Source organism: Arvicola amphibius, chromosome X (assembly GCF_903992535.2).
Source record: "Arvicola amphibius chromosome X, mArvAmp1.2, whole genome shotgun sequence".
NCBI classification, from domain to species: domain Eukaryota; kingdom Metazoa; phylum Chordata; class Mammalia; order Rodentia; family Cricetidae; genus Arvicola; species Arvicola amphibius.
Genome location: NC_052065.1, coordinates 121,857,341 through 121,929,429, shown reverse-complemented (window position 1 = coordinate 121,929,429; position 72,089 = coordinate 121,857,341). Strand labels below are relative to the sequence as shown.

At 41.0% G+C, this 72,089-nt stretch overlaps 1 pseudogene; it reads right to left on the bottom strand.

Annotated features, from left to right (window-relative positions):
* Window positions 1-33,759: 33,759 nt before the first annotated feature.
* LOC119804475 lies at window positions 33,760-34,671 on the bottom strand (annotated as a pseudogene).
* Window positions 34,672-72,089: the final 37,418 nt, after the last annotated feature.

The window sequence follows — 72,089 nt, the reverse complement described above, 5'->3', positions numbered from 1 at the left end:
CTCTCATTATAGTCTTTTGGGCCTTCTCCACCTTACCTCTTTGACAAGAACCAAAGCATCCTTTTGGATTATACCTTGTCACGACTTTCTATTCCATCATCTTCTTTTAGATTATACTTGTCCACAATTTCTGTTACTCTAACTGCTCATCTGTCTGTTTCTGCATTTATTATCTTTTTGTTTATTTTTGTTGTTTTTCTGAGACAGGGTTTCTCTGTGTAACTGTCCTGGCTGTCCTGGAGTTTGTTCTGTAGACCAGGCTGGCCTTGAACTCACGAAGATCTGCCTGCCTCTGCCTCCTGAGTGCTGGGATTAAAGGCTTGCATATATCACCCTTTACTTGAGCTGTCTGTGTTTATCTTGCTAACTTATACTTTGGACTCTTACATTCCTTTATTTAGCTCAATACCTGGGGTATAGCAGCTGGCCATTCAATTCACGCTTGTTGAATAAATTAATGGACGGCTAGTGGGTCCATGAACAATGGATACACGATTTTATGTTCCTGTTCTTGGCTAGCATTATAGAGAACACAGTTAAAACTATAAAAAGGAAGCCTTTGGAATTGTAGCACCAGAGGCTGGAAACACTGACAGCGACATAGCCAACTCTACCATCCCAAAGACTCTAGAAAGAAGTTTCTGCTTCTTGAATGAACTTTACTACTGGGTCATTTTTCTTTCTCTGAAGTTTATTTGTTCTGTTCATCTGAGATGTGGTTTCTTATAATGGCCAACCATTTGTTTTCAATCTCTCTTCCATTTCCCAACTTGTAAAGAGTCAATCCTTTAGAGCTTAGTTTTCTTCTTCCCTGGCCAAACATATAGTTACTTTACCATTTTTATTTTTGTTACGCAGTCCCAACATCTCTCCTCAACCTGGTTACCTCCGTGGTACATTTCCCTCCTCTCACTCCTAAATGTAATATCTATATTTTAACATGATGTTCTAGATATGTTCTGAGCCCTGTCCAGTAAGGTTATTACTTACTGCTTATGCGCTTTCATCTTGGGACACCAACGCCCACCCAGACTATCTTCTCCCATTTACTCCTACCACTCATTCCCATTGGTGCAGTTCACCAATTCTCTTGAAAGGAGTTGGAATCTTTCTTTCATATTGAGAGGGTGTTCTGCTACTGTTATAAGCTCGGCATGGCGAATATGGACATAGAGGTTCGTGAGCAAAGGATGTATCACAAAAGAAACAATAAACAAAGCAATGCTGGGAGATCAGGACAGCATTACTTTAATGCACAAATTGGATCTTCTAAGGCAGGCTGGCAATTACCTCCCGTACTGTCACTAGTTTGGTACACATAATAGAAAATGGAGATGGGATAACAAGGCAAAGCTTTTAGCAATGTTGTTACATGAACACTCGGTCTAAAGACATAGTCTCACCTCACACACCTCCACATACTGACATGCAGAATGACCGTTGCAGTCACTTTTGCCAGAGTGTGCTGCCAGATGAGGCTCCCACGACAGCCAAGAAGCAGGTATATTAAAATTGGATCTGGCCTCCTGTCCTAGGGAGCATTGACAGGAGCTAAAGACTTTTCGTCAACAGAAGGGATGACAATTATCTCACGGCTTGCTCTCTCAGGAGTCACTGATTAAATAGCAGCCACCTACGTGGGCACCAGCTATAGATTCCTATCTTTTCATGTCAGGCACTTACACAGTTTTACGTGACTATTTGTTCTCTCGTTCTGTTGACAAGAAAAGGATATTAAAAATTTTGTATAGAGGAAGATTGGGATTGCTGTTTTATATACTTATAATGCACCAAATGGTCATTGGGATGAAGCAGTATCTATTACATCTCTACATGCCCTGATTTGTAAAGATCTATGTGGGAAAGCTACCTTGTATAAGGCACTCGCATCCAGGCTGAGTATTTTAAGGAAACCGTACTGGGTGTGTGCTGAGGGTTTTTAACCATTTGGGTGTCAGGAAGTTCCACAGGCTTCCCCCTGTCTGCTAAGCTTTTCTTCTCCTGTGGGCATATGCATGTGAATGCCTCCCAAATCACACATTGTTCCCTGAATACTGATACAGCAGGGCTATACTTCAAAGGGAATTTCTACATTCTTACATTTAGGGACATAACAGAAAAGTCATTGCGTTCCCACCAAATGCAGCAAATTCTTTACCATTTTCTTTCATATGGGGCCAAAGTACAAGCCCCAAATGAAATATGGGAGAATCAGCGATCTCTGCCTTCTGGCCTTTCTTCTGTAGACATACAGTATCATGTCGTCACTTCGCTATTCTCTAAGCTCTAAGAAACAGCATTTTCGGAAACAGTTTCGCAACATGAAAGGAATTACATTATCCGAGCTTTCTTGTTGATCAGTTTGGGCCAGTTATTTCATATGCTTTTGGAAGGTCATAAATGTAGTAGTTAGTGATGAAAAGAATAACTTTAATGATATATATTTACCGATCCTAAAGATGAATCAGATCATTGAGGTAGAAGACTAAGAATCAGTGTGAGTTCTTAATTACCGTGTGGCAGCCCTGCCATGGTGCAATATTCATCTGTGCTCTTTTATTTAAACCTCATCAAAACAGAAGGGGACAGATACTGCTGCCATCATCTGTTTTTTAGGTTATCAACTGAGTGGCAAGGAAGTGAATTGGCTTTCATAAATCTCCTCAAGGGCTAACTGTAAGAGGTTTTTCTTAAGTTCTGTCCTGCCTCCCTCAATGCAGACAGGGGAAAGCTGAAGGCCAGAGAAAAGAAGTTACTTTTTTTTTAAAAAGTCGTACCTCCGTTAATGGTGAGTCAAGGTTATAGTCCCAACTTTGACTCCAAATTCAATGTTCCTTTTATGACTTCCAGCATTTAAGTTTTTCAGGGAAATAGAGTATGTTCTGGCCAAGGAAATCAATGTTCCCTCTTCAACAAGGCGTAGAAACAAAAGCCAAGCAGGAAGTCATCCTGGTTTTGTCTTGCAAAGCTTATTCATTAAACAGAAAAGGAAGAAAGAAAATCTTCTGTCTTTTAAACCAGTCCTTTTGGGTGTGTTGTCGCATAATAGCATACTCAGGCAAATGGACTTGGATCGATAGGGAGGCACAGAACAGTCTTCGCTGCACCAAAACGGTTCAATAGATTTGAGCTAGCCGGCTGCTTTAGGCACTGGGTGCGTGGTACATCCATTACCAGGGAAAAGCTAAGGACAGTGTGAAAATACTTCTCAATAACAAAGAAAGCTATCTTTCAAAAGCAAGAAAATATGTTTTGGTTCCTGTTCTTTGTCTTGGTTGATACGTAGATACGGTAAAGTGGGGGGGGGGGTGTGTGACACTCTTTGGGATGGATATCAGTGCCTGCTTCCTCTGTGTCTGAAGGCAGCAGATCAGTTGCTGGCCTAGTCCAAGGTGGGTGGAAGTCACAGATGAAAGTCAATGACTTTGGTTGGAGCTGCAATCACCCATGGTTGCATGCTGTCTCAGAATGCCGTCCTATGTGTCCCCTGAACGCTGCTTTGTAGTCTCCTGGTGTGCCAAGCACAGCATATGGTAGGTGCTACATAATTGTTAGCTCAATCAGTAACTGATGGGTTGATTTGGCTCAGATCACCAAGGCTCAAAGCAGTGAACCCTGCCTTTTGGAAGGACTTAGGAAGCATAAAAGAGGACATAAAAGAGCAATTTATGAGGCTTTTGTCAATGAAGCAAAATGTCTGTAAGGATTTGGTATTTGCTGTTGCTAGTATTCCCCTTCTCACACGGGGCATTTACTGCTCCATGTAGACCTGTAGAGAGTATTCTGGCCTTGGCTCCAGACATGAAATCTGGATGTCATTGCTAATGCATGTGGGATGATCACTTGCCCTATGCCATGGCAAGGTGTGTGGTATGCCATCTCTCAATAGCACAGATTAACACACACAGCCCTCTGCAGAGGCAACAAGACCAAAGGAAGGCCTAGGAAAAGAAGGAAGCCTGTTCTAAACATAGCCAGTCTGCTTGCACCAAAAGGCAGAGAAAGGTGGGCAAAGCCCAGAAGGAAACAGCCCCTGAACTTTCTGGCATTGCCCATTCTTCACCTACAGGTCCCTTTGGCTTGGTTTTTCATAAGCTATGTTCTGACAGCTCATGTCTAAATTAGAAGAGGAAGCAGTTGATCAGGGCAGAGGAGACACAATCAATCACACCAAAATCCCTACCTGCCACTGTCCATTTCTTAGAGAAGAAATGTCACCGACGAAAACGTACGACTGATTAATGATTACACTGCCCCCAAAGAGTTCACAGATGGAATACCTCAAATTTGACAGCTTAGGAGCATAAAAACATTCTTAGAGAAAAAAATGATAACAACAAGCCCAAGGCTGGCAGATGTTGCAAGCCTGCGCCTCTTCATGGCACTCCCCTCCCAACCTGTTCCAGCATTAACTTAGTGAGGCATGCTTTGAGGCTCTTCCATTCCAACATGGTATCAGGACTGAGGGAATCCAGGGGATCCAGGCATGTTCTAGAGATGAAGGGACTGCTTTTAACATAGAGTAAGTAAAGTAGACTGTATGTGTGTGTGCATACGCATGTGTGCATGGGGGAGATAGCAAACGAGAGAGAGAGAGAGAGAGAGAGAGAGAGAGAGAGAGAGAGAGAGAGAGAGAGAGAGAGAGAGAGAGAGAGAGAGAATCCACACTGACTCTGGCCCTTTCCATTTGTCTGCCCTGGTGGGTCAGCTGCCCCGTCTGGGTCCCGGCATCTTCGCCTTTAGAGGAAGGGCCTTGAGAGAGATCCTTCCTCTCAGTGGCCCTTCGGTGTGGGTGTGTCGGTGTGTCATCCACTCCTGACTCATCAACGTTTGTAATCTTCTCTGACGATGGTACAGGAAAAGCAAATAAAAATAGTTTCATTTGTATCGAGATAACCAATTTCCAGAGAGCTGGCTATGAACCAGGACTATCATAAATTTCTCAGAGAAAAGCAGAAGCTGTTTGTTTGGCTTCAGAACTGCAAAAGCATGGGCTAATCAAAATGTCATTTCCTCTCAGTAATTACAGCCCCAGCAAGAAATTCAAATGCAGCCAACATTTCTTGGCATTAATGTGTGTGAGACGAAGTAGTAGGAAGAGCTAGGTTACAGTTTGGAGTCCAGAATGCAAATCATGCCTCAACCAACCTCTGATTAACTCTGTGGCTTTGGGGAAGGTGTTTCTTCTCTCTAAGGTTCCTACTCTTGCACCCTCCTTTCCTGGTCTCCCTTTCCTTCCTTCTTTTTCCTTTTTTTTTTTAAAGGAAGGTTCTCACTATGTAGCCTAGTCTGGCCACAAACTTTCCTGCCTCAGTTTCCCTAGTACTGGGGCTGTAGTCATGTTTTTCCACACCCAGCGTAGGCCTCCACTTATTTATATGTGGACTACTGTCTGTTTCTTCAGATTTTCTTTTGGTCAAAATTAATATGTGTAATTTATCTCAACTCCCCAGTAAGTAGCAGATGATCAATAAATTATTTCCTTTCCCTTTCATGGCCACCCTGCCAAGGTAATACTCAGAAAATTCAGTCTCTTTTCGTAAGTAATGTATAAACTGTGTTACCCGTCAGGTAAAGACCCAAAGTGCTGTAAAATAGGCGTGTACAGCCACAGAAATTTCGTATAGGAAGGCCATATATGCATCTCTGTATCTTAACACACACGCACACGCACGCACACACGCACGCACGCACGCACGCACGCACGCATGCACGCACACACGCACGCACCACAGACATGGACAGAGAAAGGTCAGGAGAAGCATAGCTGAGACAGAAGGAAACAGCCCCTGAGATTTTTGCATCACCCAGTGTTCACCAACCCATCCCTTCGGCTTGGTATTTCAGAAAGCTGTTTCCGGAGAGTCACATCTAAACTAGGAAAGGAAGCAGTTGATTAGGGCAGTTGCTCAGTTCTTTTGGGAACTTCAATCAAACCTGAAACGCAACCGCTGAAAGCGGAGCCGAGGAAATAAGCCCAGTGTAGAGAAGTGACTTTCTTAGGGTTACGCAGGTTAAGATTCTAACAGGATCTTGGACTCAGGTTTTCAGGGTCTAGTTTTCAAAAACAGACAGGCTGAGTCTGGATGGGTAAGGGATAAGTAAGGGATGAGGCAGGAGGTGAGGCAGGCAGGAAGGGATACTGGTGTGGACAGACCAGACACCAGAGAACAGACTCATTTTTTTTTGTCAGTGTTTTCTATTCAACCAGATAAAAGGATTTGTTGCTGTGGTCAAAGTGTTTTCCTTGACACCCCTCCCCCCCAAAAAAACCCTAGGCTAACTAACCTTCCCTTTCTAAGCCCTTACAATTTTCTTATTTCCCACTTTCCATCATCACTTTGCTCCTATCCATAGGTTTCCATTGGACACTCAGTTCTTTTGGTTGTAAATGTTTATTCTTTTCTCACACATTACATCCCAACCACAGCTTCCCTTCCCTCCATTCCTCCCAGTCCCTGTCCTCACCTTCTCTTCTTCTCTAGATCAACTCTTCCTCTTCGGTTCCCTTTAAAAATAAAAGAGCAGCCTTCCCAGGGATATCTACGGAACATGGCCTAACTAGATACAATACGCTACTTCGTTGAAACTGTTTATCAGCTGTAGGAGTTCCCTGATAGATTTTTTTTGGGTCACTTACGTATACTATCATATTATATGCAAATAGCGTAAATTTGACTTCTTCCTTTCCAATTCGTATCCTTTAGATCTCCTTTTGTTGTCTTATTGCTCAAGTACTAAACTGAATAGATGATCATTGTTTTTTTTTTCTTTCAGTTTGTTTATATGGTGGATTACATTGACAGATTTTCAAATGGTGACTCATCCCTGCATCTCAGGGATGAAGCCCACTTGATCACTGGATTTGGTGTTTGTGATTTTTTTAAGTTTATTTTTCATAGCAACCACAGTTTTTCTTCCCTCTTCTCCCATTTCCTCTCCACCTCCTTTCTATGCCCTCCATCCACTCCTCTTAAATGGTAAGGCCTCTTATGGGAGTCAACAAAGCCTGGCATATCAAGCTGAGACAGGACCAAGTCCTTCCCCCTGCATCAAGGCTGAACAAGACATCCCACCATAGGAAATGGGCTCCAAACAGCCAGCTCATGCCCCAGGGACATTTGTATCAATGTTCATAAGGGAAATTGGTCTACAGTTCTCTTTCTCTGTTGAGTCCTTGTGTGGTTTGGGTGTCAGGGTGACTGTGACCTCGTAAATTGAATTTGGCAATGTACATTGTGTTTCTATTTTGTGGGATAACTTGAGGAGTATTGATATCAGCTCTTCTTTGAAAGTCCGGTAGAATTCTGTATTTTTTTTTTTTGCAGGGGGCAAGTTGGGAGACCTTAATGATTTCTATTTCCTTAGAGGTAATAGGTCTATTTAAATTGTTGATTTGATTGTGATTTAACTTTGATAAATGGTGTCTATCAAGAACATTGTCCATTTCTTTTAGATTTTCCAATTTTGTAGAGTACAGGTTTTTGAAGTATGACCTAACGATTCTTTGGATTCCCTAGGTGTCTGTTGTTATGTCCCCATTTTTGTTTGTGATTTTGTTAATTTGGATAGTATCTCTCTGCCTTTTAGTTAGTTTGGATAAGGGTTTGTCTATCTTGTCCATTTTCTCAAAGAATCAACTCTTTGTTTCTTTGATTCTTTGTACTGTTCTCTTTGTTTCTATTTTTATTGATTTCATCCCTCAGTTTGATACCTCCTGTCATCTACTCCTCTTGGGTATATTTGTTTCTTTTTGTTCTAGAATTTTCAGGTGTGTTATTAAGTTGCTAGTATGAGATCTCTGCAATTTCTTTATGAAGCACTTAGTGCTATGAACTTTCCTGTGAATTGAATAGATTCCAAAGGAGGGCTGGAGGTAGGTGAGGGTGGGAAAAGGAGGAATTAACTTTGCGTGGGGGGGGATAGAAAATACTGGGAGAAACTACTGGAATTGGGGGCATTTTACGGGTGAGGTGGAAACCTAGTGTAATGGGAACTCCATAGACTCTGAGAATGACCCTAGCAGACTCCTAGTAATGGAGGACACAAAGCCTGAACCAGTCATCTTCTGTAACCAGGCAAGTCCTCAAGTGGAGGGATTGGGACACCAACCCAGCCACAAAACCTTTGACATACAGTTTGCACTGCCTGTAAGAGTGTTCTGGGACCAGAGCCTAGAATAACCGTCATCAGAGAGACCAGAGAGACTTCATCCAGGAACTGATGTGAGCACATGTGGAGCAGCACGGCCAAACATAAGGTAGAGCATAGGGAGTCCTGCAGAGGAGGGGGAAGAAGGATCAGGAAGAACCAGGAGTCAGGGATACCATGAGAACATGACACACAGAATCAATTGACCAGGGCTCACAGGGGTTCGTGGAGAACAGGGAGCCTGTAGGGGTCTGACCTAAGTTCTCTGCCTATATGTTACGGCTCAGTAGCTTGGTGCTCATGTAGGATTCCTAACAGTTCATTCTTGGGAAGTTGCTGATTCTTTTGCCTACTGGCTAGACCCTATTCATCCAACCGGGTTGCCTCATTCATTCAAGATGTGATGGTGTGTGCCCGGTTTTATTGTAACATATCATGCTGTTTTTAATTGATGTCCCTGCGAGGCTTGCTCTTTTCTGAGAGATGGACAAGCATGTATCTGGGGGAGAGGAGAGGTGAAGGGAAAGACTAGGGGGAGGGGAAGTGTGGGAGGGAGACTATAGGGAGGGTGGGGAACTGAGATCTGGATGTAATATATAAGAGAAAAATTTTAAAATGATGTAAAAAATTCAGTAAGACTGGACACAAACCCTTACATCATGGCTGAATATGGCAACCCAGTAGGAAGAAAAGGGTCCCAAGTGCAGGCAAAAGGGTCTGAGACACCCCCATTCCCATCGTTGCAAGTACCACAAGAACATTCTGCTACACAGCCATAAGCTACATGCAGAAGACCCAGCTTAGACCCATACAGGGTTTGTGTTTGTCACTTCAGTCTCTGTAAGCCTGTATGAGTCCTACTTAGTTGATTCTGTGGGCCATATTCTCCTGGGGGGACACTATGTTCTTATCTGTATTCAATTCTTACAGTATTGGTCATAGCCGACCACTGCTCATTTCTGAAACTTTTTGCTTCTTTTTTTTTAAAATATTTATTTATTATGTATATAATATTCTGTTTGTGTGTATGCCCGCAGGCCAGATGAGGGCACCAGACTCCATTACAGATGGCTGTGAGCCACCATGTGGTTGCTGGGAATTGAACTCAGGACCTTTGGAAGAGCAGGCAGTGCTCTTAACCTCTGAGCCATCTCTCCAGCCCCCAACTTTTTGCTTCTTTAGGATTCCAAACACTCTTTTCTCTTAGGTTTTCTATTTGGCCATTTCTACTCTGCCTTTCCTGTTGATGCCTCTTTGCTGACTTCTAAATGATATAGGAACAAAGGCTCAATTATTTGATTCCATTATGGGATTATTTGTGCCTTGAGCATTCTTCTCCTTTAGGTAGCAGTGATAGAACCCAAGGCTACATCCTCAGCTCCATCCTTCCAAATTCTCAACCCTGAGTCCCTCATTGTGACTGTACATAGGACTGGGGCCTTTAAGGTAGCTAGTGGAAGAACACAGAACTCTTAGGGTAGATTCCCATCTAACCTGATGGTGTTCTTCTAAGAGAAAATGTGAACGCAGAGAGATGCATGGGCCATGTCTACAGGTGCGTGGAGAAAGCAAATGTCTGAAAGGTAAGGAGTAGGGCTGAAAAATGAATCAGACCCTGCCAGCATCTTGATCTTGTACATCCTCCCTTCAGAACTGTGTGAAAATATATTTATTTGGTTTACGTTATTGTAAACCAAATGCGATGTTCTTTTGTGGCTAGCTCTGTACACTACTACAGAGCTTACATCTGTTTTCAGTGATGATAACCATGGTCATTCTGATTTTTATCTAGTCCTCTGGATTGAAATGCCATCCATTTGCTGAGACATCCTAAATTTACCTGTCAATTTTATATAGTCAACTACATACTCTAAGTATCTGGTTGGAGGCCTAATAGGCAAAATGAGAATGTTCTAAGACTCATGCCTTTAAGCCATGTATTAGATTAGAGCTATGTTCTTGCTCATTTCTACTAATGTGGGCTGTGACTGTGCTATTAGATTTCCTTTGGTCTATTAGTTGTTCTCATCAAAATCCTGGTGACTCACACTGTCCTTGAGAGATTTGTCACTTTGCGTGTCATCAGGACAAATATTCCTCATTACATACTTTGGCAATTGACATTTTCAAAATCTAAATTTAGTTCTTTAACATTATTTTATGTCAACTTTCATCGTTTTGGTTTTTACCTATGATTATAACACATCAAGATCTATTATGACTTAGTTATGCCAGCCATTACATTTATTTTCCTGCCTATGTTTGTTTCATTTATGAATTTGACAGGCATGAGTTGTTTTTTTTATAAACAGTTTTATGTATCCAAGGCTGACATTAAATTAACTATGCAGCCAAGGATGACCTTGCAGTTCTGACCTTCCTGCTTCCATCCTATGAAAGCAGGGCTTATAGAAATTGCCACTGCATACAGATTATATATCAGGTACAGAACTCAGGATAGAGAATGTTTTCAAAGGAAGAGTTAAAACCTACTGAGTTGTCTTTCATACAAATTTTATTTTCAGAATCTCTTGAATTTGTTATTAGAGATTCCATTGCTCATAAATTGCATAAGCTATTAGTTTGAGTACTTAGAAAATAAAGCCACATGAAGGGTTTTAAAAGGTTTATATGTTCCCATTGTGACCATTTTCCAATGGATCGCCCAGCTCTCATTTTAAGTAGAACTTAAATGCTCCAAATGTTACAAGTTGGATTTCTTTCCTTTTTGAGTAGGTTTTGAGACAGGGGTCTCATGCATCCCAGACTAGCCTTAAACTTGCTATATGGCAGAGACTTGTCTAGAACTCCTGATCTTCCTGTTTCTGCATCTCAACTGCTGGAATTACAGGCATATACCAACACACATAGTTGATAAGATGATACTGTACTATAGAGATCAGGGTTTAAAATATAGTAGATAAACACTCTACCAGCTGAGATATACTCTCAGCCCAAAGGTTTTCATTTATAGCTCTCAGGTAACAAGAGCTCTAAAATGTTTGAAATCTAAGTATAGAATCTAGCTGTAAAGACTTATACACAAAATTTTCCAAATGCCAGCCACAAAGCTCTGTCTACTCACCAATGGGTTTCAGTTTTACCATTCAGGTATCTTCAGTTTTCCTGCTAGATACACACAAGGCAACAAAGACGTGTACCTTAATATCCAAAGCCCTTACACTGTATTTTTTGTAAATATGGCTTTAACTGTGAAAGTATTGTATTTTCCATATTTAAACAACTAAAGAGGGCCATTGTTACAAACAATGTGTATTGGGAGAAACCAAAATTCTCCTTAAGCAAGCCCTACATTTACTTGTAAAGTAGTAAGTGACCAGGGCTAAAAGACTGGTGTAATACTAAGAAATGTAATCATAGACTATACTTTGTATCCGAGGCAACATCTTTTCCATCATGGGTTGTAGTTAAAATATTTCATTAAAGGCTAGTAAGATGGTTTAGCAGGCAAAGATTCTTGCTGGCAAACCTCATAACCTGAGTATTCCCTGGAATCTGCATGGTGGAAAGACAGAAGCAACTCCCATAAGTTCTCCCCCGCCTTCCACATGCACACCTTTGCACTCATGCATGTGCATGTGCACACACACTCACACATTAATTATGTATAATAAGATAGTTAATTAAGGCTGTACAATTTTGATTCAAATGTAAATTAATTGAAGATCTTGTGTGGTAACTTCTAAAAGATTTTTATAATATGGTAAATGGCAATTGCCTCATTTTGAGAAACAAGAGATTTCAAGGATATATTATAATTCTCAAATGAAAACATAAATTATTTCCTTTTGTATTTGAAGCCATCCTGATTCTTTTAATCTTTATTTTTACACGTTCTCTAACCTATTGCATTAATTAAATCCTTCATAGAATTCTTTGTTTTCACGTACAGTCAATTCTTGATTATCACAATTCAACAGTGCAATTGAACAAATATTTATTGAGCACTTGCTAATGGTGCAGCTAATCTAAACTAGCAGACCATCTTAAAAATAATTCATACTTGGCTTTGTAATAAATTATGATTTTATTATAAAAATACCTTGATTTGTATAGCACTTTCTAATTTTCAGAGTCCTTTCTCATATATTATCTCATTTTGATTTTATGCAGATTCACTTCCCTACTCCGGAGAGGCTGATTTGGCTGAGGCTGATTGATATTAATATTAATTTGAATTCACTAAGCACACACTGGCTGAACAGCAGGAGCAGGCGGCTGCTGGAGTGTGTTGAGGAGCAGAGGGAGCTTGTCTTCGATTACAGCTCTGGGGTGGACAATAGAACTGATGCACATAATAGATCGGCGATGACCACACACGCACACACACACACACACACACACACGCACGCACACACACTCCATGCACACACACATACACACGAACACGCCAGCATTTATTTCTCATCGCTATTAACCACTGAAACAGGTATTTTGAAGGTTTAAAATGCTTTGCTATTTATGATGACCAAATAGGATGGCATAATAACTGTGTTTGGACAAGTCACTTATTCCAGATCTGGTAGCTGAAGAAATCTTTGGGACTGTCAGTATTGACAGTGGAAAACAAATGGAAATGGAAACGAACAAAGCAACCACAAAGAAGGCTTCAGTAGCACCTCTGAAAGTGGAGGCTGAGGGCAGCAAGTCCACCAATGGAGGAGTGGTACATACCAGTGGCCCTGGTCTCTCTGGAAGCACATTTATACTTTGCCTGCATTGGGAAGGCAGTAAGAGGACTATGGACAATGTAATGTAAGCACTAGTGTTGGCGATCCGGATGGAATTTCAGAGATAAGCATGCTGACAACTCCCTATGTTTCAACAAAGCACATGCGTAAAACTCTTGACACAGTGCCTGGCACATGCTCAGCACTCAATATATGGTAGCTAAATCCTGCTATAGATTTCCTCTTAGTCCTTCAAGCCATGCACACATAGTCCTGGACTAGAGGCAGCTATTCAGAAACAGAGTGACTGCAGTAGGATACAGTTGCTCTGGGAAGCATATTCAATGTATAAGGAGAGAGAGAGAGAGGAGAGAGAGAGAGAGGGGAGAGAGAGAAAAGGAGGGAGGGAGAGAGAGAGAGAGAGAGAGAGGAAAGAGAGAGAGAGAGAGAGAGAGAGAGAGAGAGAGAGACCACATTGCTTTCCCTCACCTGGAAAAGGAACATATGATTGGAAGGAATTTAATCAGAATGGCCTGCTGTAACATTCAGAAAGATGCATTTTCCATTATTAGGTAGTGGATCACAAAGAAGCTGGTAGACATGACGGATCTCCCTATATCACCTCCAGCTTCCAGAGGTGGACCTTGGTTCTGCAACTCCAGCATCTCTGGAGCAGCAAAAGACCAGAGGGCATCTAGGCAGGAAAAAAAAAGAAGACTCACACTGACTCAAGTCAGGCAGATGTGATGAACAAGGCCTCTGTCAGAAGAATGCAAACAGCAAGAGAAAGAAATGATGCTCTCAGAAGGGCTGGGAGGAACTGTGGAATGGTTTATGCAGTGGTCCTTTCTGATGAAGGCAATACAATTGAAACAAGGAAACACAAATGCTTACATCAATTTTTAGTAGACAGGGACATTCCTGTGAGTCTCTGGAGCTGTGACCGCTTATAAAAACCCAGTGAACGCAACATGCTCTCTGGGGAAAGCAGATATAGACCTCCCCACAAAAGGTTGCCTACAATGGTAATGGATTTGTGTATCCCCTCAGACTCGCTTTACAAACCTAAGCTATCCTTGGTGGAAGTTATATTGGAATTGATACAAAAAAACCTAACCAAGCAGTCAAAAACAACAACAAACAACATAAGCGGGAAGCAGTAAACCACAGGAGATAATCCAAGAGCTGCAGGGCTTATTTCAGAGCATTTGAGGTATTATTGGTAAATACTGAGTGAAATAGGAAGATGCTAGTAAATGTGAAAGGTTTTTTTTTTTTTTTACATGGGATCTGCCAATTACAGGCAACTGTTCATTAACGAACAATCCCTAGTGCCCACCAAAGTAAACCCCAAACAACCTCTTGGTTCCACCATGAACGAATTCCTTCTGACTCCACAAGGCTGGTCTATTAAGAAAAACAAAGAATGAATGAAATTCTACAAACATCTTCTGCCCTGGTGAGCAAGACACTGACTCACAACTTCTGCATACAATGTTACGAACCTTTTCACATACCTCAACACTCTGCACTAAGATAGCATTGGCCAGAGCAACTTTGTATTTAATGTACTAGCGCTTTCTTGCTCAGCCTTACCAGGAGCACAGACAAGCTGGAAAGATGGAAGAGTAAGTAAGTTTAAGTACCTAAATGGCCACGGATCAAGTCACCATAATAAATAATGGACTATTTCTTGTTTGGACACTTTCAAGTTCCACAACTCCAGAAATAGCAATTTAAATGACTTAATTTTCTTCTCCATTGATTTTAATGAAGATCTTCTTAAATCCAGTCATCCGGCAAAGCCAAAGCTCTCAACTACTGCTGCAAATGTTTGACTTGGGCCAGAAATGTCTGAGAAATGGAATCTGTTTTTGCAACAGAGATATGAACTTGGATGAAATGGTCTTCTGACAAAAGACCTAAAAGGTTAGGTGCTCATCTTAAGAGTTACCACATTCTAGCACAACTGTAGTGAACTTTCAAACAGCAAAGCTGACAGAGCTCAAACTCTAGACAGTTAGGCTTCTTTTTATTTTATTCTCCCCCATCCCCCCGAGACATTTAGCATCCAGCTATCAGACTGGAGCAATTGGGCATAGGCCGTTTTCCTTTCTGCCTGCTGAAGGCCAAGCGAAACAAATGCATGTCTGATGCAGTAGCTTACATTTGTAATGGCGCCACTCAGGAGGTAGAGGGGCGTATGTCCATGGGGAGCGGTAGTGTTCAAGGCCAGCCAGGGCTAAGTAGATAGCATCTTTCTCAACAGGAAAACGCACAGTCCTTAGTGAGTCCTTGTCGGTTTGTATATCTAAGTGCCAGCCCTGAGTGGTCTTCTAGGATTCCTCCTAACCCAAAGACCTCATAGTGGTCGAGAAACACGTAAGCACAGAGATGGAGGCGTGGACAACGCTGCTTTGAAGTTGGACACAAAAGGGTAAGACTAAAATGAGGGAGGATAAAGAAGACAGCATGTGGCCCACAGTATGAGAATGCAGAAATTCTCAAGCAGAATGGCAGCCTAATTTTGGGTTTAAGATTAGGAAGCAGTGTGTGTGTGTGTGTGTGTGTGTGTGTGTGTGAGAGAGAGAGAGAGAGAGAGAGAGAGAGAGAGAGAGAGAGATTAAGCTCAGTAACTGAAAAGTGACATCAATGGGAATGACCCTTGTTATAAGCACCTTCATGGGGACAGTTCTTGTGTTTTAGACAATAGCCTTCAGATGACACTCGCAAACGTGAATTGTATATTCATTGAGATGTAATCAGAATATCAGATTAACAATCCTTAGATATTTGTTTTGATTTTGCTTTTGAGACAGGGTCTTTCTCCATAATCGTAGCTGGCCTCAAAGTCGCAGAGATCCACCTGCCTTCTCCTCACTAGGGCTGGGGGAAGGTGCATGCCACTACAGTTTAGTAATTTTTACATGGATTGCCATTTAGTCATAAGCTTGTATTGATGCTCAATTAGTACTCATTGTTCCCTGAGAATGCCCTTCATCTACAGGTATTTGACATTACGTCATCAGTTTACAAACATTAATTTCTCTAAATGGTGTCAAGTGAAGTAACATAATTGTCAGGCTGGTCCCTTCCGTCCTTACTCTGTGTTGTTGAGACTCAACTCCAAGATCCCATGCATACCTTGGGAGGGAGTTAATTGTTGAGAACAGCGTGAGCAAACAGGTGAGATTAAAACCACATTCTGTACCTTCAGTCTCTAAATGACTTCGCTGAACTGACCCTGATGATCTAATGCCCCAAGTCGGCCGGCTTTTGATTAGGCAATGTTTCGTTTACTCTCTACTTCTTACTCAAGTGGATACAGACTAGTTTTTTGCTTTTAGAAATGATAAGAAGACTGAAGAAGGGGCAGACTAACTCATATTTCTTTAGGTCTTTCAATGGGGCAGGCACCATTCCACACACATTACTCATACATCACAAAAATTGAGAACAGGAACAGACTTCAAGACTGTCCCCTGTCAATGGTTACCCATCTAACCAAGGGGCAGATTAGAGATGTGAATATGCATCTAGCCTAATCCAAATTGAATGGGGCAGATCCTTCCATTTCCCCAAACAGGATTTTATATAGAATTGTAGCTTTGGCTGATGGTAAGTGAAAAAAAAAACTCAGGAAAGGGAAGACAAAGAATACATTTTCATATTTTTATTGAAGCTAAAGTGTTGAGCTCATAGAAGTAGAGAATAGAACTGGGTCATTAGAGGCTGGGAAGGGCATGGGAGAAAGGTAGTGAGTGGGGTTAAAGACAGTTAATGAGAATGGGGGTGCAGTTGAGTAGGATGCCTAGCATAGTAGGTAGCATAACTATGGTGGATGACAATCAATGAGGTATTTAAAAATAGATAGCAGAAAGTTCCCAACATAAACATATCATAAATGTTCAAGGTAATTGCTACACCAATTGCCCTGATCTAATTGATCATAACACATCACACACACACACACACACACACACACACACACACACACACACACACACACAAGTGTCATACCTTACTCTATAAATACTTATAAATATTACATTAATTTAAAATAAAGAGTTACAATTGTAAAGTGTGGTGTTGATAGATCAGCTCTTGAGATATTGGAGCATCAACACGCAGGGTTATTTGACTGAACATAAAGTGAACCGAAACGTCTGTGCTGATCCTTGTTTGACACCGTCTACTTTGTTGTCTTTATCTATATATCCCTCCCCTGTGGCCTTTGATATATATATTAGAGTATGGAAAACTCAGTTTTTCAGTCCTGAGCTTTTCTTTCATTAAGAATAGGACAGTTTAGCTTCTAGGGCATTGTGGGCAGAAGAAAGCGATAGGAGACTCCAGTGTTTTGAAGAGTTCGAGTTTTGTCTGGTCAGTATTCAAAGAAAGCACAATGGATTATGTGCAACCACCAGCACTGTCTTACAGTCTGCAGAGGCAGGGTATGGCGAAAGCACTTTAAAATAGACGTGACTGTGGACTGAGAATCCCAAGGAGAGTGCAGGGTCATCCAGTGGATCCAAAAGATCACTCCCAGACTGTTTTGGATATAAGATTTTGCATTCTTCTGGCCTTCACAATTAGACTGTTGAAACTTCCTAAAGTTGCAAAATAGATCTTTGGCTAATAGTTATAGTTTAAATACAGAGAAAGGCTGATGCTAAGAAAAATGTCTACCTTTGAAACTTGGTTGCAAGTCAAATGTTGCCACCAAATGTCTGTAGTTAATCTGAGAAATTCAAGTACAGCCTTGCTGATTGATAGGCGTGACCAAGCAATTCCCCACACTCTATAAAGCAGCCTCCCTGCAACCACCCACATACTTGCCGATACCTGGGTGAAGCACAATATAGTTCTGGCTCTGGTGGAAATGAGAGAAAGCTCTGGAAAGGCTGTTTCTTTTTTCCACCCTAGAAATAATTTATTGCGCATGACCATCATTTCCCAGTCTCCGTAAAGAACGAGCCTTCAAAGATTTAAATAACTACAAGGGGATTTAGAAAGTCAGACCCGAAAGAGCCACAGGCAAAGATTAGTGTCAGGAAGGCTGACAGGTAAATTGTCATTGTGGCGTGCTAGGTGGGGAGAAATGTGTGCAGCCCGTCACTAATTTCCCTCACTAATTTCCCCTAACAATGGGGTGGCCCAACCCACACGATCCAAGTTCACAGATTAGGAAGAAAGCAAAAATAATAATAATGAGTATAAATCAAGTTTACTGCATCAGCAAACATATTATTATTATTTAACACTTAATGAGCACCCACAGTATGCTGGAAGCTGGTTCATCTCAACACTAGCAGCTTCTTGTTATTCATAACACTTCATGGAAAGTGAGTAGCATAATATATTAGTTCAAGTTCACTTCAGGCTTCCAGTTCCTCAGCAGTGGGGAATAACATTATTGGGACCAGGCCAGATCTATAAACCCAAAGAGAAATTCTTCCTTTTGGTTGCTGTTTGCTTTGTTAGGTCCGAACAATGAAAGAAGAAAGGGGAAAAGAAACAAGCCCATTACAGATCGGAGGGTGGAGCAGGGAGTTGACTACATGTAAGGACAGAACAGGGGAGTACCTGGTTGAAATGGGGCTGTACCTGTTGAAAACCAAGTGAATGCTGAGCTGCTGTGTAGATGAATGTTCATCTAGCAATTATGACTATGCCCTGGGACACGTTTCAGAACAAGTGTCATATCTTTACCTGGATGTAACAGTTCAGGCCTCTGACTCTCATGGGGCCTAGATGGAAGAGGGATTCCAGGGAACTGGTGTCTATAATGGTTCTTCCCACTGTAAGCAGTTCCAAAATGTGTGCAAAATCTAAAAACAGGCAACAGTATTGGATTTGGTCTCAGGTTTTAGTAGAGTAGGAAGGAGAGGCTAGATAGACATCCTGATGTGGAAAGGCAACCTTACACAAAAGCCACCAGCAATCTATCTATCTATCTATCTATCTATCTATCTGTCTGTCTGTCTGTCTGTCTGTCTGTCTGTCTGTCTGTCTATCTATCTATCTAGCATCTATCTATCTAGCATCTATCTATCTAGCATCTATCTATCTATCTATCTATCTATCTATCTATCTATCTATCTATCTATCTATCATCTATCTATCTAGCATCTATCTATCTATCTATCTATCTATCTATCTATCTATCTATCTATCAGTTTTGTTTTTCAAAACAGGTTTTCTCTGCATAGCCTTGGCTGTCCTGGAACTTACTCTGTAGACCAGGCTGGCCTCAAACTCACAGAGATTTGCCTGCCTCTCCTTCCTAAGTGCTGGGATTTAAGGGCATGTTCCACTACCACCCAGTTTGTTTGTTTGTTGTTTGTGTAACTATTCTTTCATCTCCTTTATATTAGACTACACCTCCACTTCTGATAGTCTATCGGCTCTATCTTTCCTCATCTGTCCCTTTCTAGTGAGTCAGAGAGCAGGTTGGTATTCACCAGGAGCAAGAAGCTGTGGAAGAAGGCATTGGTCAAAGCATACAAAATTTCAGATTTGTAGGATGAATAAGTTCCAGGGTGCTAATGTACAACAGGGAGTCTATGATAATTCTGTATTAGATATTTAAAATATGCTACATGAATACATCTTGACTACCCCAACATACATCCAATGCTAACTATTTTGAGGCAATGAATATGGAAATTACTTTGATTGTGGCAATGATTTCACATGTGTATCAAAACACCAAACTTCTACACTAAGTATATGTGAGTCTCAAGTGTCAATGATATTTCAAGCTGTTTTAAAAAAGAAAAATGGCAGTCAAAGAGCACCTTATAGAGCTTCTATAATCTTCAGTAGGAAATAGCCAGAAAGGTTGTGGTGATTATGATCATAACTGGAAATATCTTCCAAAGCCCAACAGTTACTAAATAACAAAGCTAGAATTTGAGCCTAGGTTGGGCCAGGTTCAAAGGTGGATGCATCTAAGAGGAACCAAGACCTGTTTAGGAAAGAAACTTTTGAAAGTACACAGTAACCTATCAGTCTCCATGAGGAGAGAAGTGCTGGTATGGAAGAGCCTAGAACCCTGGGATGCCTCTGTTTACTCCTTGGATAGGAACTTGTTTACTGAACCAGGCTCTGGAGGTCTACCGCTAGTAGGCAGAGAGAAGGGAACAGACATTTCAGATAGAACAATAATATAAACAAGTGATTCTCTGAAGCATAATTGAGGCAGCCGTGGCAGAGCTGAGCAAAACTGTGTATAGTTTCTTTCTTTCTTTCTTTCTTTCTTTCTTTCTTTCTTTCTTTCTTTCTTTCTTTCTTTCTTTCTTTCTTTCTTTCTTTCTTAAAAATTTCCACCTCCTCCTCTCCTCCTATTTCCCTTCCCTTTCCCCCGTCCCCCTCCCTCTCCAGTCCTAAGAGAAGTCAGGCTACACTGCCCTGTAGGAAGTCCAAGCCCCTCCCCACTCCATCCAGGTCTAGGAAGCTTTGCATCCAAACAGACTAGGCTCCCACAAAGCCAGTACATGCAGGAGAGACAAGTCCCAGTGCCATTATCATTGGCTTCTCAGTCAGCCCGTCTTGTCAGCCACATTCAGAGAGTCCGGTCTGATCACATGCTCGTTCAGTCCCAGTCCAGCTGGCCTTGGTGAGCTCCCATTAGACCAGCCCCACGGTCTAAGTGGGTGGACACACCCCTCGCGGTCCTGACTAGGAAGCTTCTGGGCTGAAGAGGAAGACACATTTTCATCAAGCAGTCACACCTATGCAGTAACGGACAGGGATAGGTGCTCCAACGGGAGGGAACACATGATTTCATGAGGACTCATTGAGGCCAGGGGCTCAGGGAAAGAGGCCTCCTCTAACAGTGATGCTTGAGCTGAGCTCTGAGAACCAAGAGGCTACAAGCTTGCAACTGGAGAGGCGAAGGGCATTTAAGACAAAGGGATCCTGTACAAGGCCCAGTGCAGCTGAAGAATGAGAGACCAATGACATAGTGCAGAGCAGCTACAAAAGAGATAAAAGATGAATTTGGAGAGGAAGGAGCCAGAACAGCAGAGAAGAGGATTCGCAAACATTACCTATTGATCTCTATATTTTCAGTGTGTTAGACATGAGAACATTGCATAATTGAATAAATTCCTGGGGTATGGCAGCTATGAACACTGAGCAGAAATTCTCATTACCTCCTAAAGGGTTCATAGGTCATAGGGAAAAATCAGCCTAGATGGAAACTTAATTATATTTTCAGCTGTCCTTGAAGCCATTGAGCAACACCTGTTGCCAAAGGCCACAAAACAAGAACCTGAGGTTTTGCCAAGCTAGGTATGAATGTGATCCAACACAGAATTTGATGTGGGAAGTCCTTCTGTATATGTGTTGGTTTTATTGGTTAATGAATAAAGAACTTCTTTGGCCTGTGATAGGGCAGAATACAGCTAGGCGGGAAAACTAAATGGAGTGCGGGGAGAAAGTCAGTGAGATGCCATGTAGCCACCCACCAGAGACAGATGCCAGAACTTTCCCCTGTAAGCCACGGCCACGTGGCGATACACAGATTAATAGAAATGGGTTAATTTAAGATGTAACCGCTAGTTAGCAACACACTTAAGTGATTAGCCAAGCAGTGATTTAATTGATATAGTTTCTGAGTGATTATTTTGGGTCTGGGCAGCTGGCAAAAGAACATGTAGCCTCCAACAAGAATGACAAACTTATATGAAACATTATGATTATTATCTGCAATATTTTGGTAACTCAGTTGGATGGGTCTACAGCATGAACTTTGTAGACAACAACATTGTGTCATGGTCATGGGTAGCCTTAATTCTATTTCATGCTTTTGTTTCATTTGTGTTCATAATGACCACATTCTCTGCCTACCTTTCTTATCACTAATCATGGTAAGATACACACATCCGTAAGTCTCCAATTCAGCAGTATTTTTTCTAGTTTTCCATCATCATTAATTGAAATGATTCTTTCCCTATTGAGTGGTCTTTGTACTCTTCTTTTTTATTGTTTTTATTGTATTTATTATTTTATTGAGCTATATATTTTTCTCTTCTCCCTTCCCTTTCTCCCTCCTCCCCTTCTATCCTCTCCCATGATCCCCATGTGTAGAAGGAACAGCGGGGCTGTGTCCCGCCACCCAGCTAGCTTTACCCAAATAATTACATGGAAACTGTGTTTTTTAAACACTGCCTGGCCCATTAGTTTCGGCCTCTTATTATCTAATTCTCACATCTTGCTTTAACCCATATTTAGTAATCTGTGTAGCACCATGAGGTGGTCGCTTACCAGGAGAGATCTTAACCTGCATCCATCTCGGAGAGGAGAGGCATGGCGACTCACTATGGCGACTGCCTGAAGCATCTCCTCCACTCTGTTTCCTTTCTCCCACAATTCTGTTCTGTCTACTCCGCCTACCTAATTTTCTGTCCTCTTAAAGGGCCAAGGCAGTTTTTTTAATTAATCAATGAAAGTAACACATAGACACTTCTCCATCACCCATGCTCCCAATTTACTCAGGATATCTTGTCTTTCTCTACTTCCCATGTAGATTAGATACATGTAAGTCTTTCTTAGGGTTCTCTTTGTTGTCTAGGTTCTCTGGGATTGTGAATTGTAGGCTGGTTTTTCTTTGTTTTATGTCTGAAAGCCACTTATGAGTGAATACATATGATATTTGTCTTTCTGGGTCTGGGTTACCTTACTCAATATGATGTTTTCTAGATCCATCCATTTGCCCACAAATTTCAAGACGTCATTATTTTTTTTTCTGTTGTGTAGTACTCCATTGTAAAAATGTACCACATCTTCTTTATCCATTCTTCAGTGTAGGGGGATGTAGGTTATTTCCTGGTTCTGACTATGACAAATTATACTGCTATGAACATAGTTGAGTACATGTCCTTGTGGTATGGTTGAGTATCCTTTGAGTATGTACTCAAAAGTGGTATTGCTTGGTCTTGAGTCAGGTTGTTTTCTAATTTTCTGAGAAACCACCATACTGATATCCAAAGGGGGCTGTACCAGTTTGCATCCCCACCAGCAGTGCAGGGGTGTTCCCTTTACCCTACAACCTCTTCAGCATAGGTTGTCATCAGTGTTTTTGATCTTGGCCATTCTTACAGGTGTAAGATGGAATCTCAGAATTATTTTGATTTATATTTCTTTTTTATTTTTTAAAGATTTATTTATTTATTATGTATACAATATTCTGCTTACATATATTCTATAGACCAGGAGAGAAAACCAGATCTTATTACAGATGGTTGTGAGCCACCATGTGGTTGCTGGGAATTGAATTCAGGACCTCTGGAAGAGCAGTCAGTGCTCTTAACCTCTGAGCTACCTCTCCAGCCCCCTTGATTTATATTTCTCTGATGACTAAGGAAGGATGTTGAAAATTTTCTTAAATGTCGTTCAGCCATTTTAGATTCCCCTGTTAAGAGTTTTCTGTTTAGGTCTGTACCCCATTTTTTAGTGGATTATTTGTTCTTTTGATGTCAAGTTTCTTGAGGTTTTTTTTTTTTATATTTTGGAGATGAGCCCTCTGTCCAATGTGGGATTGGTGAAGATCTTCTCCCATTGTTTAGGCTGCCATTTTGTCTTGTTGACTGTGTCCTTTGCTTTACAGAAACTTCTCAGTTTCAGGAGGTTGCATTTGTTAATTGTTTCAGTGTCTGTGCTACTGGTGTTATATTTAGGAAATGGTCTCCTGTGCCAATGCATTTAAGTGTACTTCCCACTTTCTCTTCTATCGGGTTCAGTATGGCTGACTTTATGTTGAGGTCTTTGATCCATTTGGACTTGAGTTTTGTGCATGGCGATAGATATGGCTCTATTTTCATTCTTCTCCATGGTGATGACCTGTTATGCCAGCACCATTTGTTAAATATGTCATCTTTTTCCTTTTTTTTTTTTTTTTTAGATTTTTTGCTTCTTTGTCAAAAATCAGATGTTCGTAGGTGTGTGGATTGGTATCTGGGTCTTCAATTCGATTCAATTGGTCCTTCTGTTTTTATGCCAATATCAGGCTGTTTTCATTACTGTAGCTTTGTAGTAGAGTTTGAAGTCAGGGATTGTGTTGACTCCAGAAGTTCCTTTATTATATGGGATTGTTTTGGCTATCCTGGGTTTTTTGTTTTTTTATACGAAGTTGAGAACCGTGCTTTCAAGGTTTGTGAAGAATTTCGCTGGGCACTGCATTGAATCTGTAGATTGATTTTGGTGAGATTGCCAGTTCTACTATGTTAATTGTACCTACCCAGGAGCATGGGAAATCTTTCCATCTTCTGGTGCCTTCTTCAATTTCCAAGATATTTTGTGTTATTTGTGGCTATTGTGAAGAGTAATGTTTCTCTGATTTCTTTCTCAGTCTATTTATCATCTGTATAAAGGAAGGCTACTGTTTTTTTGTTAATCTTATACCCTCCTACATTAATGAAGGTTTTTATGAGTTGTAAAAGTTCCTTTGTAGAATTTTTGGGGTCACTTATGTAAACTATCATACCATTGGCAAATAGTGAGAGTTTGACTTCTTCTTTTCTGATTTGTATCCCCATTGATCTCCTATTGGTTTCGTATTGCTCTAGCTAAAATCTCAAGTACTATATTGACTATATATAGAGAGAGTGGACAACATTGTCTTGTTCCTGATTTCAGTGAGATCACTTTGAATTTCTCACCATACAGTTGGATGTTGGCGGTTGGCATGTTGTATATTGCCTTTATTATGTTTAAGTATGTTCTTTGTATCCCTGCTCGCTCCAAGACCTTTATCATGAAAGGATGTTGTATTTTGTCGAAGGCTTTTCAGCATCTATTGAGATGATCATGTGTTTTTTTTTCAATTTGTTTATATAGTGGATTACATTGACAGATTTTTATATGTTGAACCATCCTTGCATCTCTAAGGCGAAGCCTACTTGGTCATGGTGGGTGATTTTTCTGATTTGTTCTTGCATTTGGTTTGTCAGTATTTTATTGAGTATTTTTGCATCAATGTTTATGAGTGAGATTGGTCTGTAATTCTTTTTCTTAGTAATGTCTTTGTGTTGTTTGGGTATTAGGATAATTGTAGCCTTGTAAAAAGAGTTTGGCAATGTTCCTTCTGTTTCTATTGTTTCAAACAATTTGAGCAGTATTAGTATTAGTTCTTCTTTGAAATTCTTGTAGAATTTTTTGCTGAAACCACCTGTCCTGGGCTTTGTTTGGTTGGGAGACTTTTGATGACTGTTTCTATTTTTTATATAGTACTAATAGGTCTATTTAATTTGCTCACCTGGTCTTGATTTAATTCTGGTAAGTGATATTTATCCAGGAAATTGTCCATTTCCTTTAAGTTTTCCAATTTTGTGGAGTACAGGTTTTTGAAGTATGACTTGATGACTCCCTGGATGTCCTCCATGTCTGTTGTCATGTCCCCTTTTTCATTTCTGACTTTGTCAATTTGGATATTCTCTCTCTTCCTTTTGGTCATGTCCCCTTTTTCATTTTTGACTTTGTCAATTTGGATATTCTCTCTCTGCCTTTTGGGTAGTTTGGGTAAAGGAATGTCTATTTTGCTGATTTTCTCAAAGAACCAACTCTTTGTCTCATTGGTTTGTGTTTGTTTGTTTGTTTCTATTTTGTTGATGTCAGCTCTCAATTTGACTATTTCCTGCCATCTACTCCTCCTGGGTCAGTTTGTTTCTTTTTTTTCTAGAGTTTTCGGGTGTTCTGTTAACTCATTAGTGTGAGATTTTTCCAGCTTCTTTATGTAGTTATTTAGTGCTATGAACTTTCCTCTTAACACTGCTTTCATTGTGCCCCATAAATTTGGGTATGTTGTGTGGTCATTTTCATTATGTTTTAGGAAGTCTTTAATTTCTTCCTTTATTTCTTCTTTGACCCATTGGTGATTCAGATGAGCATTGAATAATATTTTATTATATGGACATACCAATTTTTCCTATGCATTTGTTTGTTGGTAGACACTGGGTCATGTCCCATCTTTTAGCCACTGTGTGTAATGTTGCTGTGAATGTTAGTATACAAGCCCCCATTCAACTGCCGGATTTGAAATAAGTTTCAAAGAGTAGACTGCTGAGTCATGCAGTATTTCTATAGTTAACCATTGGAGAAACCATCCAATCTCTTAATATAATGGCTATATCATCTGACCTTTCTACCATCAATGCACAAAGGCTGCAGCTTAACCAAGTTTTCGTTGATGTGTTATTTTCTGTGACTTATTACATCCATCATGGTGGATATATAGTTGTATCTCTTCATGCTTTTGATCTGTATTTCCTTAAAAACTAATGATGCCAAGCATATTTTTAATGTACTCACCAGCCATTTGTGTGAGTGTGTCTGTGTGTGTGTGAGAGAGAGAGGGGGGAGGGTGGGAGGAAGAGAGGGAGGGAGGGAGAGAGAGAGAGAGAGAGAGAGAGAGAGAGAGAGAGAGAGAGAGAGAGACTGTTCAAGTACTTTATTCAGTTTTGAATCGGCTTGTTCTCTGGTTTGCAGTTTGCTTTCTGTTGCTGTAATAAAACACCGACACAGAGCAAATTTGGGAGGCAAAGGTTCATTTTGGCTTAAACACACAGTCTGGCATCCAGGGAAGTCAGGGCAGGAGCTCCAGCAGGAACCTGGAGGCAGAAAATAGAGCAGAGACCACAAAAAAGGCTGGCTGCCTCATTCTCTAGAGTGTGCTCAGCTTGCTTTCCCATACAACCCAGGACGGTTTGTCCAGATGCAGTACCACCCACAGTGGGCAAGATTTTCAATGTAATCATTTCATAACTTAAATCATTAATAAAAAATGTCACACAGATTTGCCCACCGGCCAATCTCATGGAAAAATTTTCTCAATTGGCATCCCTTCTTCCCAAGTGACTTAACTTTATATCATGTTGACCAAAGCTGACCGGCACAAGCACCCAACTTTTATGTGCAAATGTATGTGCAACAGTCTCACTCTCTTCACTCGTTTTTTTTTGTTTTGTAAAATATGGAATCTTTTAAAAACACAAAATATTTTGTGGATCATTTTTACTGCCGTGGACCACTACTGTAAAGAAAATCATAAATATGTTACTAGCATTGACTTCTATCAACTACATTCCCTTGGAATTCTTTTAAGTCTTTATTATTTACCATAAATCTTTGCATGTTTTTGTCTGAGTATTTCTTTTATTATAAAAGATGGATGTACTTTTTATTTTATGATATATATATATATATATACAACATACACATGTTCTTTGATCATATTTACCTCTACTTCTCTCCCTAATCTCTCCCAGATACTCTGCCAACCTCCTTAACCTCCATTTAAAAGAGTCCAAATTGTACTGCCCTTATATATACTCATGAGTGTGAAACCACCCACTCTACTGGAGGAAGTTAACATAAAAGGAGGTTCACCCTCAGAGAAAATTGATATCTGTTCCCCAGAAGCTATTAACTGTAAAAAAAAAAAAACTACTCTGTGAGGGGCATGTCAGGGATGCGAGTGCCTACATCTGTGCAGGTCTTGTATAGACAACCACAGGTGCTGTGTGTTCATGAGCACAATGGTCCTTGCATGTCCATGAGATAGTGTCTTGCTCCAGTGCTCCCTGAACTCTGGCTCTTACAATCTCTTTGCCCCCTTCTGCGATGATTCTTTTTTTTTTTTTTTCTGCGATGATTCTTGAACCTCCATGGTGAGGGTGTGATACAGGTGCCCATTTCCCAGATTAATTTTTGAAAAAAAAAAGGTCTCTCAGTGAGCCTGAAGTTTGGCAGTTTAGCTAGACTAGCTGATCAGTAAGTCCCAGGAATTATTCTGTGTCTGCCTCCGCAGGACGAGGATTACAATAGCATGCCGCTATGTCAGACTTTTTACACCAATACTAGCAGGCCCTTTAACAAATGAGTTATAACCCCCTATCTTTTTGTTCTTTCCTTTTTAAATGTTTACTAAGCGTGAGTATGAGTAAAAGCATGAGTAGAAGGACTCTTGGGATTGAGACATAAACAGGGCCATGGCAGACGTACTCCGTCATCTCTTCATGCTACTTTCAGACCAACTTGGAGGCTAGAGGCAAAAAACAGCCAAGACAATGGTACTGGGACAGGGAGAAGACTAGCCGCTTGGATAGCTAGGAGAAGACACCTAAACCCACCTGGAGCAGTTGTCAGGCCAAGACAGGGCAGGAGGGTTAGAAGGAATCCAGGTTACATAAAGCCGCCAGTGATCCCCACTTTCAAAAGAGCAGAAGACCTTCCCTTTTCTCTACAGAATTACAAGTGATGAAGGACGGGACGCTTCACCATGATTGTCACTTGAGGCAGAGGAATGGCTTCAGGACACACACATCAGGCCAGTCTTGTTCAGGCTTTCTCGCCATATTTAACACTTGATAGGACTTGTCCCCAAGTTTCCCCATGCATTAAGAATAGGCAGGTGTTCTGGTTAGTTTTTGTCAACTTGAGGCAAAGTAGAGCCACCTGGGAAAAGAGAACCTCAGCTGAAAAGATACCTCTATCAGACTGGCCGGTGGACGTGTCTGTGGGGCAATTGATTGACGCTGAAGGACGGACTCAGTCCAATGAGCACGGTACCAGCTCCAGGAAGGTGGTCTTGTCTTATATAAGAAAGCAAGAATGTAGAGCAAGCCAATAAGAATTCCTCTATGGTCTCTGTCTCACCTCCTGCCTCTGCTTTCTTTCTTTAGCTGCTGCCTTGGCTTCCATCAATGATAATAGTCTTTAATCTCTAAGATGAATTAAATCTTTTCCTCTTCAGATACTTTGTGGCCATGATGTTTATCATGGCAGCAGGAAGCAAACTTTTAGAGTGCTCATATCTGCTTCTGCATTTGGACTACAACTTGGGTGTTGGAAACCTAGGCTATAAAGGAAAGTAGCTGCACTCAAACACTGAGTTGGAATGAGAGGAAAAGCCCTTTAAGGAGGCTCAGGACATAGTGGTTCCCACCCTGAGAAGCCACCCTTTGAGAGCTACTGCCCTAAGGTCTCCTTGATATCTGCAAAAACTTCTATTAAAACTATACTTATGCCAAAGAAACACATCCAAAAGGCTGCCAGGGCTTGTCAGGAGCAAGCCATTGCGGAACTGGCAGAGCATCTCAGAGCTAGCCTTGGCTGGAAGAAAAGCTCCCTATGAACCAAAGCCGTTCAGGAAGCCGGGGGCCTTGAATGCCACAATGCAGAATGGCATAATTTAAGGATTGGCAGGTAGGTACACAATGCCACTCAAGAGTGGGTGACACACTAAATTCCCTAAGTGCCCAGCTGGGAAGGGCCTTCTTATTTTTGTCTTAGAATTTGAGAACGGCAGGGCCAATTAAACACCTACTCCAGTGTTCCCAGCTAATCCATTTTGTTTCCATTCAACCATTATTATTATTAAAGATAATTGTAGGTCGAGGAGCTGAATCCAAAAATGTCCCCTGACACCCTCACACCTCCTTTAGAGCAAACACAGGCGTACATTGTGACCAGAACAAAACCTTGCTGAGTTCTGGGTCTTTGGGAAAAAAAAAAAAAAAACATTGGCTACGTGGAATATGTTCACTTATGAGTTGGCAAATTACAATTACTGACCCCTGGGGAAGCTGGAGGAATTCTTTTCCAGCACTGGTTACAAAGGAACACTGAATTGGATAAACAAGACAATCCTGTGCCTGGATTAATCTCATATTTTTGAAGGGTAAAGGGCAGAGTGGGTGGCGAAAAAACTCATGTTTGAGGGAAGTTTAAGACTTCACGCCTTCACTCTCAAACCTGGAAAAGTAAAACTCCTTCATTTGCTGCGGAATCACTGCCTGATGACTGGGGTGTGTTTTGAAAGAGTAAGCCGGGAAGTAGAAGCTGAGAAACTACATCACTTCAGAACGTGTGCACAACGTTCATTCTGCAAACCGACCAATGGGACCAGAAGAGGCCCAAGTGTAAGACAGCTTTGGGACAGGGGAAGATGCTGCCCAGCCAGATCCTAGAGGGGTGGAGAGCCATCTGTGGGATTGAGTTGGGCTTTCCACTAGCTGCCTCTCGTGGGCCACAGTGCCTGTTTCCTCTTTTGGCAACATCCTGTCTCTTGTTCATGTCATCTCCAGGAATACCTGTTGGCTTGCTGAGACCCAGAGAAGGAAAACAAAGTGAAGTAAATTGCACGGTCTTCTTCCCTCCTCTGACTGCCAAGGCTCTGTGCAGACAATGCAGGGAAATTACAAAGCCTGAAGGGGGTTCAACTGTGCAAATGTGCATCTCTCCACCTGCTGCCCCTTCTTATTGCCTCTTATCACTATCATGCAGATACACACACATACACACACATGTGTGTGTGTGCGCTGGGCTTCCACACCACGTGCTGTGCAAAATTATTTTGGAAGGTGACAAAATTAGATAGTTGGGGAAACATGAGCTCGACGAAGACAATTTTGTGGTGAGACAAAATTTCATGTTTGATCTAAGCATCTGCAATTTGGAAGCTCACAGTCACTCCTGTGTAAGCTTTTATGGTTAGAGCAATAGGCAAACTCTTTAGAGTTTTGTGCACAATGAGGAAGCAGTCTTCAGAATGAAGACTATGGCATTCTGGTGACTGCTGATCTACTCTGTCACAATTCTGCTGCTCCAAGTAACACAACAAAAGTGGTACTTGGATATGTCCTCCCCAGTCTCTCCAAATATGTTTGTGTGTATGTGTGTGTGTTGTATGTGTGTACATGATTAAATATATTACATATGTATTTTAATGTCTGTGTCCTCTACATATACATATTATATGAACATATTTTATATTTCCCAAAGTCTCTCCAATGTGTATGGGTGTATGTGAATGAATATATCATATATATGTATATGTATATATTACTGTCTTCCTTATGTATATGCCTATATTATATGACCATATTACACACACACACGGTTTTGGTTTTCACTGTCACTTGGTTTCACTGTCACTTAGAGACATTTATACTTTAGTGGCAGAGACCTTGGCAAAGAGAAGCAATTACCCACTCACCTGTCTACTTCTATTCTTGAGTCTTGGGCATCTTAGCTACATTCACCTTCTGCGATCTCCCTCTCCTCCCCCACCCCCGGGTTCCTTGGAGGTTGGTGTTCTGCTCTGTGAACTGCTCTGGTTCAGCTTCTCTTTACCTGTTTTCCAATTCAGTCATCCTCGGGCAGTTAAATTGCTGAACCAGACCCTTTGTTAAGGTCTGATCTTTACAACACTATTGTCTCAGGAGTTCATCATAACTTTGTCTCTAGTATGGCAGAGACTAAAAATTCAAACTGGTTTCCTCAGTAAGTAAGGATATTCACAGGCAAATAAAATAATTTGTGGAAAAAGTAGGGTGTTTAGAAACTGCACGCTATATTAATTTTGGAATCTTCCAAACCTCCAAGTTACTACATGGACATTTGCTTAAAGTGTGATCTCTGGGATATTGGTTAAGCTTCTTCATGCCTCATTATTATAAAGCATATGCTGCATTATTATAAAATGTAAGAAACAGCAGCCCCTGCCTCCCAGAGTTGGTGAGAGCACAGAATAAGATGTGTTCACTGCCAAGCAGGTAATAAATAATTACTGAAAAAGATGTTAGATTTCTTCCCCCTAAGGTTTGTCTTCAATGACTCTCCTTATATACGTTTTTCCCTTATATGGAAGCAGTGTTCCTGATTTCTATGATTCCTTACCATGTAAAATGAGCCAGCCTGCCTATATAAAGGTAAGTTCAGGACACGCAAAGCCTGAACATTTCCCAGTTACCACGTTCAACTTAGTAAAAAGTACCCAACACAAGAAACAACTAAAAATATGATTTTAAAATATCTCCTTTTAACTTCAAGAACAGCAATACACAAATAACTTGTCATATACATCTTATACTAACAGAAATTCCTTAACACCAAAAGTTCCTTTTGTGCTGTCTGTATATTACCACCTGGAGAGATGCTTGGAGGTCCAGAGACTTCTTTCTGTATGCAACTTACTTGCCCTAAGTGGAGAGGGAAGCAGGTAGGTAATCTTCAGGCCTTCTTTCTCCCAACTTTCCTCCTAAGTCAATCCCCCAGTTTCATCTTCAGCTCTGCATCAGACCACCCGCCTCACCGCCCCTTCCTCTCTGTCCCCATTTCTAATTGATCATGCAGCTCTCCTACAGTCTCCCTCACCCGTTCCATTTTTTTCCTCAGCTGTCAACTTCCACAGGTATTCTCTAGGAACCCACTGGCCACACCAGTCAGGGAAGCAGAGAAGCGATTTTCAGATCTTCACGCTCCCTCTCCTCCAAACCCAATCCCAGTCTCATTCCCAGGTCTGCAGCAGACTACCGGCTGTAGCCTCACCTCTGTCCCCATTCAGGGACCAAGAAGATCTGGGTAGAACATCCTGCTTTCCGCCTTCCTGTGGACCCCCTCTGCTCCCGCTTCTAGTCCATGTGCACCCCCAAGTATCTGTTTCACCAACAGAACACAAGAGATTGAAGACATTCTCTCAGACATTGAAGATACAATAGAAGAAATGGATATATTGATCAAAGATAATATTAAATCCCCAAATCTCCTGACATAAAACATTCAGAAAATCAAAGATACTGTAAAAAAAAAGACCAAATTTATGAATAATTGGAATAGAGGATGGAGATGAAATGCAGGTCAAAGACAGAAAATATTTTCAACAAAATCATAGAGAAAAATTTCCCAAACCTAAAGAAGGAGATGCCTTTCAAGGTACAAGAAGCATAGGACACCAAATAGAATGGACCAGAAAAGAAATTCTCCACATCATATAATAATCAAAACACTAAAAGTATAGCACAAGGAAAGAATATTAAAAGCTGCAAAGGAAAAAAGACAAAATAAGATACAAAGTCAGAAAAAAAGATACAAACTCAGACCTATTAGACTAATACCTGACTTCTCAATGGAGACTCTAAAAGCCAGAAGAGCCTGGACAAATGTTCTACAAACACTAAGAGGCTGCAGATGCCAGTTCACACAATATACCCACCAAAACTTTCAATCACAATAGATGGAGAAAGAAAGACATTGCATGATTAAAGCAAATTTAAACACTATCTACAAATTCAGTCCTGTAGAAGGTGTTAGAAGGAAATCTTCAACCCAAAGAGGCTAACCACACCCAAGAAAACACAAAAAACAAATAATATCAGACCAGCAAATCAAAATAAGGGGGAAAACCTTCATACCATAATAACAAAATAACAGGGATCAACAAACACTGTAACTTTCAACATCAACAGTTTCAGTTATAGAATAGGAAAGTCAGAGACTACCAGAATGGGTGTGAAAGCAGTAGCCATTCTTCTGCATCAAAGGAAAACACCTTAATATCAAGGATGTGCGTGACTTCAGAGTAAAAGGATGGAAAAAAGATATTCTAAGGAAATGGACCTAAGAAGCAAGCTGGTACAGTCATTTTAATATCTGACAAAATAGACTTCAAGCCAAAACTAATTGAAAGAGATAGGGAAAGTCACAACATACTCAATAAAGCAAAAATCCACCAAGAAGATATTGTAAGTCTTAACAACTATGCATGAAGCCCAAGGGCTCTAAGTTCATAAAAGAAACACCACTATAGCTTACATTATATAATGACCATTACACAGTGATAGTGATGACTTCAATACCCCACTCTTGCCAACAGACGGGTCAGACAGACAAAAATTAGCAACAAATCAAAGGCAGAGACTTTAACCATTCTTCACATGGCCTTTACCGGATCTGGCATTATCATAGGAAGGCTGCCAGAGCTATAGTAACTGTAAATAACAACAGTAAATAGTCAAATTTGTGCGGTCATTTTAAACTTTTCTATATTCTCTTTATCTTGTGAGGAGTGACACCTGACTTATCTTTGTAATCCTGGTTTGTTTCAGTCTATGCCCTTTTCTTTCTTTCTTTTTTATGAATGAGGCAATTTATTAACCCAGCATCCTTTGTTCTAATGCTTCTTGTTGGCAGCTGCCACCTGTCCGGCAATCCTGTCCAGATCTCTCTGTCCCTGAGGTGTTAGCTTGCGGCCCCCATCTTGGTCCTTTTCCACCATTTTCAGTCCCTCCAGGGCTTGGAGAACGCGGCGGTCCACACTCTTGGAGCCTCTGCTGAAGTGGCTGGGCCTGACACCGTTTCTCTGCCGTCCTCCATAGATCTTGGTCATGGAGCCAACCCCAGCACCACCACGCAGGTACAGGTGCCGTGCTGTAGAAGCAGCTCGTGTGTAGAACCAGTTCTCATCATAGGGGGCAAGCTCTTTATGTTTGGCCAGCTTGACTGTGTCCACCCATTCAGGGACTTTCAGCTTCCCGGACATTTGAGGAAGGCTGCCAGAGCTCTGACGAACTCCTGCTGGCCAGGGGAAAGCAGTCTATGCCCTTTTCAAGACCCGAGAGAACACCTTTGAAAAATAATATGGAACACAGCCGGCTTGGAGCTTTCAGCTAGTTTCCTAGCTGTTGGGCTATGAGCTAAGGAGCCAGTATTTGGCATTGTTCTTTGCAGTGAGCCTGGGTTGAGAGTGAGCCGTGGGTTAAGCTTCCTGTTGGAGCAAGAGGTTAACAAGAAGTGATTAACGACAAAAATAACGACTTGGCCCAAAGGTCCTCAAGAGACTTTGGTTTCAGGTGGGACTGTGTAGCCCCAGAAACACTTAGTAGAACAATTTGAATACCTTGGTAAGGCCAAGTATCTGGGGTGACAGGAAGTAAGGGAAGCAACCTTGTGAAAGTGCTAGAAGAAGAGTCAGGTGGCTGAGGAGACTGAAAGGGAGAAGGCTGTCTGGGGGCGTTTCCTGGATGCCAGCCTTCTTTTTCAGCATCTACCCACAATGTGTTAGCTCAGCTGTCTCCTACTCCCCGATTCTCAATGAAGCCGATGTTACAGAATAATGGCTCAAGCTAAAACTCAGGTTATCTCAATGTACAGTAAGAGTCACTTACTGTATCAAGGAGGGCAGCCGACAGATAATGTCCACATTCAATAAATTTGATGCCTAAAGCATTCGCCACATCTGTGAAGGGATTTATTTTAAAGATAACTCAGATGATTTGGGCAGTCAGGAGCATGTCACTGACTGTATTACTCATAAAGCCCCGCTAGTTCTTTTATCTCCAATAGACAAAAGCCAAGAAAGGAAGGCAACTGATAGAATCTCTATTATTTACTGCTTTAGGGACTGAAAGAAGATAGCTATGTTCAACTAATCCTTAAATTTCTTTATATATTATTAATTTGAAATTAATTATCATTTGACTTGTATGTATGTATATATGGAATGCAGTATGATACTTTAATGTGTGTATATAATATCTTAATGTGTGTATATAAGCATATCATCTTCATTTAGTACACTTCTCAAAAAACATAAAAGATTTCTGTAAAAAAGTGATGCACACTAGCAGAGTAGCATTTCCAGAAAGTGCCATGCCAGAGAATAATTGTTTATTTCCTAAAACATATGTTTTCATTGTAAACATGACTATATTGGACATCCAGTCTTTAAGGGGGAGTTAAGAGTAATTCAGTCAAAAGGGTACACCTGTAATTCAATAGGTCTGTTGTTGTACAAAGATGCAATGACACCAGAGACCTCACTTTCTTTCCAGGAAGGCACACCCAAAGGAAAGGCCAGAGGAGAAACCAGAGAGCAGAGAAAGTTATCTGCAAGCCAGAAAGAGAGCTGTCACCTGACGCTGATCATACTGGCATTTGCACCTTAGACTTCTGCCTCCAGACTGTGAGAAAGCAAATACTGTTCAAGCTACTAAGTCTATAATATTCCATGATGGCCGTTTGAGACTCTAAAGACCATTGGTTCTATGATGTCAAGCTGTAGAAGGTCTTGGTGGGTTTCCTAAGATCAAACCTGCTCGGTAGGGCACTCAAAGTTTTGTAAACTTTTCATCAAACTATATTTCAATCCCATTCCCTCCAGATATGTTTTTATTTCAAGTTTTGTTCATCTATTCTCTCATTCCAGTAGTTACTACTGCCATGGCCTTGTTTGTGCCTTTGTCACCTTATAATTGGAGATATTGGAAGAGTCTTTCCTTTATCCCCAGTTTCTCCTATCTTTCAAAGCACAAAGAAACCTAATGATTGAAAATCCTGGTTTCATGTATACTGAGCATCAGATTGGCAGCCCTACAAGTCTAAGTTCATTATTGGACATTCAGAGTAGAAGGTTTGGGGCCCTTCTGATATTTTTTCCCGATGTCTTCTGCCAAGAAGAGTTAACACTTTGTACATTATATATAAGGTAAGGATTAAAAACTGAAAAAAAAAAAACCCTTAGCAAGGAACTCTGAACCAAGAAACAGCACATTGGGGTGGTCATTAGTTTTCCTTTTGTTGTAATGATTAAAACTGCATGATAGATATGCTGGCAACCTCAACATGACAGTAAACACTGGTAATAAGTGTTCCAAGAAGAACTAACACGAATCAAAGCTCTAGGGAAAGACAAACTAGCAAGGCAGAAGATATTTTTCGGGTAATAACCGCTCTACATTCTACACCTGGAAAGCACAATACTCCAGTTAGACCATCATGAGGGTTAAAACCATGTGGAGAAATTTGACATTCATGTTCATATGGCAGCCAGCGCCACTGTCCAGTGACAACGAGGACACTAGTCATCATCTTCATGACCCAGTCTCTCAGAAAACAATTCAAAGATGAGAAGGTTTTTTTTTTTAAAACGACCCAAATGAAATTTCTGTAAAGCTAAAATACTTCGTGTGAGATGAAAAATACACTGCGAGCAGAATTAATGCCAGAATGATTCTCACCAAAGAGAGGATTTATAAACTGGTAGCACAGCCATCGAACATATCCCAAGCAAAACATGGAGAGAAAAATATTACTGAGAAGAGAACCAGTAAGCTATGGGTCAACTTCAAGTAAGCAAATATGTGTAGAGCCCCTGGTAGAAGAGTGCAACTGAACGTACGTCTGAAGGCAGTCAACTATGGTCAAGTGGGCTTCATCCCAGAGATGCGGGGACGGTTCATATGGAAATCAACAAATGTAATCCACCATTTAGACAGAATGAAAGACAACAACCATATGGCCATCTCATTAGTATAAAAAATGGCCGTTGGTAAAACCTACTAAAATCAGAAAAAAGAAAAGGACATCCACTCTTTCTATTCTTATTCAATATTCAAGCTTGAAATCATAGCTAGAACAATGAGACAGTTGAAGGAGATCAAAGGGACACCATTAGGAAAGGGAGAAGTCAAAGCATCTTTATTTGTAGGTGATATGATTTTATATATAAAAGACAGCAAAAACTCCACCAAAAAACCTCTACAGGTAATGGGGTGGTTTGAATCTGAGTGACTCCCATTGGTTCATATATTTTAATACTTGATTAGCAATTGGTGGAAGTATTTGAGAAGGATTAGGAGGTGTGGCCTTTTTGAAGGAAATGTGTCACTGGGGGTGCCTTTGAGTTTTCAAAATCCCATGCCAGGCTCAGTCTCTCCTTTTCTGCCATATGCTTATGGTCCATCTAGATGTGAGCTCTCAGCTACTGCTCCAGCACATGCCTGCCTATCCACTGTTATGCTACCTGTCATGATGGTTATGAACTAACCTGAAACTATAAGAAAGTCCCCTAATTAAATGTTTCCTTCAATAAGTTGTCTTGGTCATGGTGTCTCTTTACAGCAACAGAATAGTAATCAAGAGAGCTGGTAAACATTTTCAGCAAGGCATCAGGATACAAAATTAACACAGAAAAAACAGTAGCCTTTCTATATATAAATGATAGACTAAGAAAAAAATCAGGGAAACAGTACCTTTCATAATAGTCTCAAAAATAGCTTGGAATAACTCTAATCAAGCAAGTTAAAGCCTTGTATAATAAAACTTATAACATTGAAGAAAAAATTTAAGAATACACCAGAAGAGGGAAAGATCTCCCATGGTCATGGATCAGTTGGATTAATATTGTGAAAATGGTCATCCTATCAAAAGTTCTAAACAAAATCTTAGACATCAAGACAATAAATAACTCAAATAAAAATGGGTTACACACTATACAGAGAGTTCTCAAACAGTGAAGCACAAATGGCTGAGAAACAAAGAAAATTCCAACATTGTTCACCACCAGGGAAATGTGAATTTAAACTAAAATACCTTAAGATTTCATCTTATCCCAGTCAGAATGGTCAAGATGAATAAAAGAAATGGCAGCACATGCTGGTGAATACTTGGAGAAAGGGGAGCACTTACCTACTGCTTGTGGTAGTACAAACTTGTACAGCTACTGTGTTTAACTACAGAGATACTTTCTCAACCATGCTCATTGCTACTTTAGTCAAAAGAGCCAGAAATTGGAAACATCCTAGGTTGGACACAGCTGATGAATTCATAATGAAAATGTAGTATATTTACATAAGGGAATATTATTAAGCTGTTAAGAAAAATTAAATTAGGAAATTTGTAGGTAAATATATGGAGTTGGGAAAAGTCATTCTGAGTTAGCCCAGATGCGAAAAGATAAATATTGTGGCTTTTCTCTTTTAAGTGGATATTGTCTTTCAAGCCTTTGGTATGAGTCAAACAATCTGAATAACCCCAGAGATTAGGTATCTAGTAAGGGACTAAGGTGGTGGGTGGAGAAAAGGAACTTCCAAAGAAGGGGAAATAGAATTTTTTGTTATGGAGAAAAAAAAAGGGGGAAACTAGAATAGGAAGATTAAATAGGGAAGAGGAACCAAGAGAAGGGTTAAGTAGGAAATATGAGGAGGAAACTAACACTAAAGACAATTTGCAAACCCATATAAAACCCTACTACTATAGACCCTACAAAAGCAATCTAAATGGATTCGTAAAATACGAGCGAAGACAATGCTCTCTCATTAGACAATTGACGCCACCAAGTAAAACCTCCAGTGCCAGGAATGGGGTATGTCTTGTTGAGTCATTGGCCTAAGGGGTCCCTGGGAAACCACCCAACATCACAGCCTATTGCCATATCTCTTTGCTCTCCACACCCTGATAATAAGCCCCTATTGTTGAAGACAACACTCACATATGTCATCAAACATGGGGAAGTTGAACTGATGACTAACTAGAAACTTCGCCCCTGACTAGAACTCATGTTTCTCTAATGTACTCTGCATCCCCCTAGAGGAGAAAGGTAATCACTAATATTTTTCAACTTGAAACTCTGATGGTGTGGGACAGTGCTCTGTATCCTGTCAATTATATTTTAAATAAACACTGATTGGCCCGTAGCCAGGCAGGAAGTATAAACGGGACAAGCAGACAGGAAGTAGAGGCAGGTCAAGGAGAACAGGAGAATTTTGGGAAGAGGCAAGCCCATAGTCTTCTAGAGTCCTGGCCCAGCTGCAGAATAAGCAAGATGTGACTGCCTCGCTGAACAAGGTAGCCACATGGCTAGCATAGACAAGAATAATGAGCTAATATAAGTTATAAGAATTAATAAGAAGCCTGAGCTTGTGGGCCAATCAGTTTATAACTAATGGAGACTTCTGTGTGATTTCTCTGGGACTTAATGACTGTAGGAACTGGGCAGGACAGAAAACTCAGACAACACCCTGAGACTTAGAATAGTGACATGCCTGCAAGATGTACTGGTGAATAGTGACACAAATGTTATGTTCGGAACCAATCACTTTCTTGTATTTAAGGACTACTCCATGAGATGGAATCCATGACTGACATCACTAAAGTGGCCAAGTGTCTAAGACTAGGTAGGCATAGGGATAAACCTAATATTATTATTCTGCTAAAGGAACACAGCAACAAGATGGCTCAGCCCACAACCGAGAAGTTTCTTGCACACAGAGACAATGTGCAGAGAGTGAGAGACTTTGGAACACTGAGTTCTAAATGGGCTATCTTAATCGCAGTCCTCCCATCAGGGCTCAGGCATCTATGCAAAAGAGAAAGCAGAAAGGTTGTAAGAGCTGGAGGTGGTGACTGACTCCAAGGAAACAGTGCCTTCTAGACACAACAGAACTGATGGTAGAATGCACAGGGCCTGCACAGGTTCAAACCAGATGGGGTCCCAGGGCTGGAAGTGGGAAAATGACGTGGGTTCCCACCTCTAGTCAAGAAACTATGTGTAATTGATACTTGCTGAAAAGAAAAAAAATCCAGGTTTTCAAATAGGGTCTTACTGGGTATACCAGTCACACTTCAGTCCAGGGTCAATTCTCCAGTGATAGTCAGGCAACACAAAAGAAATTCAATGGTAATTTTTAGACTTTTTGTCTCAGTTTGGTTTGTTTGGACATTTTTATCTTATTGGTTTTTTGCTTGTTTACGTTTATTTTCATTTTATGTGTTTTTGTGCAGGTTTTAATGCGTGTTTCTTAGACTTTGCTGCTGTTTGTCATTGTTTTTATCTGTCATTTTTGTAGAGAGAGAGAGAAAGAAAGTACAATTGGGTGGGTCTGGAGGTGTGGACAATTTCGGAGGAATTGAGGGAGAGGAAAAACATAATCAAAATACATTGTGCAAAATTATTTTTGATAGAAAATAATCCAACATAAAATTAAGAAAACCCACATAATTTAATAACCTTTCAATTCCAATTTGTGTTGTCCATAGACTTATTGGTATTGGGCCATCTACTGGTGTATGATCAATCTACCAGGAATCCCACTCTTCAAGAAAAACAATTATCTTTTGACAGTATCAAAACAATCACATACTTGGCAACATGTTTTGCAAAACAAATGCAGATCATGTATATACCAAATACTGCAACACATTCTGAGAGAAAATGAGGAAAATCTAAAGAAATGGAGACAATTATTTTGTTCATTGATTGAAGGACAACACTCCAAATATGTAAATTCTTCCCAAATGACCTACTGATTTTCCAGATTCAGTGCTACCCCAGTGAAAGCTCCAGCAGGGTTTTAAAATCTTATGCTGACAATTAGAATCTATGTTTAACATAGAAGTACCAAAATCCCAGGATTGCCAAAAATGAACTTTGAAAAAAAATGACAAAATGAAGGATTTAAAGGCATCAGTAATGAACTCAGTGTGGTATTAGCATCAAAAAGGGGTAAACAGAGAATTAGACATAGACCCATACAAAGATGATCAATAGATTTTGAAAAAGGTACAAATTAAATTCACTTAGAAATGAAAACTTTATCAACAAATAATACAAGACTAATTGGATCTCCACAAAGTCACCTCCAACAATGTCTTGTACCACCCACATAAATCAACCCAAAATAGATCATAGACCTTAATGTAAAACTTCAAAAGAATGTAAGAAAAAAGGTATTCTAACCTTGGGTTAATGAAGAATTTGTAGATATGTCACCAAAGCATTATCTTTTAACGACAATAATTAATTAAAAGTTTTGCTGAATTGTGGCTCAACCCTTTAGCTCTTCAAAATACATGCATCTGAAAATCGGAATGCAACCCATAGACTATGGGCAAATATTTTCAAGTACATTCTTGATAAAGAACTTGGGTCCTGAATAATTAACCCTGACAACACAATAATATGAAAAGCTCCTTTAAAAATGGGCACAATATTGCCTCAATAGGTGATTTACCAAGCTAGATACAAAGATAGCAATTAATTCTATGAAAAGATGCTCAACATCGTTAGTCAACAGTGAAATGTAAATTAACCCACAAGAATTGGAAGAACTAAAATTGCAGTGGTTGACCTTTCCATATGTTGACCACAGTGCAGAAAAACAGGGACTTTCTATGATCCCTGAAGGAATAAAAAACTACTTTGGAGTTTCTTAAAAATTTAGAGACATGCCTATTTTATGATCTATTCCTAGGAATTTACCCATGAAAAAAGAAGAATATGTCTGTATAATGGCTGGCACATGAATATAAACAGCAGCTTTGTTTGAAAGAGCTACAACCTAGAAACAACCCAAATGCCTAACCACAAAGGCATACAGAAATAAATTATAATATATGGATTAATAAATTATAGATCAACAATAAAAATAGTGAACTCTTGATACATGGAACTGCATCAATAAAACTCAGGATATTTTTCTGACATGAAGAAGCTAGAAAATAAAGAGCACATACTGTATGATTCTGTTTCTAAAATATATAAAGTACAAATTAATCTCTAATGACAGAAACATAGCCATAGTTTACTGCTTGGGAAGAGGGAGAAACAAAGTGTGGAGGAAAAAATTCTACAGTCACAGTGTATTCATTATCTTGATTACATTGGTGGTTTCATATGTGTGTGTGTGTGTGTATCAGCATTATTAAAGTATATGCCTTTAAATAAATTCAGTTAAGTGAATATCAGTAAAGGAAGGGAGACAGAGAGATCTCTTCATCTTGAAAGTACAGGCACAGACTTGGCTAGGTTTAGGGTCACACTGGAAATTTATTTCCCACTCAGTTTACGAGCAGATTCCAGTTGCACCCTTTTGCCAAGCCCTGTTTACTTTCCCCTCCATTTATACCCATGGGGATTAGAGACCTTTTGCAGGGAACTGCTTTGGGGGGAAAACAGAGGCAAGTCTGTAAATTTTCCTTACACCGAAGCTGGCTGGACAAATGCATTCTTATAGATTTGCGACTGAAATCTCAGGGTGAAAGCAGCTTGGGCAATCAGTCTTGTCTGTCCATGGGCTGCACACTCAGGTTACAGCATCCCCCACTAGTACAGAAATGTAAGGGTTGGAGTCCTCTGGTCTCGTCCTTCATAGATCCATTCCAGAAAACTCTTTTAGGATGTTGAGACAGGTACTGTCTCCCTCCTCCTTTCTCGTATTACTGTGTTTTCTGAGTAACTATTCTGGAAAACAAGTTCTTTCTGAAGACTGTGCTTGGGGAATGTTTATTCTTTGTCCCTTTGACCCGTCAGAAGCACATGCCCTCCAGCATTTCCCAATAATCTCCCTAGAGCTCAGATTCCCTTTAATAGTGAGTCTCAGGTCAGTTCATTCTTAAATTCTACTTGGTGAAGGAAGCTTCTGATCCACCCTGGGATCTGACACACACGTAAGTGAAGTCAATGACAAAGGTGCCCCATTCCCTTGCTCCTTGCCCTATCCCATTTTATTGTTTCGGAGACACACGGAAAGGTAGAGAACTCTCTTCCCACACATATCTCATGCGATTGTTGGAAGAACCTTCCAGGGGAAAAAACTTTACAGATGGAATCTAAGACTTGAATGACCTAAAATTCCTTGACCAAATGAAAAGAGCTGGTGAGTGATACAGCCTCAACTCATGTTTGCAGTGACAATTCCACCCAAGCGTGTTGCAAACAAAATGCAGCAGTGCTCATGAAGTGCATAGCACAGAGTCTGCTTCAGCCCTGACTCTCGGGTTTCTTTCTTCCAAACTCATGCTTTATCTACAGTGCCTCCCTCTTAATAAAGAAAGTGGGGAGAACTCATTTTTTGTTTGTCTCATCGCTCTTAGTCCTGAACTGGTTTCCAACTCTCATCTTTGATTTTTCTTATTTTCTTGAGATGGAATCTTGACTATGTCGTCGAGGCTGCCTGGAACTTGTGATATTTCCGTCTCAGTAGCCTAGAGTGTTGAGTTTTATGGGCATGGGCTACAATGTCCAACTCATCTTTTATTTAACTGGTCCAAACCCCATGTACTCCAATGAGAAATAAGACCTTTGCTTCATAGGCACCCTCAAATCTTAAAAAAAAAATAAGCTCTGGTTAGGTTGTATATAGCCACTACCACTTATCAGAGTATTTTAAAACTTTATCTTGTGGTTGGAACTTCCTATTTGATTCTGATAGCTGATATCATTTTTTTTCTAACAGAAAAATACTCAACATTTCTACTGAAAACAACATCCTTCATTTTGACAAGAATATTAACAGGAACAAAAATACAGATAAATCACTTGTGGTTAGTTGGATGTGGGAATGATTCATGCTTGAATTATTGTTGGGTTTGGGCCTTGGGAAGGCAGTGTTGAACAGGTAGACTGAGAATGGAGCTGAACAGGTCAAGGAAGTTGGGAAGCAAAGCAGAATTTTGGGCGTGGAAAGCGATCTTATTTGCCCATAATTATAGGTGGGCAAGAAAAAGAGGGGGCACTGGAGCTGGACATGTCAATACCGGTGGTGGTAAAGGTCCTAAAGGCATTGGAAGAAAAGGAGACTGTTGGGAAACTAGCCTACAGCAATGCTAAAGAAAGGTTTCCTTCTTGTTTTTGCAGGTAAGAGAGCTATCAAGGTTCATCAGTTTTCTAAAAATACTTCTATATAGTGATTCTATTATTGGTGATGGGGATTATCACACGCATCTCTAGTGTACCCCATCACCACATACGTTTATTTTTACCTGGGAGCACAGCATGTGTCTTTCACTTAAGGAACTACAGATCCACTGTTTCTCCAAAAACCAAGTTCATGGCATGTTAAGCCTCTTCAAGGTTGACTGCACATAGTGATCAAACAAGCTACAATTTCAGAACAGATGAGGGAGGCGCTTAGTCTCTCCCCAAAGCTGAAGAGCTATTGGCAGTTGATGGCTAGCTGGGGGAGAAGTGCCAGTTAACTTCAGAGATGTGATCTCTGGTATGCTGTCCATACCTCAATGATGTTCCTACATGCACACATAAAACTGGCGACACCAAATAGACTCATGGTAATGAAAAAGAGGGCATGAAGTTGGGAGGGAGGTGTGGTGGGGCACCTAGGAGGAGTTGGCAAGGAAAAGAGTTGTGGTTGAATTTGATCAAAACACAGAGCATGTATGAAATTCTCAGAGAATCCATTACAAATACATTTAAAAAGAAGCCTATTGAAAGATGCCCTGCCAGGAAGATATTGAAAATAGGGTAGATTTTTCCATTTGTACTTTTGCTTGCATGATCTCCCCACAGCTGGAGCTTTTGCACTTGGGATGACGGACTAGGTGAGAAGGGAACAAGGTAGAGTTCTTAGGCAGCGTGTGCTTGCTTCCCACTCAACATTGTGACCCAGCTGCCTTTCTTGCCTTCTCCAGCTCCTTCACTCGGCTTCACTGTACTTGGTTAGGTTCAGATATTCTTTGCACAGCCTTCCACAAGCTGGCAGTATATTTCTACTTCAGAAATAGATTTTGCACGTTGAGTCAATGTCAGAAGACAGGAAAGTGATGGCAGTCATTGCCTCTGGCTGGGGAGATTACAGATGAGTCCTTATTTTCTTCTTCGTGCTTATCTGGACTTTCTGGATTTGCTGCAGTGAATATATATTGCCAGTGAATGGAGCCATAATCAAAGCAGTCTTAAAGAAAATTCCATTTCACTTTAATGTCAAAGTAAATAAGCCTGGCTAGAAAAGTGTAGGAACAGCAAGGTCTTTGCCTGATGAAACAAAGAACTTATTAGTCGAGCTGACCTGAAGGATGTACGAAGGAAATATGTCAAAATAGTCCTAGTTGCCTAGGGAATAAGAACCCTGCACGCAGGGTCCAGGCTAAGGATGAGAAAGGGGGCAAGCCACTAAATGCTCACAATGTAAACTGCATCTCAGCGGCAAAGCACTTGTCCTTCCAGCATAAAGTCCTAGGTTTGATCCCAGGCACTACAGAAAATGAAGTAGGAGCTGCAGATGAAAGGCTACATAGACTTTTGAGGCCTGGTGGCACATGCAGAGGAGGATTGTGAGTTCAAGGTTGTTCTCTGCTACATAGCAAGTTCGAGGCCAGCCTTGGCTACAAGAGACCCTGTTCATGAGGCCCACATTATCAGAGTCATGCAAGCACAGTGCAGGCTTGTGAGAGTGACCCCCGCTTGTTCTCTCTCTCTCTCTCTCTCTCTCTCTCTCTCTCTCTCTCTGTGTGTGTGTGTGTGTGTGTGTGTGTGAGAGAGAGAGAGAGAGAGAGAGAGAGAGAGAGAGAGAGAGAGAGAGAGAGAGAGTGTGATGTGTATGTATGGGGGTATTATGCGGCACAGTGAATGAGAGGAGGTCATGCAGCTTTATGGTCTTGATTCTTTTCCACATTTATGAGGGTCCAAGGAATGGAACTCAGGTAGCCAGGCTTGCACAGCATGCACCATTTCCTGCCCAGCCAGCTTTCTGGTCTCTACCAACCTGTTTTTGAAGGACTATTTGATTGCTTACTTGTTAAGGAGAAATTCAGTGTTTCGACCATTTCTCCTGAGCTTGCTTTGTGGCATCTCAGTCCAGTCAGGTTCCCAAGTCTGCTCACTTTCAACTCTTCTTTTACCAATACTCTGAATGCATTTGGCCTTTTGTAGTTCTGTTATGGATTATGCCAACAAACTGCTTTTTCTAATCCTGTATAAAGACAACTTTTAACATCATCTGAGAACTTGTTTTAAGTGTTCCAGACAATCTTGCACGTCTTTTGTCAGTTCCATGTTCCTTTGCCCATAGACCTGATTTCAAACCCTTCCCACTGCGCTTAATATATTCCATTACATCATTTCCTATTGACAGAAGTTTCTGTCCTGCCCGGTCCCACAGCTCTTCATCCCAAAGAAATACACAGAAGTCTACTACATTACTTATAAACTGGTTGGCCTATTAGCTCAGGCTTCTTATTAACTAATTCTTACATCTTAAATTGGCCCTTTATTCTTGTCTGTGTTAGCCACGTGGCTTGGTACCTTTATCAGTGAGGCGTTCTCATCTTGCTTCTTCTACATCTGGATGACGACTGCAGACTGAGCCTCTGCTCTTCCCAGAATTTTCCTGTCCTGGTTGCCCTGCCTATACTTCCTGCCTGGCTACTGGCCAATTAGCATTTTATAAAAATACATATGACAAATCTATACAAAGTACAAGACCATTGTCCCACGGCAATTTCCCTCCTTCTCAGTTAATGATCTTACCTGCCTTACCACCTGGGTCTTGTCAGGAATCAAATGCTCCATCCACAATGGATCAATGAAATGGAGTTAATGGAAGGATTATAAAGGTGAAGGCAGAATTGCAGGAAACTACCATGAGTGTTAACCCTGGTACCAGCAACAGGAATATTCTAACTCCACCATCTTGGCAGATCCAGAAAAGCAAGTGGTCATGAGAAACTGCTGCCTCATAAGGTTGTGGTTTTTCATGGAGAGAAATCACTCTAAAATAACCCAGGAAAGGAGGAGGTATGGGGTAATTACCTAGGCCTCCCTTGCTTCACCATTGTCTACTTCCTGTTGATACTTCCCATTGTCTATCCAGCTTGAAGCTCCATATAAATCAGCATCATATGTACCAAGTACTGAGCAGGGAGGAGAAAGGCAACGCAGATCTGAATTAAGGCAACGACATGTTACTGCAGGGAAGGGGCCGCTGGGAAGGATTTCCTCCCTTTTTGCAATTCTTTCTGGATCCTTCTATAGTGTTCTTTATTTCTTTTCCACATCAGTGGAAGTGGTGACGCTCATTCTCAAAGTTGCATGCTAGGTCATCACGCACCCTGACTTTCCTGTGACGGCCACTCAGATCAGTCTTATATTTAAGTACTCTTTCTTTACAGGTTCTGTCTTAGGGGTCATAGTGCTAAAATAGAACACCATGACCAAAAGCAACTTGGAAAGGAAAAGGTTTATGCCACTCTTCAGCTTATAGTCTATTACAAAGGGAAATCAGGGCAGGAACTCAAAGCAGGAACCTGGAGCCAGGAACTGAAACAGAAACCACAGAGGAACTCTGCTTACTTGCTTGCTCCTCTATGTTCAGCTAACTCTCTTATACAATCCAGGACCACCTGCCCAGGGGTGGCATCACCCACAGTGGCTGGGCCCTCTAACATTAATCATTAACCAAGAAAATGCCCTAAGGCGTGCCTATAGGCATTGTGGGAGTATCTTCTCAGTTAATGTTTTCTTCTCTCAAAAGACTCTAGCTTGGTGGCGCACGCCTTTAATCCCAGCACTCGGGAGGCAGAGGCAGGCGGATCTCTGTGAGTTCGAGACCAGCCTGGTCTACAAGAGCTAGCTCCAGGACAGGCTCTACAAACTGCAGGGAAACCCTGTCTCGAAAAACAAACAAACAAACAAACAAACAAAAAAAGACTCTAGCTTATATCAACTTGACCAAAACCCAAGCAGTGCAGGTTCCTTACAATTTATTTATCAACTTGTGTAGGCATGTCTCATATTGAAAATAAGCAACAAAACAAAAATAGAATACGTTCTCTCATAGTTCCAAGGACTCTGCCATTGTACTTAACAGACAAGGTCCTGATAAAGACAACTACCCCTGAAAACCTTTTCTTACCTCCTCACCGCCAGTCACTCAGTGATCAACTGAGTACTGGTTCCCGACAAATCTAAAGGATGCGCATCTTTGTCTTTTCTCTATGTAGACCCTGAAGCATCTGATTATAGTCAATCTCTCCTTCTGCAAAGTCTTGGCTTCCAACAGAAGGGAACATGGTTCTAGGTCCCAGTACTAGGTACTAATTTGTCTTTTAGAGTGGGAACCGAGTCAGGCCAAAGCTGTGATGTGCAGAAGATTACTTCAACGCTTGTATTATCACTTTCCTTAAGTTTGAAACTGAAGCAGTAATATTACCAACCCTAAAGGCTGCCTAGGAAGGTGATGGTAAGTAAGAGCCATGGCGCTCTCTGTGTTCCAAGAATCATGTTTTAAAAAACCTATTTTCTGTCATTTGTCCGTACTGCGTGGTAAACTCAGCAAAAACAACTGTTTTAACTATCATTTCTATTCTGTTATCTTCTTCTGTCTACAATCCATCTAGTCCTCTTTCCTATGCTAAAACTGCTGAATTTATGTAATGTCCCATTTGCATGGCAAGCTCCAAGTCTAAAACCACACTCAGGTTCTTCTCTCTTCCTCCGTCCCTCCCTCCCTCCCTCCACTCCTCCCTCCTCCCCTCCCTCCCTTCTTCCTTCTCTTCTTCTCTCCCTCCTTCCTTCTTTTCTTCTCCTCTTCCTTCATTTTTTGAGACAGGGTTTCTATGTATGTCCTTGTTTGGCCTGGAACTCGGTCTGTAGGCCAGGCTGGCCTCATACGCAGAGATCCACTTGCCTCTGCCTTCCTGTGCTGAGATTAAAGGTGTGTGCCACCACCACCTGGCTCCAGTGTCTTCTTTTCAACTGTTCATTGATGTTCCTTATCTCAAAGAATAGCACCAAAAGCTCTCAGCTGCCCCACCCAGAATCAGGAATTCCTATGGCCTGTACACTGTTCTTCTGCCTGCCCCCTCTCAATGCCACCAATCCGGCTCCTGCTGTCTGTACTATTCCTTTAATTTTTCATAAATTTATTTATTTTATTTATATGAGTGTTTTGACTGTCTGTATGTCTGTATACATGTATGCCTGGTTCCCATGGAGATCAGAAGAAGGCATCAGATCCCCTGATACTAAAGTAGGGAGAGTCATGTGTTGTTATGTGGTTGCTAGGAGTCAAACTCAGGTCTTCTTGAGGAGCAGAAAGTGCTCTTAACCACTGGGCATCTCTCCAGCTTCTTGTTTTATTTCTTTGCATATTTTCCAAGCCTACATATCTTCTTATCAATGTTCATAGTCTCATTACTTTTTATTTCATTACTGTAATCATTTTTTAATGGTTACAGTCTACTAGATCACCCTCCCCAAACCGATCTTCCTCTGTCTGAGTGCTCCTTTGGAAAATGGGATTCAGTGATGCTACGGTTCCCCATGGGCTTCAAGATAAAACTTAGAACCCATAACACGACATATAAAGTTTGCTATGGTCCGGCTCCTGCATTTTTGTTCTTATCTGTCCAGGTTATTCTATTACCTCTCTCCTAATACCTGCTGCGTACTTGAGCCACACCAACTATTTTTATGTCCATAAACTCCCCATATTCACTTAAAAGCTATCGATGCCACTGTTTTTCTCCTTGAGAGATTTTCTTTCCATTCACCCCCTACCTTGTCTTACTTTTACTGACCAGCTTGTACACATGCTTCAAGGTTCAGCACTAATCTTACCGTTTTCTGAATGTTCTTCTTTACCCAATTTTACATTTCCTAAACTGAACTGTAATCCCTGATGTGTTCTCCTAAACTCTGTTTAGAAGTTAGGAAGCTATAGCCTACCTTCTGCCTTTCTTCTTCCTTCCTTCCTTCCTTCCTTCCTTCCTTCCTTCCTTCCTTCCTTCCTTCCTTTCTTCTTTCCCTCCCTCCTTCCCTCCCTCCCTCCCTCCCTCCCTCCCTCCCTCCCTCCCTCCCTCCCTCCTTCCTTCCTTCCTTTCTAAATAAAGTTGTGGTGCAGTACAGCCACTTCCCCTTCCCTATATGTTCCCTGTTGCTTTGAATTTCAATCAACGTTGGCAGCTGTAACAGAAAATGCATGGCCTAGAAATTCTAAAATATTTCCTCTCTGGCTCCTTACAGGGAATGTTTCTCAAACCCTGCTCTCAATCAGGGGTTTCAAACTCTGGCTTCATAATTAAACTACTCAGAAATATCCTGATATCAAGGTTGGCATATCTCCCACCAACAGATTTTGATTTTATCGCTATAGATGCAGTATTGAGAGTTCTAAAAGTCTCTTAGGTGACTTTGGCACATAAAATTGACAGCCACTGCTGTGGACTATAAATTCTGTCAGTCCTACAACTGTGACTTTGCATTTCATCTTTTGATCTCTTGGTTCTAGCAAAAACAGACCTCTTGGTAGGTGGTTAATAAATGAAGGCTATGTGAGTAACAGTAAATAATGTAAGAGAGTATTTCCTAAGCATTTACTTAACCCGTATACACTACATATTCTGTTTTGGTATAAATTTGCAAAATATTATTATCCCAATTTTATGTATGAGAAAATTGATATTCAAAGAGTTTGAGTCACTTATTCAAGATCAAACAGCTACTAAGGAACAGAGTTATGACTTGAAGTCCAAATAGTGTAATTCAGAACCTGTCTTTTTATTTTTCCTCTTATGCTATGGTGCCCTAGCATTATCCATGCTAGGTAAGAGCTCTACCACTGATCTATACCCCCAGCTCAGAACCTGCATTTATTTGTAAAAACAGACTGCATTTTATTTATTCTGTATGCTTGTGTATGTGTGCAAGCACACATGCCATAAAGTGCAGGTGGAGGTCAGAGGAAAACTTGTGGGAGTCAGTTTTCTCCTCCCACCATGTGGGTCCCAGCAATTGAACTCAAATCTCCAGTCTTAGTGCCATGCATGTTTCCATGCTGAGCCGTCTCACCAGCCCAAGAACCTGCATTCTTTCCTATTTTAAAACAATCTTTTCTCATTTTACACACCAATCCTAGTTCCCCCTCCCTCCCCTCCCCTCCTCCCGCTTCCCCTTTCTCCCCCTACTCCCATCCACTACTCAGAGAGGGCAAGGCTTCCCATGTAGAGTCAAAAAAGTCTGACCTATCATTTTGAGGCAGAACCAAGGCCCTCCCCTGTGTATCCAGGCTGAGCAAGGTATCCTTTCAAAGGGAATGGGCTCCAAAAAGCACTAGCAATAAATACTGGTCCCATTGCCAGTGGCGCCACAGTCTGCCCCAGCCACACAGCTGTCTCCCACATTCAGAGGGTGTAGTCTGGACCTATGCAGGCTCCCCTGCTGTCAGTCTGGAGTCAGTGAGCTCCCACTAGCTCAGGTCAGCTGTTTCTATAGGTTGCCCATCACTGTCTTGGCCCCTTTGCTCATATTGTCACTGCTCCCTCTCTTTGACTGAACTCTGGGAGCTCAGCCCATTGCTTAGCTATGGATCTCTGCATCTGCTTCCATCAGCTGAATGAAGGTACTATGATGACAATTAAGGCAGTCATCAATCTGATTACAGCAGAAGGCCTGTTCAGGCACCTTCTCCACTACTGCTTAGGGTCTTAGCTGGGGTCATCCTTGTGGATTCCTGGGAATTTCCCTAACGCCAGGTTTCTTGCTAGCCCTGTAATGGCTCTCTCAATCAAGATATTTCTTTCTTTGTTCACTCTCTGTCCTTCCCCCATCTCAGCCAACCCATTCCCTCATGTTCTCCTCTCTTCCCCCTTCTCTCCTCCTCCCCTTCTTCCCTCCCTTCTCTCCCCACTCCATTCCCAATATTCTCAGATCTTGTCTATTTTCACTTCCCATGGGGATCCGTGTACGTCTCTTTTAGGGTTCTCTGTGTTTCCTAGCTTTTCTGGGGCCACGGACTATAGGTTCGGTACCTGCATTCTTAATCAAGTCATCTACTGTGTCACTTTGATAGTGGCCAGCAATTTTTTTTTAAGGGAAGACATTACCTGGTGGTTGAGAGTTGTTATTCTATGCAAGTGGAATGTTTTTAAAAGTCAGGGACATGAGAAGATTTTAGCAATATACACAAGTAACAATGATAGCACATTTCATTTCTTGAGCATTTGAGTGCAAGATGGCAGGTGTGATGGGTGTTGATATTGTTTGCAGATTTGACAAGATCTAGAATTGCCTAGGATAAAAGCCTCTGAGCTTGTCTTTGAGGTATTAAGTTAGATTAGTTTATGGGAATGTCTATGGACCATTACGCAAATTGTGCTATTTGACATGAGAAGACCTACCCTGAATGTGGGCTGCACTGTTTGGGGTCCCAAAATACCCCAAGAGGAGGAAACTGCGAGCATTCACTTTCTTTGCTTCCCAATAGTGGATACGACAAGCTATCTTAAGATCCAGCTGCAGGACTTCCCTGCCATGACACGCTGCAGCCCTGAGACTGTAGAAGCCAAGTAGCTCCTTCCTTTCTCAGCTTGCTTTTGTCAGGGCATTTTGCCACATCAACAAGACAAGTCACTGATACAGAAAATAATCATCTTAAATCCCATTGCTTCATTACAATCTGGCAAGAGCTTTTCTACAGAGCTTCCAGGCTTAGGCTGGATAATATGATGATGAATTTCAAACCAGCAATAAAATAAAAGCAATTCTGCAAAACTTAGGAGTTCAGATAGCAGGAGACAGTAAAGACATTGAAGACAAATATTGTCCAACTTGGAGTGTTTACAGGGGCCAGATTTGCCTGCACAACAAAAATAGCTACTATTATCACCGATTATAATGAGTTCCTATTTTATATCAAACTAAGGGTATATATTATCTCAATTTCTCTTACAATGCCTGTGTAATTAGCATTATATTTAATTCTACACAGATAAAATTACTATGAGACTTAGGGAGATAGGAAAGCATCGCCAATACTGTAAGTTTGAAGAGGAATATAATCGGAATTCAAGGTTAAGTCTCATTAAGTCCAATATGGAGGTCCTAGTCACACTATACACAAATACATCAGTTATATGGCACAGGGTACAATGGAAAAATTTATCCCAACTGCAGCTGTTAAGGAGGCTTAAAACTTGAGCATTCATGATGATTCCTTCTCCAACATTAAGGCTATAAATAAGGAATACATGAACCAACCCAAAGAGTAAACATACAGCTTTAAGCACCCATGCAAACCTGAAAGCACTGATACTGGATTATCATCATAGCATCAGTAGAGTAAGGTTATCTTGCCCCCTTACATGCCTTTGCTATTATTTTTGTGACCACTGAAGAAGTCAAGGGTCATGGTAAGCTAGGTATAGGAAAACAGCAGAAGTGAAAGGTGTAGAACCCGACAATTGGATGAGCAACACCTCACTTTTCCTCTTCAGGTCCAACTTGGGGAATAGAGAATGAAGACACAGGGTTTTGATTTCAAAGTAGGATTGAACGACTTCACTGAAGAAAGGTATGTATTATATGATTTGAGTGGCCAGAAAAGCCAGTCAGAAGACCTGGTTTTATTCCAGGGAAGAGATAAAAGCACAGGTCTCTCAGAGTAGGTTTGCATGACTAGTGAAGGAGTCCCACTTATCCAATAGGTCAGACACATATTCTGAGTATAGAAACATTCCATTAATAGACAGAGCATGAGAAACGTCCAGGCCTTAGCAACCGATAGCTATAATTTCAGCTGGCAACTCAGTCTCATAGAGCCTCCATTTCCTTATCTGAAACCTAAGGAGTCTTGGTGTCACAGAATTATGGGGAGGATACAATGAGATAAAAATATAAAGTGCGGCTGCACACACATAAGATATTACTGTCATAAATATGCCCAAATTTGAGAGGAAAAAAAATCACAGGACTTAGGGAGAAAGTGGCTAAGACTTATTTTAGTGTGTGTGTGTGTGTGCGTGTGTGTGTGTACATGCTAGAAGTGACTGAAGCATAAATCAGTACACCAATAACCCACTTGTAAAACAGTTTATAAGAAAACTCTATTTGTTTTTGTTGTTTAGTTTTTCAAAATCCATTTTTTTGCTCTTACATAACTAGGCAGGTTACCTCCATGGCTTCTGGATTCTTCATGCTGTTTGTTAGCGTTCTACAAACAATTCTGGCACCTTTTTCATAGTGATGTAAATAGGTAAGCTATTTAAACAGCATTCTCTTTCCTTCTCCCTCCCCTCCTCCCCTCGATGTGTGTGTGTAATAGAGAGAAAGAGGGAGAGAAAGAACAAGGGAAGGAGAGAGGGAGGGAGAGAAAGGGCAAGCTAGAAAGGGATGATGAGAAGGAGCATTTTTATTGGGCTGGACATCACCAGGGGCTTGTCAGAGCTTCTGACATTTTGCCATTTGTCGCTTGAACTCTGATATTCTAATATTACTACAAGAAACCATTTTTTTTAGGTTCTCAACAAGAAATGCTTAACTTTTGACCTTTAGAACTAATGAGTTTTTCATTTCCTCCAGAGTTATTTTCCTTTCAAGGCTGAATTTCTTTCACAGTTACAGAAAATCTCCTGTCTTAGTTACCTTTATATTGCTCAGATAAGACACCATGACGAGACACCCTATAGAAGAAAGAATTTATTTGGGGCTTACCGTTTCAGAGGGTTAGAGCCCATGACCTTCGTAATTCATAGCATGGAGCCTGACAACAGGCAGGCAGGCATGATGCTGGAGCTGTAACTGAGAGTTCACATTTTGAGATACAACCATGAAGCAAAGAGAAGGACACCAGGCTTGGTATGGGCTTTTGAAACCTCAAAGTCTACCTCCCCAGGGAAACACCTCCTCTAACAAGGTGTCCTTTCCCAACAGTTTTACTGAGGTGTCCAAAAATATGAGCCTATGGGGTCCATTCCCATTCAAACCACCAAAATTCCCATCTACACCTACATTGTATTTCAGATAATAAGTTGTGACAGTATTAAGAGTATGACTTCTTAGTACTAAAGACAAGGATGGTTGCAACACAATAATGTAAGGCATAGAAAATAACCATCTTAGTTATATTCACAATATTGGTGAATGCTGGATGGATAATTGAGCTAATAATTATCTGCCAGTTAGCTTAGCTGTGCCTCATAAACAATTATCAATATGTGCACATAAATCAATTTAATTTCAAGATGCTGGAGGCGTTATTGAAAAAAATCCAAATTATGATTTTTTTTCTGTAACCCAGTTGAAACATATTAGGTGTGCTGTCTGGTTTTATAGGGGTGGGGGATAATTAGCATGCCATGCACACAGGAGTTGCTTTATTGACCACAAGTAAGAACTAGTATCATGTGTGGTCATGCAATTACAGTTTTGTTTTGTAGGCACAGCTGAAAGCATCATTTGAGCTTCTTAGTACATTTTACATATGAAATTTCATAGCGATGTATGTGCAAGTAAAATCTACATCAGAAATTTTGGGGTGGTTGCGCTGGCAAATGATCAGGATAAAGTAGAGTATTGATGTCTTTGTTAATTTTCCAGAAAAAAAAAAAGCCACACAAAGAGTAGAAGACAATAGGTTTGCCGGTTCAGTGATTCACTTTTAACAGTCAAGATCTGAAACCTGCACAATAGTACCTTGGCTATGTCTACCTTGTGAATTGACTCACCAGTAAGATGAGCCTGAGAAGTGTCAGCAGAGAGCTCCATAGTGCTTTCTGTGGATCAAGGACACACCGTGTGAGGCGATCAATCCTTCTCACCACTGTATGAGGCAGGTTTGAGTACCATCTCCATTTTACATAGCAGGAGACAGACAGAGGTCAAGACTTGAAGGAAAGAGGTATTCAGGAGTGAACTTCTAATGTTCTCTGACATTTTGTGACTTAAAGACAGACAGGGTCACATCACAGGCAGATCCAAAAGTGACATCTTTTTCTGAACTCTCTTATACCTTACCTGTGCCACTTGTAGTCTTTTACTGAATTTGTCCCTAAGGTGGCAGTTACTTTTACATATCTTTCATCCAGTCTCCCAGATAAGACAAAATCACTGTCTGATCCATCTCTCTAACCAAAAGCATTTAGCACAGTGCCTGGAAATTGTATCTAGATGAACCCTTTACAGAGACTAACACCGAGCTGCACAGACATGATAGCTGTACCCCAATAACAGGATAAATAGATAAATACGTTAAGTCTTTGGAGTGCGGTTCTGCTGGGAATATTCCTTTTCATCAGTAAAGCAATCTTATGTGAATTAATCATGAGGGCATTATGGTATTACAGCAAGTGAGATACTATAACACTCTTGTTAAAAGAGAATTCTACTTATTATATAAATAGCCAGCTATTACTACTACACTTGCAAACTGTGCTGAGAGCTTTATGTAAAGTCTTCTGCTAATTCTTGATCTTGACTCTTGAATGAGGTCTGTCTTTAGCTCTACTTGCCAGATTAAGAAAGTGGGGCTCAAAACAGCTTAAGAGCTTGTTGCTCAAGTCACACAGTGGAGCTGGGGTCTGTAGCATCTGACCACTTTGTTGTAGGAATCTTTTTTTTTTTCGATGTTCATTATTCTCTTTTTTTTTCTTTCTCATGGTTTATTTTTTTTTATATTTAAAAATTTCCATCTCCTTCCCTCCTCCTCCCCCTCCCTCCGCTCCTCCTCCCCCTTCCCGCCCCTCCTTCTCCCCCTTCCCTCCCCTTCCCTCCACCCATACCTCCCCTCCCTCCCTCTCAATGCCAAGGAGCCATCAGGGTTCCCCACTTTATGCTAAGTCCAAGGTCCTCCCCACTCCCCCCCAGGTCCAGGAATGTAGGAATCTTTTGACATAAATCATCTGCAAAAGATCATTTTCCTTTCCTACCATGGAAAAGAAAAACAACCTGGTTTTAATTTTCCTGCTGAGTGAACATGAACACACACACACACACACACACACACACACACACACGCCAGAAGGTACTCCATTAGCACTTAACAATAAATTCCCAGAATATGTGGGCTTTTAATAATCCCTTTATCCTTCTACTTAATATAACTTAGCACAAGTTATTGGGAGAAGATTGTAGAATCACTTTACTTTAATTATTCATAAATCATGTAAAATTTGTGAAGAACATTCAGGAAATGGGGGAAATTAGTGCTTAACCTTGAAGCCTGTGTACAAGCTGGCCAGTAAAAGCAGGACAAGGCAAGAGATGAATGGAAAAAAAATCTTCCAAGGAGAAAAACTGTCGCATTTCTTGTTGACAACTTGAAAAAAATGGTTTCTTGCAGTAATATTAGAGCACTAGACTTTATGAGACAAATGGCAAAATGTCAGGCAGTTCCTGTGCTCCTGGTGTCTTGGTTCTGCTTCCTTGCTTAAGGATCATTATGAATTACTGAATACCAAAGAAGGTCAATTAGAGCATGTCATATCTATATTTAATCTACAGATCTCAAACAATATATAGCCAAGGAATTGTATTTTACGTAGTGCTCTGTTCTGTAATTTTTAGATGGCAAGCACTGAGCTTTGCTTTATCACTCCCATTCTCAAACAAAGCAAGCAAGACAATGAACTTCCCCAGACTTATAGGTTTCTGACATATTACTCCCTCAAATTCCTAGATTTGGAAAAGATTCATTTATGATCCCCTTCTCCATTTCTCTGTTGACGAATTAATTTCTAGCCACTCTAATCTGCCTGCCACTCCCACTAGTTCATTTGTTTTGAGCTGGATTCAAATAGCAGGATTACTCCTTGTGATGGTGAATTTTTTGTCAACTTGACTAGGTTAAAGAATCCAAGATATCTGCTAAAACATTAGTTCCTGGTCTGACTGTGAGGGTACTTTCACAAGAGATTACCGTTTCAATCAATAGTGTAAGTAGAAAAGACTGACCTCATCAGAGTATGTGGGCATCATCCAATATTTTGAGAGTCCAAATAGAAGAAAAATAAGACAGAGAGGAAGGAGAATTTGTACTTACATCCTGAACTGAAACATCCATGTCCTTTGGTCCTCAGCTAATAGGACCCCTGGTTCTCAGACCTTTGGCCTCTGGAAACTACACCAGGGTATGGTGCGACCTCTTGGTCTCCATAATAATATGAGTCAATTTCTATAGCAACTCCTCTGTTAACCACCTCTCTCTCTCCTCTCTCTCTCTCTCTCTCTCTCTCTCTCTCTCTCTCTCTCTCTCTCTCTCTCTCTCACACACACACACACACACACACACTATTAATTCTGCTTCTAGTCGTGTGCATGTGTTTTACCATGGTATTTTTATAAACCATCAGCAGATATGTCCTCAGTTCTTATTGAGAATTGGGTGTCTACATCGCTCATATTTCCTTGCACAGTGTTTGGCATGTAATAAAAAACCCACCAACATTTATAAATAGTAGGGATGGTGAATCGATTTACCTCTTCACTTAAATTGTATGCTCAGTGAGGACAAATAATTTCTCTTTCTCCTAGGTCTCTACATGGTTCTCCATTCCAAAAGCACTATTAATTCCATCATGATAATTTTCAAGGTATGAACAGTATTTGATAATGGATAATTGCTTTCTTCTTTCAAATCCTCAAACTTAGATGAAATCTTAGGGAAGGTTGAGCTTGACCATCTCTTTAAGATTGGCTCTACAATGTTTATGAAAAAAGGAAAACGAAGAGAATATAGCAAACTGGAGTAGAACTAGTTTTGAACCAATGACAAGAACACAGATATCTACCTTCCCCAATCTCTCTCAGAGGCTGTCATTCATTAATTCCTTTCATTGGAAGTATCTGTTTAACTTCGCATATTTGCTCCATTCATCTCTCTAGAGATTTGGTTTCATAACAATTCTATCTTATACATGGCCTACAATGGCCTCCCTGGTCCTGAATCTCCCTGATAACTTTCCAAGTCTACTTCAGTAGAACAGTTTCTGTTCCCTGTATGATGCTTCTGATGATATAAGTCTATTTGTTTATGTGTGTTTTATTTTCAAATTGGCGTATCCATATCACACAGGTCCCTGACAAGAGTTTATGGGAACCAGTGCTGGGCCCATCCCTAATCATATAACATACATCCAAGAGGACAGGTCACATAATTCACTGATCACTGAGCAAAGATGTGGGACAGGTTCTTTTGAAGCTTCTTTTGCTGTGGTAATGGCAAACAACGGCTAACATAATGATGAGTCTAAGATAGTATGTCCATCTGACCATAGGGCAGAAATATCTTCTGTATCACAACCACTCAAGGCCAACAGACTAACCCAGAATTATTTTGTGAGAATATTGTATAGCACGTCACTCAGTCTCTAATTAAGCCTCCTTTGGTTATCTCTTTCTGTATTCCAGAACTTACAAGGCCAGAAACTATATTTTCCAGACTCTCCTGTTGCTAAGTTCTTGACATAAAACAGATTCCTGCAATCAGATCATATTTTTGGAGGTAGAAGCAAAATGTAGAACAATTCTTTACCCTTTTAATTATTTCCTGAAGGCAATCAGAATCCATGTCCCATTTTCCACATGTTTTAGTGAGGGTTTCGATTGCTGCCATGAAACACTAAAGCACCTTGGGGAGGAAAGGGTTTATTGGGCTTACACTTCCACACTGTAGTCCATCACTGAAGGAAGTCAGGACAAGAACTCTAACAAGGTAAGAACCTGGAGGCACGAGCTGATGCTGAGGCCATGGAAGGGTGTTGCTTATTGTCTTGCTCATTATGGCTTACCCAGCCTACTTTTTTTTTTAAAAAAAAATAGAACTCAGGAGCTGGTGCCCAGAGTTGTGTCTCCCCACAATGATCTGGGCCTGTTCTCATCAATCACTAATTAAGAAATGCCCTACAGGTGGATCTTATTGAGGTTTTCCTTTTGTGATAACTCTAGCTTGTGTCAAGGTGATATAAAACTAGCCAGCTCACCAGACATCTTCCCTTTGGAGGCTAAGAGGCAAATAGGGTAGGAGCAATGGGAACGCTAGTTTCCTGAATCCAGAACCACCAAAACATAGTACGGTCTTGGCTTTGATAGTCGAATTGGTAGCTTTAGAAGCTGCAGTTCTCCAGATGGATCATTTCAATTATATTCTAGAGGTCATATGTCAAGGTCCAGCATAGGGTCCACTCAATTATCCTTTTAAATAATTTTAAGTATAATTTCAAGGAGACTTCAGTAGTGTTTGTTTCTTACCTCAAACAGTGAGGGATCTATCAGCATACAGAATAGTTAGTAGAGGAAACTCACACCCAAAGTACACTCAACCAAGCCTGATACATAAAATTCGGGTAAAAGTGTGTAACTAGAAGATGCTGATGTATTATCCCCCACCCTTATTTAAGTCCAAAATGTAAGCAGTTTCATTAATCACCTAAGGGACTTTGTCAAAAAGCATGCTGCAGCAAATTTCAAAGTTCTAATGCAGTTGATTTTAGATTCAACCCAGCAAGCAGTGATTGAGTGCCTCCTCTTTGCCAGGAATTACACTAAGGCGGGATGATGCAGAGATCAGTAAAAATTGGTGTCTGTTCCCTGACAGTGTTCTGCCTTTGCATTTCACAGAATAACTTTAATATAAGGCAATTCATGATAAATATCTAAGAAGAGTTTCAGACAAAAGCGCCATGGAGAACAGAGGATAAAGAAAGAGATAAAAATCTGCCTGGGGTGGGACAGAAAATGAATCCTAGAGGGGGTGTCAACTAAGATGGGTCTTCAAAGATGAATAGAGTTTTGTAAGGATAAAAAATACAGTCCTTCTAGGAAACCTGCCAAACCCAGCTACCACATTTAAAAAAGTATTCAATGTGAAGGTGTTTTTCACTATACATTCTTTTCCCACCGTTTCTTTTCTACTCAAAGTGTATGTGAACTGCATCTACATCTCAGAACGAAGAGGGAGTGGAATGATCACAGAGAGGAGCTGCACTAGGAAATGTGTATTGAGTGGGCTCTGGCAATCCACGATGGGGAGGCAACTATTAGAGCTAAGCACTTGCTGAAATTACTTTCTATCAGTGAGACAAGATGTAATCAAATTAAAGAATATAGGCCTTGGGCAAAATAACAGAGGACGAACCCATGTGTGAAAATTATTTTCTAGGGGCCTCACAAGAAATCAGAAGAAAGTTGAAGAGGAGGAGGAGGAGGAGGAGGAGGAGGAGGAGGAGGAGGAGGAGGAGGAGGAGGAGGAGGAGGAGGAGGAGGAGGAGGACACAGTTGAAAGAATATGGCTCAAAGGCCCAGGGAACTCAAAGGTTGCTCTCTTCTCTGACATTCATGGAGGCTGTGATCTCAGAGCCACATTTTTTTTTTTGCTAACACTTAATGATTTATTTATTTGCATTTGGATGACAAAATAGAGACAAACTGTGGCCAGCAAACACTGGGCTAGATTCCAGTTCCTAAGAACTGAGAAATGAAATAGGCCCTGAAGTGAAATTCCGGCAGTCCCAATGCTCACCACTGCTACCTTCGCTAAAATAATTGGAACCAAGCAAGTCATACTATGAAATCTCCACTGAAACCCCAACCCAGAGAAACCAGGATGCAGATTGCTCCCAGTTCAAACCTTTTTGTCTGGGTAGCCATGTCAAACTCTTCTCAGTACCATATCTTCAGTTAGTAAATAGCCACTGAAACATGGACCTGAGAGATGGCATTGCAGGTGGGTAAGGAGAGCCCAGGGGGACTCGATGACTTCTCTAAACTCAAGTGGCTGGCAAGTGTCAAGGCTGCTTCTAAAACCCAAAGTCAAAGTTCTCACTTACTTACTATCCTAAACAAGACTGAGAAGCCTTCTGAATCTCTGTAACTGCATTCCCTTTTTTTTTTTAAAAAAAAATTGTGGCTCATGAGTTTTAGATTTGAATGTTATTGATTTATCAAAATAGCCATAATTTAGTAGCCTAAAACAGTTGCTAATTATAACTCCTTCGGGGCCTAACCCTAAATGGTACCTTCACTGAAGCCTTGTGAACCTCTGAGTGGAAAACTCGGCTAAAATGGCTTCAGGTTGGGAACAAGAACACTTGGTTGTAAGCAGGATTCAATGTCCTGTGGCAGTGGAACTTGTAACATGGAGGGCCTGCTTGTGGAGTTTTTGTCCTGCCCTGTTCCCACAGCCAGCAAGCCCCAAAGAAAATCACACAGAGATCTCTATAAGTTATAAAACTAATTGGCCCACTATCTCAGGCTACTTATTAGCGCTTGTAGCTTATATTAACCCATTATTCTTATCTATGTTAGCCACATGGCTGGGTACCTTTCACAGCAGGGTAGGTCACGTTGCTTCTTCGGTGGTCTGGGCTGTACTGCCAAGAGAGCTTCCTGTTTCCTAGAATTCTCCTATTATTATTGCTCCACCTCTACTTCCTTTCTGGTTTTCCCACCTATACTTCCTGCCTGGCCAATCAGCATTTATTTAAAACATGATTGACAGAATACAGACAATTATCCCGCACCAGGAACTCATGGCAGTGTCCCCTTCAAGGCTCACAGAAATGTTCCCTGTCATGAAGCTGTATCTAGATTTTCAATGTGGTATGGAACAATTCTGTATTCTGTCAATTATGTTTTAAATAAACGATGATTGGCCAGTAGCCAAGCAGGAAATATAGGTGGGACAACCAGACAGAAAGTAGAGGCTGGGCAATGAGAACAGGAGTATTTTGGGAAGAAGGAAGCTCTTTCCGCAGTCTGTCCAGACACCAAAGAAGCAAGATGTGACCTGCACCGCTGAAAAAGGTACTAAGCCATGAGGCTAACATATACTAGAATAATGGGCTAATATAAGTTATAAGAGTTAATAAGAAGACTGAGCTAATGGGCCAATCAGTTTATAATTTATATAGACCTCTGTGTGATTTTCTTTGGGCCTTACCAGATGTGGGAACTGGGTAGGACAGAAACCTCAACAAGTAGGCCCTCGTGTTATACCAATGGAAATTTTCTATATTATTGTGAGAAATTTAACAAGCACTAAAACAATGATTTTGTTTTGTTACCTTTTGGCACTTTAGGACACCAAGTTACAGAAAGAAGTTCTGACAGTAGATTTTGAATGAATAGTAGTCATGAAAATGAAGGGAAGAGAGCCCCTCCTGGAGGTGGCTAGAGATCTCCTCAGCCTCTGGAAAGATCCTCCATCTCCAAGCAAGTTTCACTGGAAAACTCAGCAAGAACTGTGTAGGGTGAGTTCATTTGAGAATGAATAACAAAAGCTCTAAAACTTTTGTTAACTAAGTAAAATAATCTTAGAAGTTTTAAATATTTTTGGTTGACTAAAGCCAAAACCTGATGAATCATTATTTTAAAAGCAATTTTTGTATAATACAATACAGAGTTGGATTTTAGCACATCACATTAGGTACTTATGGTATTTCAGCATGTCACATTAGGCACTGACAATTTTCTTTAGTCATGGCTTGTACCAGCTCTTGTAACACCCTGACTTCTACTATTCAGAGGCAATGACCTGACCCAAAATACTCACAGCTTTTGTAAGTGGCCAACTTTATTATATAGAAGTGTTACATGTTCTGTTAGCTTAACCTGGTGTGCCTGATGACTAGATGAACTTAACACAAGCTCAGCCAGTCCTCAGATAGACTATTCCATGGTACAAAGTAGTATGAGAGTTACTGACTCCATCAATGGACAGAGGTATCAGTTTTAATTACTCAGATAATATACTATTTATTCACTTTGGGGATCTAATTATTTCTTGTAGTTTTATTTTTTTTCATTAGTGTATATTCATTGTACACTCATTATATATCCATCATGAGGGCTGAGTTATTTGGTCATCAAAAAGTGTAGCTCATGTGGTATGTGTTGCTTTTGTTGGTTAGTGAATAAAGAAAATTAGGATCTTGGGGGTGGGGTGGGATGGGGGATAAGGGGAGATGGGGAGAGAAAAGTGTGAAGGGGAGGAGGGGTAGAGCTCGGGGTAATGGGGTGGTTGGGATAAAGGAAGAGTGGATATGGGAACAGGGAAGTATATATCTTAATTAAGGGAGCCATTTTAGGGTTGTCAAGAGACTTGACTCTAGAGGGGTTCCCAGGTATCCAGGGAGATGCCCCCAGCTACTTCCTTGGGCAGCTGAGGAGAGGGAGCCTGAAAAGGCCAGATCCTATAGCCATACTGATGAATATCTTGCATATCACCATAGAACCTTCACCTGGTGATGGACGGAGATAGAGACGGAGCCCCACATTAGAGCACTGGTCTGAGCTCCCCAGGTCCTGATGAGGAGCAGAAGGAGGGAGAACATGAGCAAGAAAGTCAGGACCGTGAGGGGTGCGTTCACCCACTGAGACGGTGGGACGGAACTAACGGGAGATCACCAAGACCAGTTGGAATGGGATTGATGGAACATGCGATCAAACCGGACTCTCTCAATGAGGCTGACGGTGAAGGCTGACTGAGAAGCCAAGGACAATGGTGATAGGCTTTGATTCTATGGCATAGATGGGCTCTGTGTGAGCCTTGTCAGTTTGGGTGCTCACCTTCCTGGACCTGGGGGGAGTTGGGAGGACCTTGGACTTAACATAGTGTAGGGAACCCTGAGGGCTCTTTGGCCTGGAGAGGGAGGGAGTGGGGGTATGGATGGAGGGGAGGGGAGGGAAGAGGGAGGAAGGGAGGAGATGGAAATTTTTAATAAAAAAAGAGATTAAAAAAGAGATAAAAAAAGAAAATTCTTTGGCCTGTGATAGGGCAGAATAGAGGCTAGGTGGGAAAACTAAACTGAATGGTAGCCTGAACTTATGAAGAAAAAATGAGTAAAAGGGGTTGTTGATAAAATTACCTTAACATTACAGTTTCCATCCATCCTAGAAAAGCAACAATACACTATCCATAGGAAACTGAACATAGACTTTCACACAGAATCAAGTGAATGGAGCCCATGAAATCCCCATAGATATTCTTTTTTTCATGATCAGTTTAAAGAAGATTTAGCTTAAAATTAAAAATAAAATTCATTTAAATTAAAATTACTTTTAATTTAACCAAAGTGGAAAGATGCTGCATTTCAAAGGGAACTGGAGTCTACACAGTACATACCAAGGTATTTGGTGCTCTCCAAGGTCATCTGCAAAATCTCCTACCTTTACAATTCCATTCATTCTCATCATCGTCACCAGAATAACTGGTCCTAGACTGGGAAGGCCTTGAGGGAAGATATGCTTACTTCATCTTTGGGCTCCCACAATGACACATAGAGGGGAATCAAGACATGTTTATAAAATAAAGGGTTCATTGGTCACCCAAGCCCCTTAAACTACATTCTGCTCCTGTAGTTTTTAAAAACTCCCCGCTAGTGGATGGCTTAAGAAAATAGAAGGACAGTTAGAGATCAAGGCACAGATGGCTTTGCATACCAAAGAGCCTGGATTCTGTTCTTGTGAGAAAGGGAAGCTATTAGAGGGCTTAAAGTTTCAATAATCAGATTTATGTTTTACAAAGCTCAGGCTGGTCACTGAGCTGAAATGGACTCTAGGCAGCATGGGAACGTTAGGAGGGTACTACAGGCAGACACAGGGAGCTACTCATAGCCCAGACTAAGGCGTGTTGTACCTAAAGGACAGGAAAATAGAAAGGGAAGACAGTGGAAGGAGAGAGGCCAGGCCCTATAGGGCTAGGCTGTGGGAACGACTTGGGATTTTATATGTAGTTTAGTATGAAGCCTGGAAGATTGAGTACAAGAAGCAAACATGAACTGCCCAGGCTAGCCAAATGGTTTCCATCTGCCTGGCCTTCATGCACACAGCCCAGGCCCAGTTTATGTTTTAACAAGGCTTTTAATAGGTTTTTACTTTTCATAGAAAATGGAGTATAACGAGGCAAGAGTAGATTTAAGTGAGAAGTAGAGATCATGAAGTGAGAGTTACTAACTTGAAAAACGGTGATAAAATACGGCCCTCTCTTGTGATATATGGATGTATGGCAAGGCATATTTTCTCAATTGATTAGACATAGTATTTTATCAGTTTCAAAGATATGTTTAACTGTATCAAAAATTGCCTGACCATGAAAAATGATACTTGAGTATGTTGCTATGAACTTGTATCCATCTGAGAAAGAAATTTCAGAAAACCATGGTAAAATACTGTCACATAGAAATTTAGATTAAGAACTCTTTGTCGATCTTCTCAGCCCATTTTTATTGGATTATTTGCTTTCCTTCTTTATTTTTTTTTTTACATTTTTTTCTTTCAACCTCAGACTACTGAAATAATGGATCACTCCCAAAGAATTGAAATTTCCTCAAGAATTTCATGCTGAAGCAAGAGAAAGGCTGAAGTCTGGTGCCAGAGGAAGACCTTGCCTTCCAGGAAGAGACTGCATGCACTTCTGACAGCTTATGTCAGTTAGATTAACCTAAGCTTATTTCCTGGCTTTTCTTTCATCTTTGCTACAAAATTATAATATCAGTATGAAAAAGGTTGAGAAATAAACAGGAGTCTTTCCTCCCCTGGTTTGGTCAAATTATGAATAAGTGTATTTTTTAACCAATTTCCCTTTCCTAGTTTTTTTTGTACAGATATTGGAAATTATGTTGTGAGTTCTAAATCTATGTGACCAGCCAACAGTGGATTGGATGAAGTCTTACATGACCAGCTAACAGTGGATTGGATGAAGCCTACCCCAGAAAGAACGATCCACTTTACTAAGATTTCTGAAGTGAATGTTGTTCTCACACACACCTATGGGGTGGGAGGGAGGAAGGGAGGGAAGGAGGAGGGAGGGAGGGAGGGAGAGGGAGGAGTAGGAGGGAGGGAGGTGATTTTTTCTTGGGCTGCTTTCGCTTCTTGAGAGCTCTAGCTCCTATAGCTAGCTAGAGAGACCTAAGTAATGTTTGGCATCCTGTTAATCCAGTTTCAAGTTGACACCCACAAAAATCAATTCTCAACAGGGGATTTGCAGAGCCAGACTATCTTGTTGCTTTTGGGTTGCCTTCAGCCTAAGTAGAACTGAAGGTTGATAAAGCACAAAGGAAGCCTGGCTCCAAGCATCTCCAAATGGCGCTTTATTCAGTCCTCACAATAGCCACGTGAGGCAGGGTGCCATCGTTATTTGCCCATTTTACAGATAGAGTCAGGATGGTGTTAAATGATTTCCAAAGAGTCCTCCAGCCAGTAGGTGGCAGACCTAGGACTCAAAGCCATATTTGACTGACAAGTGGTCCCAGTGATTTTCAGTAAAACTTTCTTCTTGTCTGCAAGTGTCTAGGATGGATTGCATGGCTGCCATAGGAATGACATCATCTGTTCTCTGGCTTCTGGGGATATAGAAGCTGGGTGTCATGGCTCTTCTAAATTTGTATGTTGAAACTGAATCCATAATGCATCATTAAGAGGTAAGGCCTTGCCTAAGTAAGAACTGAACAAAGACAATACCATCAGACATGTCAACCTGGAAGGGGAAAAAAATCTCATGAGCCCATCCCTACTCAAAGAATTATAGACAACAAAGGGATACCGCAAGAGGGAGAATTAGGCCCTTCCTCGGGGAGAAGGCCCCTAACAAGCAATGATGAACAGATTTGTCAGGCTGTATTTATATAGGTATGCATGTATATATAACTATAACATTTAAAGAGGAAGAGAAGGAGTGGGCAGATATGGGAGAAATTGAAAAAAGAAAAGGGAATAGAGGTAAATGATGCAATGTATTTTCATAAAAAGAGGTGGAGTCTTTTAGAGGTAGTGGGTCTTAAATGGCATTCACATCTTCAGCAAAAAAGGAATGTCACGGTGCTCTTTTGGCTTTCTTGTCACTTAGAGACATAGAAGAAGGCTCATTTATGAAGGAGATAATAAGTTCTTAACTGATACCGAGTTTGGCAGTACCTTTATATTAGGTTTTCAGCCTCTAAAACTATGTGCAATAAAATTTCCTCTGAGGGTAACTGACCTGGTCGAAGGTGAACTGTGAAAGGCTCTGAGGCCAAAAGAATGGGGCGTGCAGGGGAGGGGAAACCAAAACATCAGGAAGGGATTTCTGCAGGGGAGCTAGAAGTGACTCGAAAAGTTGAGTTACAAAGCCAGGAAATAAGCTACTGCACATATTAGCTGGGGGCTCACAGAAATGGGGGAGAAAGGTTGTTAAGGCCAGTCTCTTTCTAGTGCATTCCTATGGCATTGCTTGTAAGGTGCTCACACTTTGCCAAGCAGAACCAGGAGGCTTTCCAGAATCACCCCCCTTTTGCCCACCAGCGGCTCTAAAAGGTAATTAGATCACCCTGCACTTTTTTCTAAGGGTAAACTGAGGCTCCGAGTGATTCAATGACTCAGACAAGGCCTCACAGTCAAGGAGTGCTAGCTATGGAAAACGGGCCAGATCTGGCTTTCTCCAGAGGCCAAGCTTTCCTGGGTAAAACGTCCTGATCCATGGTTGACAAATATGAAAACACTGGTGAGTGGCCACCTGAAGGCCACAAGGCCAAATGACCTCCATCTTTCCAACCCCGCGAAGCCAGGATCTGTTTCTGGTACTATCTGAGACCAACAATTAGGATCCTTCTGCCTCTTGCCAACTTTTCTCCAGGCAATTAAATTCTGTCTCCCAAGGGGGGAAAATGATTTCTAATTCTAATTTATAGTCAAGTCGAACTTTCAGAAGACTCTATAGAGTTTGGTTCTAATTTTGCATAAGTGGATAAGTATAGCCTGCAGTAATACCACAGAGACTTTATTCATTTATCTCCCATATTAACTCATTTATGGCCTGTGGGAAGTATAATTAAAAATGAAGTGGCACAAAAAATTAATTAAAAGAATTAAACAATGTTAGAGAGATTTTACTTTTCACACCCACTGACAATGGAAGGAAGGAAATGGTCACAAGTTCCAAGAACGAACAGTGGGTACAAAGCAACTGGCGTGGGACTAGATGCATCACCAGTCTAGGGGGCTTAGAGGGTCCAGAAAGGTCTAAAAGAACAAGGCCAGATTCATTGAAAAGTCCTATTTATCAGCTTTCCACTGACCCTACCAGATGGCCTTGGGACACTCATCAGGCTGAATGTGCTCCACATGTCCCTCGGGTTCCCTTTCCACCCTTCTGCATCTTCCTATATGTCTGAGATGCTAACCTATTTTAGGCCTCCATCACCTAGGCTCCTTAATACTCGGTCTTCCAGTCAGAAAGATTACTGAGAAGCTGGGGTTTGGATTTTTCTAGCTCTCTCATGGACTGGGCCATCACTTGCCAGTGACTGGATTCCTTTACCAAAAGCCATTCGACTTGCCATTGGTCACTCTTCCACAGTTACCCTTTCAGTGGGTCTCATAGCTACACCTTCCCATCCCTCATTCGGGTGATGGGTAGCAAACAGCTTCCTGCACTAATTAGTCCCAGGAATTTTATCATTCCCTTATAGATTCCATTTCCTTTACCCACCTAACAAATAGTTTTTTTCTAAGTATTCCTTCTATGCACTCCCTTTCCATTGCTCCTTTCCTGCGGATGCCATGATAGATACATAGCCTCTGTGGGGCTCAGCATTTCTGCTTAGGAAATGATATTTTGTTTTTCATCCTTCCTGGGGCATTCTGCAATTCAACTAATATTTCTGGATCGCTTATAGATGTCAGGCGCCCAGCGTTGAAATAAGAAAGGTAATGGTATCTTATTGTTCTATTAATAAGAGGAGAGGAGGGGACAGGGTGGCATTCTACTCTGCTGTGTCTAGCAGGGAGGTTAGAGCTGTACCGAGGACTGCCTCACCAGGGAATACCTGCCCTCCGAATGAAGGCTTCCTTCCCAAGGATCTTGGCTTCTGGCTTAGCAGGTACACTGCGGGGCGTAGACTGTGGGAGCTGAGAAGGCTGTAAACAAGCTTCTCTTGTGGTAATTATGTGACAATTATAACCATGTTTAAATGTAAAAACACCCAGAAAACTTGAGCTTTAGGCCCAGCTGCTTACATGGAGAAATGTATCAAAAGACCCGAGTACACAGTCTGGCACATACTGAATACGCTGGTAGTGATAACAGTAGTGCCTGTGACAACAATAGCTACTACTTAAAAGGGGATTATAACATGAAAGGCACGGTTTGAAAGGCGTTTGCATATACTAATTAACTCACAACAAGCCTATGACGTGAGCTTTATCATTACTGCTATTTTCTAGTCGAGGAAAGATAGACATGGAGGTTATGTACTTCCTATGGCTGTTACAACAAATTGCCACAGTTTGGTTGGCTAAAAATGAGCAAAAAACATTCTCTCACATTTCTGGACTTTAAGAGCTAAAAATCAGTACCACTAAATGGAAAATTCTATAAGCAAATCCCTTACTTGGTACTTCCAGGTTTGACGGGACTCAGAATTACTCAGCTTGAGGCCACACCCTTTCAACCTGTGATCACTTCATGATACTGTTGTCTTCTCCTCTACTGTCCATGTCTGGAACACTCAGAATAACTTCCCTACTTCCACATCCTTAATATAATCATATCTACAAAGTCTCTTTTTCACATGCAGTAACTTATGGGCTAATAGACTATGGTCTATGGGAGCCCATATAAAAAAGATGTAAAATTAAAATATAATTACATAATTTCCCCTTCCTTTAAATGAAACTAAGAAATTTGCAGGTAAATGGATATAATAGAAATATTATATTGAGTGATGCAACCAAGACTCAAAAAGACAAATGCCTCATGTTCTTTCTCATCTATGATTCCTATCTCCAAATTATCAGATGTGAGTACATAACCTGGAGTAATCACAGAAACCATAACAGTAAGAAGGGAACACGCATGAGCAATATAGAAGGGAATAGACTTCTTATTTACTCCTTTTCAACAAAAACCATTAAGTCATATGAACTAGGGTTGATAGCACAAGAAGACCATTGGGAATCTTCAGAGCTCTGACAATCTTCAAAGTCCCTATTCTGCTTCCTGCTTCTGACTCAGAGAGAACTTGTTAGCAGGAGGTCTTTGGTCCATATCCATGTTTCTTTAATAATCTATGACGTGATGGCTTAGATCTAGGTTACTATTGTCGAAAGTCAATGTCATGGCATATTAATTGCAACATTTGTTTGATGAAGACTAAGAATTTTGTGGGGACATATGATTAGAAATCACATGACTAACCTAAGTTAGATAATTATATTTTTGCAGGCCTTCTCAGAACCTTTGAGGGTCTGATGTCAATTTCATGTTCTAAAGAGAGAGTTATATGCAGCATGCCATTATATGATTGAGCAAAGATCCTTTGTTTCTTGACTGCCTTAAAGACAAATGGACAGCACAGTGTTCCAAGAAACATGCTTTGAGATACACTAGATCTCTAAGGTCTCTTCTAGAGATGGCTTTCTTTGACACTTGCACTAAAGCAGCTATAACACATCCACTGATGTATGCTCAAGTCAATCCAGAACATCAAAAGTTTTGCATCAACAACAGCCATGGCTGTAACTGTGTGGTCAGTGTGGATAAGATCATGTGCAAAGTGTTTCACATGTAGCAGTTAAAAGACAACTCACCTTCCCTTTGTGGGATGACACCTTGCCAACAATTTAACAAAGTGGTTCTAGTAGGACAGCTACATGCCCCAGTCAGACCCTGGCTTAGCTCCAAATAAAGCCAAGGCCGAGGGAGAACGGCTAGAGAGGATCAGTCTGTTATGTACCAGAAAGCTGGAAATCCTGGTTCCTTGGTAAGACAGAGGGAGTGCTGCAAACAGTGAGTGACGTGGGAGAGCTTCCAAGGGACTCGGAGTGATAGTCTCAGTGGTAAGCTGTTCACTTTTCTACAAATCTCCCAAGCCCCCAATAAGGTTTTCTACACAGCCAGGCTTTGTGAACTATGGCTTCCCAAGTTACTATCTGAAGGGTGTAGAAATAAAGGGTGGGGAATTTTGTGTTCAGAGGTTGTGTGGCAGCTGGTTCTATTATGAATCCCAGGAATATATGGATAGGAAAAGCCAGGAACAAAGGTAGCATACAATTGTAAACTTCCACCTCAAAAACTCAGAGCAGTCTTGTGGAGGATGAATAGAAGTTTGAGCAAATATAATTGTGTCTTAAAAGTTCTTCAGAGCTAGGGGTGGAGTTTAGTTGGTTGAGCAGTCACCTAGCATGCTCAAAGCCCTGGCTTGATC